Below are 72089 nucleotides of genomic sequence, written 5' to 3' on the forward strand. Positions count from 1 at the left end.
ACAATTGTGTGCATTTCAGTGTTATCTGTCTGCACCATTTCCGCTACCGGGCTCTGGGGTAGAATGAAGAAAGCCCGGATTGAAGATCCTGCCTTGGCTGTCTGTGGAAGCTGAGCAAGATGTCTGAGAATGCATAAGATTAGAAGTCAGGAGGAACCTTTCGGTGCCTTTGACTTCAGTTGCGACGTTCAGTCCTAGTCCCATTGGCACAATACTCAAAATCCACAAGCTTCACTGGGCAACATGATCGTAAGAAGGCGAAATAACTGGTGAGTTTTTGCCCTTGGACCTACCCTCTGCATAGGCCTTTGTCATATGCAGCCCAAAGAGAGTTTAAGAAATAGCCTTCCCAGAGCACTGTTAGCTATCTGGGTCAAAGAGAAATCAGGATGACAGCCATATGTTTTTGGAGCAGGCTAATTTCCCAAAGATTAATCCATATGCACATTTCTTTCCTACTTCTTACCTGCAAAGAATAGACTAAGAATCACATCTGGTTGACAAAGCCTGCCGTTTTTATAAGCACTCTATAATCCATGGATGCTAGTATGATTTTTTTTTCATACTGTATAACTCAATTTGTGGTTGGCTGCAATGCTGTCACTTGTAAAGATTTGATCTTGACACCACCTTTAAACTTAACTAGGAAAGTCCAAATATGATATGTGATATTTTGGGTAAGCTGTGCAGCAAACAAGGAAGAATACAGACTTAAAACAGGATGTGATTTCCCTCTTACATCTAGTCATAGCACAAACATGCCCTACAACAGTGGTCGCCAGTCAGTGGGCCGGGGACCACTGGTGGTCCACAAGAAAACTTTGGTGGTCCGCAGAGAAATGTCACCCACAAAGTACCCCACAAAGCAATTAATCCAGGCTGTGTGGGAACACAAGGCTGCACCACCCACATGGCACGAGGTAGTGAGGGGAGGGGGGAAAGGGCAGAGGGGAGGAACTTGCCCCACTTGCCCCACGCTCCTCGCCTGGTCACCGGGCTGCTTCTTTCCATTTCTTTCTTCTTCTGCTATTGGCTGCACGCAAGGAAAGCAGCAAAAGTCTTTCTTTCTGTCCCCCAAACTCTGCTGGAAATGAGTCTTTGGGACCCTGCAGGGCATCCTGCTCCAAGAGGCTGCGCCGGTGTGACAAGTCTCACAAAGACTCATTTCTAGCGGAGTTTGGGGGAGAGAAAGAAATACTTCTGCTGCTTCTGCTGCTTTCCTTGCATGAAGCCAAAAGTCTCCCCCCAGAGAATGGAGCTGGAGACGGTATCCTGCAATCCCAAATAAAGAATCATTGATTGGTAGGAAAACGGGGTGGGGAATTTTCCTGCAGACTTTTTTTGATATTTTCCCAGGGTCTCTGGTCCGCAGGATTTAAAATTATGAGTTTGGTGGTCCCAAAAGGTTGGCGACCCCTGCCCTACGACATCTTTTTTCTGCTATGCCTCCATGATAGAGCCTTCATTGCATCTCTGCCTATGTGTGCTATGTCCTTAAATTACCTTTGGTTGTTATTAAAGTGATGCTTTCTAGCTCAGGCTGCCAGCATCTAGAGACAGCTTTGTCATTACACTGGAGGTGAAGGCAGGTGATCAGTATAGGGTAGGGTCGTCGCAGAGCTGGACATTTCAGATGGATAAAGGCATGGCCTGCAATCAGTATTCTATTGGTTTTTCCCCCAAAAAAAGATTTGGCCACAGCAAAATTGTGGCAACCAGAATTGCAGATCATCACTTTGGCATTCACACCATCAAAGCTGACACCAGACAGAGCATAGAAAAACTCAAAGAAATAGTGCAAGTTTGGAAAATGTGGAGAGATGTGGCCCATAGAATCACCAAGAATCACACATGACTGAATGGATAACCTCATTATCATTATCATCATCATTATCATCAGCAGCAGCATCAACATCACCATGACGTTGGCGCTCAGCTAGTAGTTCTATAAACACATTACTCCCATCGCCTTAACTGAGTTAGCAAATAATATAAGATCTCTTTTTCTCTTTCTCTTATTGTTCTGATGCTGCAGTAATTAAAGTGATATGGAACAGGTTATTCTTTTCTTTCTACTTCCTCTGTAGGCTACAGAAGCTCTATAGTAAGGAAGAACTGATAGTTCAGCTTGATAGAAACAAAGCAGCAATATTCTTACTTGTAACTCAAAGTTAAGGAAAGGGAAGCTTTGTGGTATTATCGGCAGGGGATAGGAAAGCAATAAGAGCATGTGTCATCTAGCCTATGAAGAAATGGAAAAGAAACTATGGTGTGAAGTAAGGGCTGAATGTAGCATGAGTGCTCAGGGTTGAGTATTGCTTATTGACTTAATAGGCCATTGTTGGATCTCCTGCAGGTTTACATAGCAGCACAGGACCAAATGGCTGCTCAGAGGAATGGCTAGTTGCTGGATGGATCAGGGAATGCCAGGCACTGCAGTCAATTGGAGCAGGGTGCACTAGTGCAAGGGTCACTAACCTTTTGGACCTCAGGGACCACTAAACCCATAATTTTAAATCCTGCGGACCAGAGACCCTGGGAAAATGAAATCAAGTTTGACACCCCGATCTAAAATATTGGGAAATGCCAATCTGCTTATAGCAATAGCACTTAAGACTTATATACCGCTTCACAGTGCTTTACAGCCCTCTCTAAGTAGTTTACAGAGTCAGCATATTGCCCTCAATAATCTGGGTCCTCATTTTATTGACCTTGGAAGGATGGAAGGCTGAGTCAACCTTGAGCTGGTCAGGATTGAACTCCTGGCAGTAGGCAGAGTTAGCCTGCAATACTGCATTCTAACCACTGTGCCACCATGGCTCTTATTGTCCATTACTTTCATTTGCCATAAGACTTGCAAATACTTGAGCATCATTTCAATCCTAAATGATTGTACCCCTAAACTAGTGAAAGTGAAAAGTAGATGTATTGGACTACTGTACAGATATTTTTGTTTAGTTTCCAGGAAGCAAGCTTCCTTATTAATAATTAATATCTACAGATATAAATATTTAAACTGACCACACACACACACACACACACACACACGAAAGTGTTCCATATTAACATACTTGGAATACCCTCTTCTGATTGGCCCAGAGATGCTGTACAGGGGTTGGTTCAAATAAACTATTTGGATTGGTTCTCTAAGAATCGCCCGCGATTGACCCGGCCGATTGCGGGAGATTCAAAGAGCCGTCATTGGCTGCAAGCTGAGAGCGATCCCTATAAGAAGGGTTGCTGTGGCTCCGAGGTCAAGCACAGAACTTAACAAAGAAATAAAGAGCTGAAAGTCACACTGGTCTCGAGTCTCTTTCCCGCGATCTAACACTGGCGACGAGGATGGGATCCCAAGACAAAGGAGGCCAGTCGAGCACGTGGCGACCAGGACTGACCAACAGACGAGATGGCCAGCAGCAACTCGCCACCCGCACCATTCGACCAAACAGCAGAGGACTGGGAATTGTATATCGATCGGTTCCTCATGTTCCTCAAAAGCAACAACCTACAGGACGCAACCGACCAGAGGAAGAGAGCCGTGTTCCTGACACACTGCGGGCTCGCAGTGTTCAAAATGGCCAAAGCATTGGCCAAGCCTCGGGATGTGAAAGAGATGGCATGGCCAGACCTGGACCGGCTACTACGGACCCATTATGCATTGGCTGTCTCCAACCTCATCCGGAGGCACGAGTTTTATAAATGTAACCAGAAAGAAGGGGAAAGCATCGGAGACTTCGTAGCGGCTCTGAGGAACATCGGAGGTGAGTGTGGGTTTTCTAACATGGACAAGGCCATGAGAGACTGCGTGGTTCTCGGACTAAGAGACCTCACACTCCAGAGCCGGTTGCTGACCTGACCAGACATCACGGTCACAGAAGCCATCGCTGAGGCCACCGCAGCCGAAGCCACAAAAAAGTCAGCAGCCGCCATGCGGCAAATGAACGTGGTAGCCCGGCAAACACCGACAGAAGCAAGCCCACCCCAGGAAAAGAGACCAGAGGGAAGCCAAAAAGCCACCACCATGACCGCGCACCATGAGGACATCGATTCCCTTTCCGAGACCGATGAGGAGGAGGAAGAAATTCACAGACTCCAGTCGGAACGAGACAGATGGGAGAGGAGAGGTTGTAAGTCAGGGTTCCAGTGCACCGGGTGCAGAGGAGACCACCCCCGTTCAGAGTGCCGGTTTCTTGACACTATTTGCTGGCACTGGGAAAAATGGGGACACATCGCTAAGGTCTGCCATAATAAAAAGAACTACAGCCAGAGGCGACATAACAGCACCCCCCCCCAGGACCAGAGACAGCCATGCAGAGAGCCATTGGAGCCACGAAGGCAGAAGCAAGCGGCTCAGCGAAACCCGCCGGAAGGAGGAAACCCATTAAACGGTTACCATTGGGCACTCGAGCACAACCGATGCCCGAAAGATATACGTGCAGGTCGGCATCGAAGGCCAGCAGTGTAACATGGAGGTGAATTCCAGATCATACCTGTCTATGGTATCCTGGGACACCATAAAGCGCCTAGTACCCAGCATACAGAGACGTGAGCTAGAAAACCAAAGATTGACCTTAAAGGACTACCAGGGGAACAGAATCCCCGTAGTCGGAGTCGGACATTTTCACATAACCTTCAAAGGACACGCAGAAATACTCCCACTGACTATCATAGACAGAGACCACCCAAGCCTGCTGGGGATAGAGTGGTTCACGCCATTGGGGATCGAAGTGACAGGCATCAACCGCGTCACTGAGACAGACTGGGAGGAGAACCTAATGCGGGACTTCCAGGACGTATTCAACGGGAAGCTAGGAAAGTACCGTGGTTCCCCTATTTCATTTAATTTGAACCCAAACATAGCCCTGATCCGGTTAAAGCCAAGGCGAGTCCCTTTCGCACTCAAACCGAAGATCGATGAGCAATTGGACAAGCTCATCGCACAAGGGGTCCTGGAACAAATAGACCACGCACGGTGGGAAACCCCAATAGTAACCCCAATTAAGCCAGACGGGTCTGTGAGAATCTGCGGAGACTATAAGGCCACCCTCAACCACGCATTACAGCAGAATGCATACCCCGTTCCGGTGGTACAGCACCTCCTACACTCGCTGGGGGGAGGAAAAGTCTTCGCAAAGCTCGATCTGGCGCAGGCATACCAGCAACTGCTAGTCGACCCCGAAACAGCCGAGGCATAGACCATTGTGACCCACAGGGGGGCATGCCATTGCAAAAGACTCCAATTTGGAGTCAGTGTGGCCCCAGGGGTGTTCCAGAGCTTGATGGAACGGTTGTTACAAGGAATAAAAGGTGCCCTATTTCGATGACGTGCTGGTATCTGCCAAGGACAAAAACCAATTGGAAAGCCACCTCAGAAAAGTCCTGCAAAAATTTAAAGAGGCAAGACTCAAAGTTAAAAAAGAAAAGTGCTAGCTATGCACCGAGAAAGTGGAATTCCTGGGGTATTTAATTGACAAAAATGGAATCCGCCCCACTGAAAAGAAAATTAAAGCCATCAAAGAAGTCCCCAGACCACAGAACAAAACAGAATTACAGGCATTCCTAGGACTCATTAACTTTTATAATGTTTTCTTGCCACAGAAGGCAACAACGGCGGAGCCTCTAATAGACTGTTAGACAAGACAGCCACCTGGTCCTGGGGCAAGCGGGAAGAAACCGCATTCCAAAGAATAAAAGACCTGCTGACATCGGAATCGGTCCTTATACAATACAGCGAAACCCTACCGTTGACCGTGACCTCCGACGCATCACCATTCGGCGTCGGAGCTATCCTAAGCCACACACTCCCGGACGGGAGAGAAGCGCCAATCGCATTCTACTCAAAGACATTGTCCAGGGCAGAGAGGAACTACAGCCAGCTGGACAGGGAGGCACTAGCAGCGATCACTGAAGTAAAGCAGTTCCATGAATACCTGTACGGTAGGACCTTTTCCCTCATTAGCGATCACAAGCCACTCCTGGGAATACTGGCAGGGAACAAGGCCACCCCAAACATATTGTCACCACGGATGACAAGGTGGTCCGATTTCCTTGCCTCCTACAACTACCAATTAATCCACTGGCCAGGGAAAAGCATATCACACGCTGAAGCCCTGAACCGTTCCCCCCTACCTGACGTGGAAGACGATCCAGCACCCACCACGTCCATACTACAGATAGAGACATTACCCAACCTACCCATGACCGCGTCAGACATTGCCAAAGAAACTGCAAAAGACAGGCAACTGGCGCGGGTTTTAAACTGGGTGGAAAAAGGGTGGCTGGAAACCGATGACGGCGAGCCATTCAAAACTTTCCGGAACCGACAAACCGAGCTATCTACACAAAAGGGATGTATACTATGGGGGGACAGAGTTGTAATTCCTGAAAAAATACAAACAAGGGTGTTGGCCATGCTACATGAAGGACACCCGGGGATTGTCAAAATGAAATCCCTGGCCAGGAGTTACGTCTGGTGGCCAGGGATGGACAAAGACATTGAGGCATGGGTGGCAACATGTGGCAAATGCCAGAAATCCAGACCTAACCCTCCTTCCGCTCCTACCCTCGAGTGGGAGACACCCAGGGGCCCCTGGTCAAGGGTCCATATAGATTTTGCGGGACCTACAAAGGGACATACATTTTTAATAACTGTCAATGCTTGCTCCAATTGGCTGGAGGTCAGCGTCATGCAATCCACAACAACAGAGGCCGTCATAAAAAAATTAACAAAACTATACGCAACCCATGGACTGCCGGACTTGTTAGTTTCAGACAACGGGCCACAATTCACGGCGTTGTCATTTGAAAAATTCCTTGCCAAACTAGGCATACGGCATGCCTTAACAGCGCCCACTCACCCGGCGGCGAACGGACGGGTGGAACGCATGGTTCGGTATACCAAAGACGCACTAGAAAAAATGGACACGGGGGACATTCAGGACAAAATAAATAAAATGCTGACGATACAACACATAACACCCAGCACATCAACAAACAAAAGCCCAGCAGAAGTCCTGATGGGCAGGAAACTACGATCACATTTAGACAGATTGCACCCAACATACAACCCTGAAAAACCGCCAGACTCTTCCAGTAAATACCGCATATTTACACCAGGGGACTTAGTATATGCAAAAAACTTTACGGGGGACCCACTCTGGATACCAGCCAAAATAACCCAAGTAACGGGGCCCCGGTCGTACCAGCTGAAAACGGAAGATGGAAGAAGCTGGAAAAGGCACATAGACCAACTGAGGTCGAGAACAACCGAGAGAAACACCGACAACATGGGGAACACAGATAAACCACACACACAAATACCACACCAAATAAACGATAATAAAAAAACCAGGGGGGGGGAGATTCTCCAAACATTAACCAAAAGGGAGGGGAAAACCCTCCGATGACACAACAACAAACTGAACACCCCCCAACCAACACCAATAGGCCCAAAAATAAACCAACACTACTTACCGGCAGACGACTTCGGCAGAAGGGAACCGGCAGCAGAATACCATCACGAGGCCTCTCCTGGAAGAAACAGCCAAGCCAGCTCGACCAGCCCAGAAAGACCAGGCGGGAGCGGCGGAGCCGAGACCGACCCGGGTAGACCGGGTGGGCGTGGCAGGACTGACTCACCCTTCCAGGAGGTTCCACCGAGAAGGACGGGAGAAACAGCGATCCCGTCTGAACCAGCCGAAGGCAACAACACAACTGAGCTGCGCAGGTCAAGTAGGCATACTAAGAGCCCCGCCTACTTACGGGACTACATTACGTAGGTTGGACTGAACCAAGAGGGGAGGGGTGTTCCATATTAACATACTTGGAATACCCTCTTCTGATTGGCCCAGAGACGCTGTACAGGGATTGGTTCAAATAACCTATTTGGATTGGTTCTCTAAGAATCGCCCGCGATTGGCCCGGCCAATCGTGGGAGATTCAAAGAACTGTCATTGGCTGCAAGCCGCGAGTGATCCCTATAAGAAGGGTTGTCACGGCTCCTAGGTCAAGCACAGAACTTAACAAAGAAATAAAGAGCTAAAAATCACACTGGTCTCGAGTCTCTTTCCCGCCATCTACAGAAAGTATCACATAATTTTATGTTTTAGCTTTCAAAGATGCCATTGTTGCATTCTAAATTCACTGTTATGATTTGAATGAACTGGCTGAATTAAATACAGCTCACATCACCACATCTCTTTGTTCTCTTAGCCCTAAATTTTAAGAGCAAAGGAGATATGATGCATGAGCCAGTTTAGGGAGAATGGGAGGAATGCTGTGGAGCAGAACCAAGAAGACATGGAGATTTACCTTCATTCTCCGTGTGAATTTAACCAACTGAAAAAGCTATGTTGCTCTGGATGTAATTTCTCTTTCAGAAAGAGAAAAGAAAAAGAAAAAGAAAAAGAAAAGCTTCTGTATGCAGTTTCAGATTCACCATATTAAATTTAGCCCTTAGTATGGCAGCACATTTGGATGTTTGGGGAGTGTCATTTCAGACTGTAAACAAGGCTCATATAAATCTTCTTCCATCAAGAAATCCTATACATGGTGTGTTTGTTTCTGAATGTTATGATCTTGTTTGCTTGTTTGTGTGTACCACAGAGGAGCATTCTATATAGACCTCTTAGTTTCCATCTGAAGAGATATAGTGCAAAGACAGGCTTATCATGAGCACAAGGCCCATCTCTGACTTCTGCCATTTTTCATCTCTTTCTGCCAAAATATGACTCCGCAGCTGAGGTATTATCCAGCTGGTTCAATCCACTGCATTGGAACTGAAGCAGGGGTGGGTTGCTGGGGGTTCGCAGGGGTTCGGGAGAGTCCCTAGATAAGATTCTACGCAGTTTGGAGAACCCCCAAACCCCATTCCTGGCTGGCCCCACCTCGCCCCTCCCAGGAGTCCCCACGTGGCCTGTTTTGGATGCAGGTAAGTGCAGGGCATGTGTGGAGGCTTGGGGAGGGCCTCCCAGAAGTTCAGGAAGGCCAGAAATGGGCCTGTTTCCAGCTTCCAGAGAGCCTCTGGAGCCTGGGAGGCAGTTTTCACCCTCCCGGAGGCTCCAGGAAAGCCTCCAGAGCCCGGGAGGGCAAACCTGCCCCCCCCCCGCTGTGGTGCAGGAGGCCAACTAGGCCACACCCACCATGGCCACACCCACCCAGCAACAATGCAGAGAACCCTTTGCTAAAGTTTTTGAAGCCCACCCCTGAACTGAAGTGATGCCCAGTCTCTCTTGAGATATCAGCCCTCTGCCAGGCTTTCTTTGGTAAGGCACCCTGGATAAATTTTGGTGCCAGCTTATCGTAGGTGATGGTGATACCTCTGTCACACTTGCTCCACTAAGGAGTGGCCAGGCTTCTAGAGCCAAAAGGACAGAGGGCTTTTGCTGGCTGTTCAGTTGAGACAGGCTTTCACTGACTGCAAAAAAGAAAAATAGCAGCCTGAGGTGACACTGGTTCTTGGGACGACAGCCTTGTATAACTAGCGGCCTTGCATCAAATCAGCCTAACTCACCTTCCCCACAACCCCCAGGAATTCAATGGGTGAAATTGAGTGCTCTGAATTGCATAGATAACAATGGTATGTGTGGCTTTTTTTTTTTTTTAGCTTTTTTCCTCCATCAAAATCCCATCACTTCTGCCTTGCTTTAATTTTAACCTCTGTCTTGGTTCCTAGGTTGCTTAGGTTGCCTAGAGTAGCATGAGTATGTTTGAGTATAATGGGACAGGCTCACTTGACCAAATCAATGATGAATGTACGAGTCCACATGGCGGATTGTGACATGAAATGATAGAGAGGTAAATGGCAAAGAGCAAAAACGGAAGGGAAGCAAGCAAGGAAGGAAGATTAATGGATTGTGAAATAGAAGAAGAAGGGTATAAAAATATTACTGAAGATGCTCTGATATTATGAAACTGGGTTGATGAATACATGTACCGGTTCAGTGAAAAACGGAAGGACTAGAAACGTATGTCAGAACAAAATAATTAGTGTCATTTAGGTAACATATGAAAGTAGTAATCCATAGACTGGAGATAGTTTCAGTCTATGCCCCAATGAGTGGTGATGATGAACCAGAAATCTGCAGGTGACATGGGTAGATGGATGAGATGAGTGCAAAAGCATAATTGGGACATCCAGAGTCCCCAAAATGAACAAGAATTTTAATCATTAAAAAAGTACATTCTGAATACATAATTAAAGCATGATTCTATAAATATGCCAAGGAATGTAATTAATATTAATCTAATTGACTGGTTTGATTTCAATTATGAAAAATAGAGGCAATTAGTGAAGAAAGATGAAGGTGACAGAAAAAGAATGAAAGTAGAACAACTGCAGGAAGAGAAAGCACAAGTTCTATATAAAAAGGAGCAAATTATCTGCCATTCGAATGAATGGAAAGAAAATCTGGAAATTGCTTGAACAAAATGAATGGATAGTGTGTGCGTGTGTATGTGTGAGGGGGGGGATATCCCTGAAGTTTTTGGAGTTTTTAAAAATAGAAAATACATGAAACTGCTAAATGGAATGATAAAGTCAAATATGCTATGAAAATTGTATATCAGAGAATGCTGCAAAAATGAGGCTGATAGCAAAATAATGTTCAATGCTTGTGAGAAAAAAAATGATAATCAAAAGAATATAGTCAGAAAGAGCATGAAGGCATGAGATCAAAGCCTCTAAGAGCTGTAGAAAATGCAGGGTGATTTTGGAATGGATAAAATACCCAGCAAAATGAACTAAAGACAAAAGCAATGAAATTATTTGGGATAAAACTGAAATAAAATTTAAGAGATTTAAGAGATTTGCACGAGAATGATGATATGTCAAAGAAGGGTATTGAAATAAATGCTATAAATGGTTGTGTCTGAGGAACAATTGATGAACAGATATAAATTCTGGGGGATTGCTGAAAATTAGTAAAACTGCAGATGTAGGAATCCTAACTGTAAATGTTAAAATATATGGTTTGTTTACTGGACTGGTTGTAAAATGTATTTAATGTGTGTGAAGGTTGCATTTGTGTCTCAGGATTGGAAGAATGCTGTTACTATCCCCATAACAAACAGGATGAAGGAGTTATTTATTTTTTGCTGTCTACCAGGAAACTGAGTAATGTATGAATGTGCGGAAGAAAACTTGTATTCTTTCTGTTTCTGAATTTAGGCAGTAAGATCCAAAACCCCTTCTCTTCTGTTTACTTAGATAGAAGGCTCAAAATTTCTACAATGTACATAATGTCTGAAGATCAGAAAGATAAGCCTAACTGATGCCAGTCTATCATCAAATCTTATCAGGGAACCCTTAAAAGAAGGGGGTTACCAGTGAGGAGTATGGAAACATCTGCGAAAAAAAGGAATATGTCCTCTCCCATTAGAAAATGACAAAATACAGCTTTCTTCTTCTCATGATTGCCATCAGCAGTCAGAGGTGGTATTCAGCAGGTTCTGACCAGTTCTGGAGAACCGGTAGTAGAAATTTTGAGTAGTTCAGAGAACCAGCCAATACCACCTCTGATTGGAGATTTCACAGTATCCTTCCCCTGCCATGCCCACCAAGCCATGCCCACAGAACCAGTAGTAAAATAAATTGAATCCCACCACTGTCAGCAGTACAAACTTTGGGGAATCAATTTTGCTAATAAGTATTTATTAATTTATTAAGTAAATTTACAATGGCTGTCCATCTTATTACAGTGACACTGAAAGGCAAATTTTTAACCAAAACAATAATATAAAACCATTCAAACATGCAGTTCAGAACATACAGTTCATAAAAAAAATGGTAGCCAAGGGTAAAAGCAATATAATATCAACCCAGCCATGCTTCACTAACTTCACAAATCCCTTGCCTGGGCAAATAATCAGATTTTCAACACTTTGTAGAAGGCTAGCAGGGACCAATCAATATCATTGTGCTTTATTCTGTCTATATTACATTCACATACTGCTGACTTTTTATAGAAAGATGATTTAGACACAAAGGAACAAATAACTCAATACTATGTAAGTCTGCATATAAGTTTGCCTTTTATAAGTCACATTTTATACAAACATATACTAAATAAAACTATTATTATTGCTCTTACAACAAGGTGCCTGATGAAACTCTTACCTGAGTTGATTTGTTTCCTAATGTATCTGTGTTGTATTTTTTTGGGTGGGGGGGGAGGGCATGGCAGTGTCAGCCAGGTAGAACACTTTGTATAATTCCTGGAAGTATTTTTGTGATGTGCCTGCATGATGTGATAATGAGGATAACGGTAAAACACAATGCTTCAAGAACCTTGATCCAACTTGCTGGATGGGTATTACAAGATGTTAGTTGGGATGGCTTGTGTGTTTGTATCTAGCACAGTAGCCCTCAACTTTTTGAGCACCAGGGACCGGTTCTGTGGAGGGTGATTGTTCTGTGGACCAGACAGTGTGGTTTCATGCGCTCCCCAGATCCTGGTTCCTGGTGGGCCACGGATTGGCACTGACCTGCAGCCTGGGGTTGGGGACCCCTGATTTAGCCTTTGAAACCACACCAGAAAGAAAGACCAAGCAGAATTTGGATTATACCTGGGGACGCTTACAAAAACATTATCAGTCTACTCTATATATACAATCTCATCATTTAAACAGGTAGAAAATATTGACTCGCTGATAAACTGTAATCATATTGTCAGAGTCTAGTTTTATATATTATGTAATTGAATCAATAATTCAATTGTTTAATTAAGGAATGTTAAGTTTTATGATAATTGTAAATTTTCTCTTTGTTTACTGATATTTTATTTTCCATCTACAATGTCCTTTTTTACTTTCTTCTCTCTTTTATGTACTCATTTATTTTGTTCCTTAAATGTTTTAATAAACAAACAAAATAAATAAATAAATAATATTCACAACAAAAAATCCAGATTGTTAGTAAATTCACATGTTACCAAGCAACCAAGCATGCAAAAATCTGGTTTGATTCAGAACTTAGATATCTAAAACAACATTGTTTGTGGCTTCAAGGCTTGCATTATTACTCTAAAGGAAAAAAATGATTTTTGAGTCAAGTTTAACCCTGAATAGCTACATCTCAGTGTTTGCTTTGGGCACAGTGCAAGTCAGAAGGGAATCAACACTGCCAATTGGTCAGCAGAATGGAGGGATGAGACTGCTATTCAGTCTTGACTTGAAAAAATATTAACTAGGATAATTATTTGAGGTTTAAGCCAATCTGAAGTTCTATGGTACTACCTGTAGGACTTTTGAGTCAGTGACTTGAACGATTTCTCTTCAAGGACCAAAATGCCATTCAAATCTTGACCTTCTGCTCTTGCTTGTTCAATCTGGACTTCAGGAGAAAGCTTCAATTATAGTTCTAACTAAGATGAAGGTACTGTATGCAACTTCATTGGACTAATGGCAGATTTAGAATTGAAGAGCATGTCATGGGCATTATTTATTTATTTGTATTTGTTATATCCCACATTTATTATTTTAATAAATAAATTAAGGCAGTGAACGTACACAATACTTCCTCCTCCTCCTCCTCCTAATTTCCTCACAACAACCCTGTGAGGTGAATTGGGCTGTGAGAGAGAGAGTGCCTGGTCGTAAGTCACTCAGTTGGCTTTCATGCCTAAGGCAGGACTCAAACCCAGTTTCCTGGCTTCTAGCCTGGTGCCTTCACCACTAGACCAGACTGGCTTTATGACAGAATGTTGGTATAGAAGTTAATAGAATCTGGCAGGCAGTACATCAGAGTGTTGATCTACTGTCAAAGAGAGCTAGTCCTTGAGTGCAAAGACATCCTTTTATCATCCAATAAAATATTTGACCTAACTATAACAAATGTTTCATCAAGCTTGGATTGTCATTAGTTTTGAGGGTTTTTCTTTCTTTTTAACCATTTTAACTTTTGCATTATTTTAAGTGTTCAGAGCCTGCTCGGAACCGAGTTAATGGAAATTGCAAAAATAAATAATGAATAACCAAGCAAACTGTGGGTAGGGTAGCCAACCAAAAAGGCTTGTAAAAAGGCTAAACCTTGGGAAATTCACTTACTGCAAAGAGTCATCAGCAAAACTCTTTCCAGCCTCCTCATTTTTTTTTTTTAAAGGAAGAGAAATAGGTGCACATAAGCTGGCAGGAGATCTGGACTGATGATGAGATTCAGGTGAGAGGAAGCATGAGGAAATGTGAGATAACACCAAGCTGAAGTTGGGGAGGAATTCACACATTTCTCTTTAGTTTACCTTTTATAAAGAACTGGCTATGCATTGATCACATAGCTGCACCCAATGAGAAACCTTCATTGTGATTTAATAGATGCAATTTGACTTTCCTGGCTTTGGTGCTGTGATGTTATTCTTCTTTGCTGAGCTCCAGCCTAGAATCTGCATGGATCTCCCATCTTACCCTAAATCCACCAAGGACTTACGTTAAACACTGCAAGGAGATGCTTTATTCTAATGACTGGGGTAAACAATTGCCTGGAATGCTTATGGGAGAAGAGAACTTCTGCCTGAATCCGCTTCAGTCCGCAAATGTTTGCCAGCCGGGCATTTATTGAATACTCCGAGCAAAGCCTTCCTTTAGCAGAATCAAAAGAGATTTGGCATCAGGTGGAGAAGAAAAGAGCAAGATGAAAGAAGATGCTTCCAAAAGCTCTGATCAGGTGGACACTTCTCAAATCCCACCCAGGAAACATGTGAGCTGGCTGGCTCTGCAGTGCCGGACCTCAAGCCCGCTCAGTTAGATTGCTTTAGGGGGTTTTGTGGGATGTGATATGGAGACGGGATGATCAGAGCTTTCAGCTGAGCTATTACTCAGGGGGAATACTGGGAGGGGGGAAACTGGGAGGTGTGTCTGTCTCTCTCTGTGGCTTTTGCCCCTGCTTAAGAGATTGCTCTGTTCTCTTCCTAGAGCCTGTCTGATCACACGCTTGGCAAAGATCTCCGGAGCAGGACAGGTCAAAGGCAGTGAGTATCTTTTCCTCTTCGTTGGTTTATTTGTCTGTCTGAGATGCTGATCTCTATTGAATTGTTTGCTCTCCCTTATATATCAGCCTTTGATAGGTTCTTCTATCTTTATGTTTTTTTTTCCCCCCTGCAGGAATGTTTGCTACATCATTTTATTCTTCATGCTTCTTTCCGTACAGAGTAATTCCTACTGAATTTTAATATGGAGGGTGACTTAAATGTTAACAACTTGGTCTTGTTCAATGGGAAAATACCGGCAATTCTCCCTCTCCTTTTCATTCCCCTGTCCTCAAAATCTGTACCTGGAATCCACTGGAAAGGTTTCTCCCTGCATCTATTCTGTTTACTACAATGAGAAATCAGAAAAAAAAGATTAAAATCCCTCTAGAATCCGGGCGGAGCTGGAGAGAGAAAAAGAAAAAAAAAGTGGGGGAGGAAATAATACAAAATCTAGAGATTGTTTACCTATCCTGGCGAATAGGGCACGGTTTAGCAGAGAAAAAGATGAATGGAAATTAATATGGATGGTATGAAGCATCAGAAGCGTTCTCCCCCCCCCCTCCATCCCCCAATTGGTGAAATGAGACCAAATGACACCTCAGCAAAAGTTTGAGATGTTTGCAAGCTGATACTGCAGAGAGAAGAGCAAGATTGTCTCTCTCCCCAGCCGCCCCCACCCCAAACCCAAAACCAGCGTGGCAGGGAAGGTCAAATTCTTGCTCAGGCATTGGAGCACAAAAGGAGGCAGAAGAGTCAGGCCAGTTTTTCTCACTGACAGTGGAACCCAGGAAGCAGCGTCGGATGCTCCAAATGGCTTAAGGTGGGGGGGGGAAGCTGGGTTTGCGTTAACGAAGGCTTTCCAAGGGTCTTCCAAAATTGCAATGATTCATTTCAGCTAAAGCCAAGCCAGGGAGTTGGGATGGGGATTTAAAGAAATCCATTTGCTGGCCAGTAATGCTCTCTGCCCCATTAGGTGAGATGGAATGAGCTTCTGTGTGTGCACGTGTGTATTTTAATTTAATCAGATTTTTAATGGATGTTGGAATTAACCGCTGGGAATCCACGTTAGATTTTTTTTTTTTGGATTGCCTTGAAAACCCATCTCATTATTTCTCTGTTGTCCATCTTTTTTTTTTTTTTTAAAAAAAACACCTTTGTTTTCCTCTTGGAGCAGCAAGGGAGGCAGATACTCTACCCGACTCTGTAGTTTCTTCCCCAAACCCCAAAAACGTTAACCTTAGACTGTCTACTATTGACCTCACCCCTTTCCTAAGAGGTCTGTAGGGGGCGTGCATAAGCGCACCAACGTGCCTACCGTCCCTGTCCTATTGTTTTTCTTATTCTTTTATTTTTCTTATATGTACCCCTTTCATGTATTCACAACTATGTATACACTTATACTTATTATCTGGTATACAATTGGCAAATCAAATAAATAAATAAAATAAATAAAATAATAAATAGATTGTGGGATCGTTCTAGCAGAGAGTTGCTAAAAATACAGAGTAACTGCATCCATTCTAAATTGGATACAACTAACAAGACAATATATTGTTCCATTCACAACAACTCATTAGTGTGCTTCTTGGGCCATTTTGAAGCACTTCACACGTGCTCTACCAATAATCCTCAACAAGCTAACTCTCAAAGATAGACCAATGATAGATACCCTGTGTTGCTTTTACATGAAGCACAGCTTGTCTAAAGTTGCTGGTGGATTTGAACCCAAGGTGAGATTTAAGCTAGGGATTTCTTTTATCTTAAATTGTCTCTGTATCTGCCTTCTTTATTATTGGCCCTCGGCTACAGATAAGGGACTGCAGTTGAGAGATACTATTTATTCACCTTTAAAAAATGTCTGCAATGCTCTTCCATTTCCCTCCCCCCCAGAATCTCAGTCTGCCATTCCTGTCTGCAACATTAGCTCAATTCTTAATTTGTGTTTTTTTTAAACCCCAAAAACAAACCAAGACTTTTTTTTTCTACATACAAAGAAAAGCAAGAGTTCTGCGCTTGGGACTGTATTTAAATTTTGGATAGATAGGATTTGATGTCAAGCATTATTCAACATCATAAAATACAAAAGGATCTGCATGTACATCTGGTTGATGATTCCATCCCACTTGACTTACCTATAACCTCTTAAGAAAGACCAGGTTGTTGCCAGGAGGCCTCTGGTGTCAGAGGGGACATCTGAAGTGGTAAATGTTGCCTGAGAGGCAGAGATCTGACACGGGCAGTGTAGGAACACAGAACTGGGTGTGCTTTGCAGTTGGCTCTTATATTTTTAAAATTGTTCTCAGACATAGTGGAGGATGCTAATGTTGAAATAAGATTCAGTTGCCAAATGGGTTGCATTTTGTACATAGAACAGGAAGGAGGAACGATCTCCCTTGCTTCAGGCCACTAAAGGTCTTTAGGATGGACCTACTGGATGAGAACTAAAGAGAGAGATGGTGGAAGTAGACTTTCGGGACCAAACCAAGTCAGTATGTAGCCCCAGCCTCTTCCAGACTGGATATGTGAAATTCTTTAGCTATCCTTTCCAGTGCAGAGAATGTGACAAATTAATATTCATGCATCAGATCACCCAGGTTGAGCAAGGATGTGTTATCCTTCTCAATAGCATCGAGGAACCTGAAAAAGACTCGATTGCACTAGAAAAAGTCTTGGAGAAAATAAGCAGGTGTGGGTAGGATTAAGCTTTTTCCACCTGTCTGTTTAGCTATGCAAATGCCCCACTGAAGTGCCTCCTTCTCTGCCAGGGAGGTTATTTCTACTTCGGGATCAGCTGGAAACAAACGTTCTTACAAGCAGTGAGGATATTTGCAAGAGAGAGAATAATGGCAGTCTGAGGCCTCTATCTTTCCTTCTTTTGTCAGCACAGGTTTGGGAATCTGAATTTGCAAAGATAACACACAATTGCACCCTCTGCCAGTAGCTACTACTGTGACTCTCATCAGTTTACCTCCAGGTTATTCTTTCAGCAATTGCATTTCCTTTAGTCTTAGTGCCTTTTGACAAATGTCTTCGTCAACGTTCACACGCAATATATTGCCTTGTTGTCTCTATACAGGCTCGGTTTTACTCCTTGCTTGAAAAACCTGCACGTGAATATTTGAAATCATTTTAGCTTTTAATAACTTTAACACCACATCCAGCCATTCTTCTCCTCCCATTCTTTCTTTGACAGGTCAGTTCAGTGCCAACTTTTCTTTAGCATTTTTTAGAAGAACTCCAGCCTTGGTGTAAAGAAACGGTAGCTTGCTCTTCTTAAATCAGTCTGACCCTTAATTGAGACTTCTTCTTCCGTTCACTAGCTTCGCTCTCTTGTACCCTATCTTCCCATAGCTTGAACTTTATTGACAGAAAAATAGCAAAAATAGCACCTTCTGTGGGAGCAATTCTGTAGACAACTACAACGAAATTCCGTGCTTACCTCCAATGGAAAGCTGTATTTACCGAGGTAAGACTTATTAGCTTCCTTTGTAATTTTGTTACTGATTTTAAACCTATAATTGTTGGCATTTTGTATCTTGAATTTCAGCAACCACTCAAAGACTTTGGGTCTCAGCAAGATTAAAAAATGCCCCATTTTAAAAAAAATATCCCAACGTGCTTACAAAAAAATTGTTGTTACTTATTCATCAACTTTATATAGCTACCCATCTCACAACAAATTATTCTGGGAAGCATACAACAAATAAAACAACAAATATATAAAAGAGTCATTATAAAAAGATTAAAAACCATTATTAAAAATTATAATATAAACAATTAAAAATAGACAAACTGCAAGGCACAGGGAGAGAACCTCAAAGATAATGGGATAAGACATTCATGACAGCACTTAATTCATCACGGGAAGAGATATACAATTGGGTATCTTTGGCTGATACCTCACCCCAAGGCAATGGATGAACACACCCAGTGGTTTCATGTGGATGTTAAATAGAAGGAGAGAAAACATTGAACTCTATGGCACCTCATAGAGGAGGGGCCAAAGGTGGGGCTTCTCCCCAGTCATCACTGTCTAGAATCAACCCCCACAGAAAGGAGGTGAACCAGCAGAGTATGAGCTGCCCAATCTTAATCCTCTGAGACAATACAGAAGGATTCCATGGTTGATGGTATTGAAAGCCCTAGAGAGATCAAGTGGGGCAAGGATGAATGCAGAACCCACAACCTGCCCAAGCCACAGATCATCCAAAAGTGCAACTAATGCTATTTCCATCCCTTACTTGGCTCTGAATCCTTACTGAAAAGGTTCCAAATAATCCACTTCTTCCAAGGTCCTCTGAACCTGCTTAGCAACCACCTTCTTAATCACCTTCCCCCAAAGGGGAGGTTAGTTATTGGATGGATATTATCCAGTATGATGGGTTCCAGTGACAGTTTCTTGTAAAAGGGAAAACCAAGGCATTTAAGAGGTAGAGGAACAATCTTCTCATTAACCATCATTAGACCCACTCACATTATACCCCCGAATCACTTTAGCAGGACAGGAGGGGTATAGATCTAAAGAGGAGGTGAATGAACTCACAGTCCTAAGGGCCCTGTCTATTTTCTCATATCCAACAAGTTCAAACTGTTCCCAGGTACTAGTAATTGGGTAAGACTCCTTCCTAAGCATGTCCTCTGGACCTGCAACAAGGTTGACATCCAACTATAAACAAATCCAACTAACTTGTCCAATAAATACTGAGTAAATTCCTCTGTATGCCCCTGCAAGAGAATCACCACCACCCCTTTACCTTTCTCACCCAAAAGAGGGCGGCAGGGCAGTAATATATGGACACAGTAAGGATTGAAATGTACTGAGGCTTTGTACTCTTATCACTGCAAGATAGGCCTTAATAATAGATTTAACCTATGTTTGGCCGAGTTCATCTTTTGTTAGGTGCTAATGGTGGTCTAGATATTTCTCGTTTTGTCTCCCTCTACTCCTTTGTGAGTCATGGGAAGTGACAGACTCCTCAAGGGTGGGGAGGTTGCATGGAGGTGATCCAATCCAATGCCTTAGTTGCACTCTTACTCCAAGTAGCAACCAAGGCTTGGATAGACCATACAGCAGACCAAAGCTCTAACTCTTTCTAAAACTCATCTGGGTCCATCGGACACTGGAGGCAGACCATCTAATGGATCCAGCCTCTCTGCAGTGGATAATGACACTAGAAAATTCCATAGAAATCAGGGCGCGATCTTACCATGACCAGGAAGACATCAAGAGCTTCCCCAGTTTCAGATTATATACTCACTGCTTGAAGAAGAACACCAAATCTGGAGGGTTTTTTGTTGTTGTTGTTTACAATAATTTTAAAGACTTCATTCAAATTTTAATAACCGAATTGTGTCCCGCCATATTACTGAATTCCACTTGTGGAATGTTTTATCACTGGCTGAGGATCATTGTTTTCAATCATCAAAAGCCACAGTAGTCTTTCTGCCCTGGGGTTTTGAATTCTGACTGGAATATATATTGCTGGCCATCCTTAGAAGGGAATTGTATGAACACAATATAGTAAAACTGCTGCTGACACAACTGCAACAGTTAAGAAAAACACCTATTTGGATTATTTTTATCTTTCTCGAGCATAGTTACCCAATTGTCACTCATTCACACAAGTTCCACATTCGTGGAATTTGACATGACGCTCCAAAGGTCAACTTTCAAAGATTGTGTTTTTCTACACACACACCCCCTCCTTCCCCTACATTCAACTCTGCACTATCCATAGAGAGAAAAGAAAAAGGGTAAAACCTTCATAGGCTGGGAAAACAGCAGAACAGTAGTACATTTTAGACTGCAGGTGGGAAAAGTGTTTCTGTAAATATAATGGAATGTTAGTACATCAAGACAAATTTGACTTTGGTGATGTGGTATTTCATTACGTAACAGAACTTCTCAAGTAGGGCCAGCTCAACTATCATTCACTTTTGGAAATGAAGTCGTAAATTCATGGGAATATTCTCTCTGTCCCCCAGCTGTTCTTTTCCCTTTCCCCTTCACACATTTTGATCTCCTGTTTCTCTGCCTTGGATATTATAACCATCCAAGATGAGGCTCCCTACATTTTTGCTCAGCTCTCTACATATTATCATTGCCTCCTTCGTTTCCTTGCTGTGTCCCCAAAGGAATTTAACCAGCATTGCAGTACTGCATGTCAATTGCTTTAAATAAGTGGTTCTGAGCTTCCCCCAGTATTTTACCTACAAACTTTATATTGAAGTCATCCAATTCAGGGCAACCCAAGGATTTGAATAAATCTCTATTAGGTACTTTTCCATAAGAGTCACTTGCAGCATTTGTTTTTCTGACTAGCCGGCTTTAGTGTAACCTTGTCCTTTAGTGACCTCTTTAGACTAGGATATTATGCAGTTCTTTGTATAAAGGGGTCCTTGGGTCATCACTATGCCAAAGTAGGACTAAGGAAACTCGGGTGGAAAACCTGATTCACTCACCCAGATTAGCCTACCTCATAGAGTTCTTTAAGCAGAAATAGGGGGTTCATGAGTTTATTGAAGAAAAGGCAGGATATGTATATAATTAATTAATTGACACATCTGTTTTTTTTTTGTTAAATGAACAGATCATACCGTGATGACAACTGAATTAGAACTTACCCATCTTTTTGGCTGGTAAATGCAGTATAATGTGCTTGGGAGGGTTCTTCTGATTCTGTTATTTGTTACTTGGTGTGCAATTATGCCAATGCTTGTATTAGTTTGAAGGATACTTTTTGCCAGCAAGAAAAGAACAGACTTGTCATCTATCTGCAGACAATGCAGAGAGCTGAATTCTTAAAAGCTAATACCTGGGTAGACTAAAGCTGCACTTTTCATGGATGAAAATGGATTTTAACTGATGCTGCTTTGAGTTAAACATTCACTTATTCCTGCTTTATGAAGCCATTTTGGTGATATGAAATTGATGTCATAGTTTTTTCCTTACAATTTTTAAAACACCTTATAAATTTTTCAGTATTGCAAAAAGATGGTTCACCTGACAATGTGCAAATGTATTTAAATGTAAATTAATTGTTGAACGAATATTATTGGATGGAAGGCCAACTAAGTCACTTTCAAAATGTATCACAACCCTAACAATAAGCTTTCATGATGGAGAAATAATTATCATTTTGAAATTCTTTAGTTAAACAAAGGAATGTGAGTATTCTGTACATTTATTTGACTGATTTAGTTCATCTGATTTGATGAAATACAGGTGCAAGTGCTGGAGATAATGCTAAAGCTATTTCTGTTGTTTTGAAGGAGTTAAATGCTATGGAGCAGGCTGTATGGGTCCAGCCAGATAGTTTATTCAGCAACACTTAGATTTGCTCTAAAATTACATTAAAATATTCAATAAATAGAAACTAGCCAAGAATGCTTATAACAGAAGGGAGATGTGGGCACAGTGAAATTATCTCAGAGACAGTGCCAAAGCTTTCTGCAGAAGCTTCCCATATGGCATGGAGAAATGTCATTTTATATTTAACTGTGCAGTGATACAAAGCTCTTGTAGGCTGTTTTAGAATGAAATTAACAGAAAAAGATCCTTTGAGGCTAGGAGAGTGTCAAGAGAAGGAGATAAAGGTCTGTAGAGATCTGGCATCTTTCAGAGCTGATACAGTTTGAGGCTACAGTTTCCAAGGTCTTTTGAGAGGATCGTTGAAAAATGCATGAGAATTCCTCAACAACAACAAAAGCCCCAGTTTCCTGGAAAAGTAGCCTATATGAACTTCCCCTTCTTTGTCCAGCACAAAGTGAAGAGGTTCTGAGAAGCTATGCTCAACCACATACAACTGGAACATTATACACATGTTCCACATACAACTGGAACAACTGGAACTGAACCAAGTTTACTTGTACACTGTTTTTGTTTTCGTAGTTTCCCTATCCTTGATATAGGATCTGCGCTCCAGAAGGTTTTTATGTACATTTTTTTTACTGTCTATAAGGGGAGGAAATATTGAGGTGTCTGTGTGTGTGTGTGTGTGTGTGTGAGAGAGAGAGAGAGAGAGAGAGAGAGAGAGAGAGAGAGAGAGAGAGAGAGAAATTCCCTTTGGGTTTCCCTGCATTGTGATCCCTTTCAAGCAACCCTTACCCAGTTATTCTGGAGCATAAAAGAAAGTGACAGATGCACAGATTTTAACCAGTTTTTTTAACCAGTATATATTTTGACATTCAGTTTCATGGAGATAAATGGAGATGATCCCTTATTCACTCTTCACATTTGCATTTGATGACCAAATTTGATTTTACGAAGACAAAGAGCTGAGGATTTTATGAGAGAAGTGGAACCAAGCCATTTGGCCTCTTCTCACTTTCTTCCTCTGCTTGAACTGTGGCTGGGTCACATTTGTTAAAATAGGACATTTATTACCCTGTCTTTCAGCCTCAATAAAGATGCAATCAATAGTCACATCACAACCATTCAACTTTAAGCACTGTGGGCATGGTTCCCCTGAAAGAGGAAAGTGAAAAGAAACCTCAAACTTTCCAACCTTATCTTGCTCTCTGGGGTTGCTTAGAATTATTTCTAAGGTTGATTCATTTCTGAAAACTGAGTGGGGGTGGGTGGGTTGAAAATGAAAATTAATTTGGATTGTAGAGCTTTTGGCGCTCCATCTGCTTCAAGGGGGATCTCCCAGATGTAAAAAAAAGGCATATTAAAGGTTTTTTAAATAATTAAAAAAAACAATGATAAAATTTTAATTGGTTATGAGTTAAAATAGAGATAGAAAGTAGGTCTCTGTGTTCTCTCTTGAGCTATCACTTATTCTTTCTAGCGTTTCTCTACAAGCTTTGGGGATAGTGGAGGGACATACATTCAATCTCAAATTATTATGGCCTCATTTTTAAGTCATAAGACATAAGACGTAAGAATTGATTTGTCATTACACTCGCTAGCAGGTGCAACGAAATGAGGTGCTCTTCCACAAAGTAAAACTGGACAAACACCACTAAAAGAAAAAAAATTGAACTAAACACAACCAACCATACAATAATCTCTATGCAATTTAAAAATGTAAATACCCCATTACTCTCAGCCATTTAAATTCCACAAAAATGTTATGACCCTGCATTCATACTCAAAACTGCACTTGGATAAAAACTGTTCTTAAATCTGGTCGTCCTTGTTCTTAATACCCTAAATCTCCTTCTCGATGGTAATAGTTCAAAGAGCTGATGTCCCAGATGAGAGGAGTCATTCAATATATTAAGTATCTTCCTCTTACATCTATTCCTATACAGTTCTTCCAAAGAGGGGAGTGAGCAGCCAATGATGTTTTGAGCCGTCTTGATCACCCTCTGAATTGCCTTTTTCTCTGCCACTGTGCAGCTCGAGAACCATACACAGAGACAGTAGGATAATATACTCTCAATTGAACTCCGATAGAAGGTAGTCAGTAGACTCTCAGCCAATTGTTGTTTCCTAAGAATCCTTAGTAAATACAACCGTTGTTGTGCCTTCTTAATTAAAGCAGCGGTGTTTGCGCTCCAAGTCAGGTCATTTGTAATGATGGTCCCGAGAAACTTACATTCCACCACCTGTTCCACACGAACTCCCTCTATATACAGTGGCTGATGGTTTTTTAAAGTCACGATTACATAAATCTCTTGGCTTCCATAAACTAGCTGCTTTGGATCCATTGCTCATAATCCATGGATTACTAACATTTCAGTCCTCAAACACCAGTTTGAAATATAAGATTTGTTTTAGACTTTATAGAAGCCTGATAAAACATTTTCTCTCCCATGTTGGTTTTTAAAAATGAAAGTTGAACCCACCCGCTATAGGAGGGTTTTCCTGGTCAATAGAATTTATGTAACACAAGGCTAATAAAAGCCACACAGCTTTTTGAAAAGTTAGAATAGGCAGCAACTGGTTTTCCCTGTATCCAGTTTTCTTTAATGCTTTGCATTCTTTACAATGTATAATACAAGCCACACTTCCCTTCCCTCTCCTTCAATGCTTTCTTTAAGAAAATGTCTATTGGAAGGAATAGTATTGGGGTTCTGTTTCCTGTAGGCTACAGTACAGAGAGGTGTATGCACATACGTTCAATGCAGACATACACATGTAGAAGTATGATTTGCAAGTAGGCTTGACTTCCCCTATTAAGTTATTTCCTAGAAAAATGTGATAGTAGCTTGGAGGGTTTTTTTTTTTTTAGGCCAAGAAATTTGAGAGATAACCAGAGGCAGACCATCTGTAACAGATGATACGTAGCTTCATTTATTTGATTGTCAAATTCTATTCTCCAATATTCTTATTTTAAAAAAGCATTACTGTCATTCAGCTGAAATTTATCTTGCTGTAGTTCAGGTCTATTTCATCTGCTCTGAGTAGCAACGAAGAACAAGCCTTTGCTCTTTTCTACTGGTCAATTCAAGTATTAGAAAAGTCAGAAGAGTCTCTACAATAAGAGGGAACTTTCTGCTATATAGAAATTGCTATATTTGCCTTCATTATAGTTAGTTCCTCAGTAGTCTATCTGAGGTGAGTTACTATTACTTGCCCCAGCTCCTGCCAACCTAGCATGCAACTGTGAGTAGATAAATTTCCACTTTGATGGGAAGGTAACAGCATTCCATGTGCCCAGCATATAGCTATGCTGGCCACATGACCATGGAAATGTCTTCCAACAATGCTGGCTCCCTTGGTTAAGAAGAGCTGGACGCAGGGGAAATCTTTATCTTTAATGAGTGATATATCAAGTTTTATAAATAGAAGGAGACAAGTCAAAGCTATAAAACATAGCCAGCTTACCAACCCTAATTAGCTTTGTTTGGTGCCTGGGTTGGCTTTCTATATAGTCCACATATTCTCAGATGGGAAAGAAGACACCAAATATATCTCCCTACTTATAAGGCTATCTTCCTGAAATTGTTTTTAAGATCTGTTTTAGCCCATCCCTGCAGCATTAAATCTCAGTGAAATTGATTGGCAGTAAAACAAATTAGAAAAGACAAAAGAAAATCCTTTTACTCAGTCACTAATGTATGGAATTTGTTGCCAGGAGACGAGAAGTGGTGCCTTTGGAAAGTGTTAGGTTAACAAAGCTGGTAGTTAAGTGGAATTTCTGGTTAGTTGGTTGGTTTATTCATGAAAGCTATATATGTGCATGCATCACTCTCTCTCTTGCTCTTACCAAACCACAGAGATTTAAAGCAATTATAAAAATACACAATAAAAAGATCAAATAGATGAGCAGAATTTTTTTAAAAAGAAATAGAAATAGTATAAAAAAAATCAAAAACCTGCAGCAAGCATTAGGGTTGAAGTCTAAGAGCTTAAAGTAAAAATCATTGTAAACATGCTTTTGTGAAGCACATGTAAAACATTATCAGCTTTGCAGCTTAAGGTGTCATACAACTGATGTCCCTCAAGATCAGAGGTCTCCAAACTTTGCAACTTTAAGATGTGCGGACTTCAAAACTCCCAGAATTCTCCAGCCAGCATAGCGTGACTTCCTTGCTCTTCTTGTGGGCTTTTAGGAAGCATCTGGCCAGCCAGCATTGAACAGAGAATACAGAGATAAATCATGGACCCAATGACTGCAGAAGCACAGATCCTTCTTGTGTTCTTTTGCACTCATGTTAATTGTTATCCCTTTTCCTTCTCTCCCATTTGCTCCCCTATCGTGTATGAACGACTGCAGAAACAGAGGGATGAGGACTCGCCTGGGCTGTCTGTCTCAGAAGTCAGACTCATGCAGCGACTTCACAGCCATCCTTCCGGACAAACCAACTCGGGCTTTGAAGTAAGTTGGGGCCTTTATTTTCACTGAGGGATCACTTTCTGCCCCCCCCACCTTTTGTCAAAGACCTACTGATTGACCATTTTCAGGAGACACAGGAGAAATCTTTAAAAATATGAATCCTTAATGATTTTCATGAGTGAGGGTAAAAATAATATTTACAGATTTCTTGTTACTATAGCAATCCTGGCTTCCTGTATACCATTTTTAACAAGACAATTGGCAAGGTGAAGGAATTTACCAAGATAGGGAGAAATGCAATAACTGGCAAGAAGGGTAATGATGAGATGTGTGTAAGAATGCTCTCATGTGAGTGCTACAATTAAGTACTTGCATAAATAGGATTATCTAAGTTGTTATTTTCATACTGATGACATAATGCATGTATCATCATTGTCCCCTCCCCCCCAATATCTACAAGGGGAATGGTATGGAGATTCTGATAAACAATTTAATAGCAATTATAGCTTTATTACTTCAAATGGGTTAATTTGCAGAATGCATCCAAAATCCAGGACCCATGATCCCCATGGAATTGAAATTTGGCAGATTTTATAAAACATATGACATAAAAATGATCACAAAACAGTTTATAGCATAATACAAAATGTCATAAAACAGTGGTTCTCAAACTTTTTTTTCACCATGGGCCCTTATAAAACTAAACGAAATAATACAGTCTCAATGGATCCTTACTATTAGAGACTGAATAAGGCCATTTTCCCACTGATGTCCTACAAAGACATTAAAACTTTCTCATGAAGAGATAGCCTAGCAAACCATGTTTAGTTCAAGAATTTATTCAGAACTGAGATCAAAATTAATTCACCACGAAATCCACTCTTTTATAATTTATAAACAGTTGGACATCTCTTGTGGTTCAACAATTGGGAGTCTGGGACTTTGTGACTCTATTGTGTGTTTATTTTCTGCCCATTCCTGATACAGCAGAATAAGCTATTAATTGATCTGTAATATTATCCAAATTATTTCAGGTACATAATATGGACACATCAGATTTATAGAATTTTAATACATTATTTTTGGACATTTTTTGTAGCTCTTGACTTTCCCTTTTCCCCCATAGAAGATTGTCCACAGAAGAAACTACCAGATGGGCCGATTCTTTTGATGTTCTCCTGAGTCATAAATGTAAGTGGAAAAGTCTGTCCTTTACACTGAACTATTTGCCTTCAGCTTAAAAATGTGCCTATAGTTTATTAATAAAGAATTACTGAGTAATTATACATGCAGCAGGAGAGGGATTCAGTTCTCTTAAACTCTGTGGTGGATTGGATACCATGGGGATTTTCTTTACATGGGTGAGTTTTAAATTGATTCTGACAAGTCCAGGAGGAAATCAATGTAACTTTTTTTTTTTTCAATTTCAGTTGCTATTATTCTCAAGTGACAAAACGTATTTCAGTTTTTTTTTTTTTAAGCAGAGGTGGCCAACTTCATTTCAACTGTTTCTAGATCGCCGCTCCTATCAGCCATAGTTATTGCCCCCCCCCCACCCCCAGTTGACAGCCATTACAGCTATAATACTGTGATGGAAATTCCAAATCAGGAATGAAAAGATAAAAGATAGGGAAATCATATTTATATATTATGTGCTACGTGCATTTCCTTAGCCCTAGTTTTTACATGAACGAGATAGGGAAAGGAAGTACATTGCAGCTTATAGAATTCTTTCCAAAGTCTTGATTATAGCAAGCGCTAGTGGTCACGTGTTTGGGAAGGAGGAGGAGGAGGAAGAATGCAGATTAAAATTGAGAAGTTGGGGATATTCTGACTCCCCTACCTAATTGGGGGATTTTTTTAAAAACAGATTTCTTCTCTTTGCAACTCTCAACCTTCCATTTTCAATCTTCTACCAAATGTATTTCCACCAACATCACATTTTGTCCGCTTCTCTTAATTTTGGGGAGAGTTATCCTACCGATGGACGGCCAGGTGGACAATTGAACAGGCAGTAACTTAAGTCCCTTTATAGAATGTATTTCCAACTTTTTTTTCCTGTGCGAAGAGAAAGAGAGATTCACATGAAATGATTAGATGAGTTTCCATGGTTGAAGGTGCATTGGAACCTGGGTGTCCCCAGTATAAACCAGCACTTTTTGTCACTATACCAGGATGGTCTTTCTTTTTTCGCCACACCCTGATCAGATGAGCTGACTATGGCTGAGTTATTGTGGTTTAGTTGTTTTGGAAGAGGAACCATTCTGAAACCAGAACTGACAGAGCTCCAGCCTCACCTTCTCTGTGGCAGCACACTCTTTATTCCAGTATTTCTGAATTGGCAAAATGAAGGCCTAATATATTGATTTCCAGCTGTATTTAAAAGATGCAAGACTGAATTCTGGCTCCAACCTACCTATACTGTCTATACTGACCCCAAACCAACCCATCTATACTGCAAATCTCTCTTTGAGATGTCACCCTCTTATTTGGTCAGACATAATAAATAAAACCTCCTAGGAGTTTTTAATCAACCCTTCTTTCTCCTGAATGTAGTTGTCAAGGTTTGAGAAACTTTACAGTATAATAAGCATGTCATGCAACAATTTTTGCTGAAAATAAAACATTGGAGACCTAAAAGAGACAGATGCTATTTTTCAACAGTAACCCCACGTTCTAAATATTGGTCCCCTCACATCATGAGTCTTGTTCCCTCTTTATATTCCCATCTAAACAGCAAGCTTTAGGATTTTTCAGAGGTATCTAATAAGTTAATTAAAATGAGTGGAAATTGGGCATTCAGAACTCTAAGGTAGGCTGCAGATTTCCGCCCACAGCATTGTTTGGTATGAAAAGCTACTTATTTCAGATGGCGCACAATATAATTTATGTTCAGCAAGAAAAACCTACAATCTGCCATTTCCATATAATTTTATTTGAATCTGTGAAGCCATATAATCAACTTGCTTTGTGTCATTTATAACCAATCTATTATCCCAGTGGTAGTCGTGAAAATATTATTTTGGTAAGCTGACATATTTCTGTTGATATCAACGTATGTGCTGATATTAAACACATGGTTGTAATTTTTTATGAACCTGCCACACATTTTAGCCAACCGTAGTTAGATTGTTAAAGAAATATTTGAAATATGTAATGTTTGGTATAGTAGTTAAGGCACCAAGGAATGTGAGTTCTAGTTTCACCTTAGGCACAAAGTCAGCTGGAAATCATTTCTCTCAGACCTAGGAAGCAGGTAATGGCAAACTCCTTCCAAAAACTTTGTCAAGAAGACTGCAGAGACTTGTCTAAGCAGTCATCATACATCTATATATTAAAACTATTTTCAACAAGCTTAAAGTAATCATAAAATAAAGGAAGCAGTCAATGAGTAACATGAAGGATATATATACTAATTAGCTGCTTCCTTTATATTTTGCTTTAAACTTGTTGAAAATAGTGTTAATGATAGATTATGGTTATGCTTTTTAGATCTTATAAATGGCTTTGACTAATTTTGTGAGAAGGGGAAATCATGGTATGTCAATGATCTGAATAATAAATGATAGATATACTTTGTCATTGCACATATGAAAAGCATAGAAGAGGGTTTTTGTGTAGGAAAAGTGGTCAGGTTGTGTTCATATCAATTTGACTAGACCATGTATTCTTGCACAGTAAATTGAAAGCCAGAAAACATTTGGAAACAACTCAGACAGACACCTCCTTAATTCACAGAAATATAAGGAGGAAGAAGTGTAGCACAATAAGTTTTGCAAGATTCCGTTAATATATCCACTATCTGTAGAGTTGATTTCATTGTCTGGTCCACTTGATTGGGTTGACATGAATCTTGCAAGTCTCATTGTGCTGCACCTCCCTTTCCTTCTCCTGTGGAATTGGGAGATGTCTGTCTGAGCTTCTTCCAAATGTTATCTGGACATTGTGGACTTAAAAAAAATGTTTTAGCACCTTTTGCCTACTCAACAGCTTTTGCACATCTCTGTCAAGGTCATCCTCCTTACTGTCTACAAGAACATGCTGAATTAGTCCCATCTACTTGTAACTAAGGCATGTGTTATTATAGCCAGAACTGAGTTTATTGAAGATAGAGGCAGCTGGATTACCAGTCTAACTTGTGCTGGGTGCAGCTGCACACTTGTAAAGTGAGTTCAGGTGTATTCTCAGATGCATACCTGCTTCTAACAGGTTAAACAATATCAAAGACTACAGGTCTGGGAGGGCCAGGAGCACCAACAATTTATTTGATCAAATCCCAATTTATTCACTTTTAATGAGGCCATTATCACCCCAGAGACAATTCAGAAGATCTATGAAGCTGGAAAATAGAAGAGGAGGGTTGGCTGGAAGGAATGCTCAACCCAGAAGCTATTTTATTTTATTTTTGTTGAAAAGAGGAGCATCACTGCAGAAGTGAAGGAAGCCTCATCATATTTAAAGGATTTTATGTGATCAGATAGGGAGAGCTCACTTCATAAAAACCCCTATTTGAGCTGATAATAACTGAAGTAGAGAATCAATCTTCTGATTCAGTTTCTTGTCAGTTTCCTATTATCAAGTCCCTCCTTTATTTCAACTAAGGATTGTCACAATAACTGTTGGGAAACAATCAGCCTTAGAAAATTACAAAAAACACTATCCATAAAAATTTAAAGAAGAGAGTTACTACACATCAGTAATAATAAAGCAGTATTTTTTTAAATTTGTATTCTGCCTTTATTATTTTTACAAATAAGGCAGTAAATATATCCCCCCACATTTTCCACCTCCTGTTTTCCCCACAATAACCACCCCTGGGAAGTGAGTTGGGCAGTGGAGGGATTCAAATATTTTTACCACCGGTTCAGTGGGCGTGGCTTGGTGGGTGCGCTTTGTGTGCATGCACACACTTTGCATGTAGCGCATGCAGCAAATGCACACTTTGCGCAGAGGCGTTCTAACTCACCTCCTGCAAACCAGCCCTCTCCCAGTTGCTCCAGCAGCTGCTGCGCAACACTCTGCTGTGCCGCGCAAAGCAGCTGCGCTTCAAATTCAGAGGATAAAGGTGAGCATGGGAGCCCGGGAGGGCCCAACAGCAGAGGCGTGGAGAGAACCTGTTTGGTCTCTGCTGCTCATCGCTGCTACCCACTCGGCAGAACCGGGCCGAACCGGTAGAATCAGGGGTGGGATTCAATTTTTTTACCACCGGTTCTGTGGGCGTGGCTTAATTGGTGGGCATGGCTTGGTGGTCATGTGACTGGCTGGGCATGGCCAACTCAACATCACTCACATCAAGGCACGCATCTCCTCGCCTAGCCTCTTGTGACCGTGGGGATGCTGCAACAGTCGTAAGTATGAAAAATGGTCATAAGTCACTTTTTTCAGTGCCATTGTAACTTTGAATGGTTACTCCACACAAGCAAAGTACCAGCAAAAGAGGGGAAAAAAGAGAAGTTCCAGAGACAGGAAGTCTAGTCCTGCCAAGAATGTAATAAGGGTTAACGGAGAGGCAATTTCTGTAAGCAACACCAGAATGTTTCCTTCCTGCCTTCCTTACAGGATTAGCCCAGTAATTTCTTCTAACAACCGGTTCTCTGAACTGCTTAGAATGTTAACAACCGGTTCTAGCGAATAGGTGCGAACTGGTAGAATCCCACCCCTGAGTAGAATACCACCACTTGATTTGGGCTGAGACAGAGTGACTGGCCCAAGGCCACCCAGTTGGTTTTATAGCTAAGGTAGGACTGGAACTCACGGTCTCCCATTTTCTAGCCTGATGCCTTAATAAATAGAACAAATGGGCCTTTTCTTTCAGTCCCCTTATCATCTTGGTTTTCTTCCTCTGATCATGTTTATCAATGTCCTTCCTAAAATGCAATTCCCAGAATTGAACACAATATTCTAGATGTGGTCACCGAATATAAAGCATCAATACTTTCTCCTAACCCTGAAATGGTACTTCTGTTGATGAGGTTCAAAATTGTATTTAAGGTTTTTTACAGCTGCATCATAACGTTGGCTCATGTTCAGCATGTGATATACCAAGACGCTCAAATCTTTTCCACATGTATTTTGAATTCATCTTACTGGATTTTGCCCAGGTTTATAGCTTGTCAAAATCAGTCTGAAACTTACTTTCATCTCTGTTAACTATCACTTTCATGATCTTCGCATCAATTGTGAGTTTGATAACCAGATCCTCATTCATGTCCAGTCATATATAAATATTTTGTCAAAGAACACAGAGCTGTCATATACCACTCCACACATCCTTCCACTTACTGATGGACAATATATTATTTGGGTATGATGGTGCAACCAGTCCTATATCCATCAAATAATACCACAATCAAGCCCAAGTTTTGTCATCTTATGGGCAATTTCATCCAATAACTTGCTGACGCCAAGGTAATCTATGTCCACCTCACCGCATTCCCATGGTCAATTAAATTTGTCTCTTTATCAAAAGGGATGAGTTTTAGGATGACTTACTTTCAGCCTTCTGCCAAGCAGGGCATTCTTTTCTAAATACTCATAAACTAATTGCTTAATAATTTGTTGCAGATCATTGCCAGGTGGAAGATGGCTAGGCTGTAGTTGTGTGGACACTCATTTTCCCTTTTGATAGGAATAACATTGATTTCTTCATTCATTCATTTAGAAGCCACACAAGTTTAGATCATTCTAGGCGGCTTACATAAAAATGTAAGAACGAAAGAGGCAAGTCATAAATGTCCCAAAGTCATACTGTAAATAACACTAAAATAAACAGGGCTGCAACTACTACTCTGGTTCCAAGGTCTGAGAATAGCTATGTTTTCAGTTTACCTTTCTTCGATCCTATTACACTGCCTGCTGCCATGCACCTGTTTCTCCATGTTTCCTAAAAGCTCACATATGTCATCTACAACAGGGGTGGGATTCAACCAGTATAACAACAGGTTCAGTGATCACATGCTTTGCACACACACATGTGCTTCGCACATGCTCTGTCACACGTGTTCCACATTTTAAAAAGCTCTAATACTTACCTTCTACTGCAGTCCCTGTGAATAAAACAGCTGGGGTGCAGCAAACTGCTCTGCCGCAAATCAGCTGTGCTCTAAAAAAAGGAAATAAAGCACAGAAAAGAGCAGGGTGAGTGGGTGGGCCCACATGCTTGTCGCAGTGAACTGGTTTGCTGCAGCTGATCTTCGGAGGAAGGGGTTTGTCCAAACCGGTCCGAACCAATAGAATCCCACCCCTGATCTGCAATCTCCTGTAAGACTTTTCTAGATAATTTTGCCTGATCCTAAGGACTTAAACACAGTTATAACAACCATCTTTTTACTTACCTTGGATATCTGTCTCCTCTTTTGTCAATCATTTTGCTTAAGTCTACTTGAACATATCATATGGGGAGAAGACTGAAGTAAAGTAAGAGATAAGGAGTTCTTCTCAGTTTTATTTTTTTTCTATTGTACCATCTTCTCTTGGTTCACTCTTTTCTTGAAACCAAGATGAGGCAGCTTTCTTCCACCGGTAGTAACTGATGCTGCAGCTTCCAAACTGATCTACCCTGATCTCCATAATTGCTGATGGTGTGTCTCTCAACATCACATTTGATCATGTTCTGTTACATTTTTGGAGAGTCATCCTGCTCTTGGAGAAACAAATGGACAGGCAAGTCCTAAGCTTTTTACACCTTTCTAATTATAAATACCGTATATACTCGAGTATAAGTCGACCCGAATATAAGCCGAGGCACCTAATTTTACACAAAAAAACTGGGAAAACTTATTGACTCGAGTATAAGCCGAGGGTGGGAAATGCAGCAGCTACTGGTAAATTTCAAAAATAAAAATAATTAATTTGGGAAACGATCTCACTATCATGAAAGGTTTAATTGATTCACTAACCCAAAAGAAGAAGATGATGATGACAGCGGGAGGCAGGAGTCACTCTCTTCCCCTCCCTCAGAGGCCCCCTGAGTCAGGAGTCACTACCGCCAGCGCGGCCCCAGTCCGCCGCTCGGGAAGGGAAAGGCAAAGCGCTTTTGCCTTTCCCTTCCCGGCTGGGGCTGTTGGGAGTCGCTGCCGCCGGAGCGGCCCCAGTCCCGCCGCTGGGAAGGGAAAGGCAAAACGCTTTTTGCCTTTCCCTTCCCGGCTGGGCTGTTGGGAGTCGCTGCCGCGGAGGCCGCGACTCCACACCATTTTTTTTCAGAGGGGAATCTGACTTGAGTATAAGCCGAGGGGGATTTTTTCAGCACAAAAAATGGGCTGAAAAACTAGGCTTATACTCGAGTATATACAGTAATATGTATATGTATAAACACACACACATCCCATTAGGTTGAACTGAATAAAAAGAGTCCTGTTAAATTTAAAACTTTAGAACTTGGAGGGAAAAACTCCAATGAGAGACAATTTCTTGAGATTTTACCGAGCTCTGGAATACTTTTGCATCTGTTTGGTAAATGTTTGCATTCCAAAATCAATTGAAAAATGAGTGCCTACATATTAAATAGAAAATCCCTCTTGAACACAAGAGGTCAGACAAAACTGAAAGATACACCAGCATTTCCTATGCTAGTGTTTCTATTATTAAAAATTGCAACATTAGACTTCCTCTAAATAGAAACAACCCACTGGAACTCCATTTCAAACATTACTTCTTTACCATTTGATGTTTTGATAAACTGCCAATGACAGTTCAGGAAAGTGCCATTTGGGTTGTTTCTCTTCCAGCTTATTTTAATAATGCCTCAGCTTTTCCTCAATTAACTGGAAATAGAATAAAGAAAGCTTCCAGTCATGGACTATTTTGTGTGTGCCCATAGTTTTCAGTCAGCCCATACAGTTTTCTTGGCAAGATTTTTAAGAGTAGTTTCCTTCATCTTCCGAAGGCTGAGAGAGAATAACTGGTCCAAGTCACGTAAAGGACTTTATGCCTAAGATGGAACTGGAACATATGTTCTCCTGTTTTCTGGCCTGGCATTACATCAAACTGGTTCCTACATGTACAATGATTTTATATCATTCAGCCCTGGATAACATCCTACTACAACATTTACTCATATGTAGATCACACTCAGTAAAAGTTCTCAAGTTATGTTAATTAAAAAACACCTCTACTACCAAGTTCAGCCTGCTTAGTGTTTCCTGTTGAGCATAAGTGGGGGTTATTGATATATTTGCTCTAATTAATGGACAGTATTTCTGGGTATTGTTAAAATGACAATTTGTTTTCCTACAGGAAGTAGGATTATCATTTTCCTCTTCTTTTTATAAAGGAATACTATTCTGCTGTAAACAATTGCCTGAAGAAACAGTAATGATGAATGGACATCAGTAACAAAGCCTGTTTTCCATGTCAGAACAGAAATAGATGTTGGAGCTATTAATAGCTTTTTTTTAATGATAAAATGAAGTTTGATTCCTGGTGATTACATTGACACATAATTAGCTATTCTGTGCTAATTGTCTACCTGTGCTCAATAGGAAATGGGTTACATTCATAAATAGAACAATTTTAATTAAAGGTCACAGATCTTTAAAAGCTTCAAAAGTTTTGTGCCATTTAAGCAGATTACTGCCTGTGCTACAGTTACGTTTCATTATTTAAAAAAAAAAATATCTGAAAAAAATATGGGAGAACAGCACAAAATATTTATCATCTGGGTACTCTAGTTTGTAAAATATGAAAGAATAGCAGTTCCAAGAGGAAATTGCTGGTCTGGACTCTTCTTTGCACAGCCTGAGTAAAGATTATTAGGTTTGAAATAATAATAAAGCTCTATCTGCAGCAGTTGACTAATAAAGACCATTTCATATACATTAGTTATCTCATATTTCTGACATTGAGATGAATTTGTCACAGTGAATCTATTCTCCTTTGCTGTGAGCTGTTATCTCCCCTGTGGCCATATCAGTGATGTGAAGTCTCTTTATTTTAGATGCTAAGTCTCAAAAGTGGGAGGAAAATAGAAAGGGAATTGCTCCTAGATAGGAAGGGAGGAGAGCTGAAATGGCAGAGAGAGAGAACAAATTTGTTTCCCTTGACCGGTTGATGAGAATATACAGTATTTGGCCAAACAAATGAAGATTTCTTTCGACAAGTTGCTGGGATAGGCATAAAATAACAGAATAGCTCATGCTACATTTCTTCAAGGCTAGCTGTGTTTTTTCTGGGTCATAGTTGGATGAGTCTATCCTCAAATCCACAGCCTGATGACAACTTACTGACATAGAGAAAAATCCCTATTGGAATTGCCTGGCTTTGCTGCAGGGAGATTTTCCCGTTTCTCATCCTTCCTGTTCAACTTGACAATGTTGGACATTCCTACTAGCCTTCCAGTTCTTCTGAACCAAAAATTTTAAAACTTTTTTTTATGTGGTTGCCAGGTTTTAAAAAAAGAAACACTCTAAAAAAGATAGGGTCAAATACCAACCGCAGGGCTTTGGTTGTTATTTTAGTTTTAAATAACTGGCTAGTTAACAATGCCAAATCACATTTAAAGGTTTATTTCTGAGTGTAGATAAAGGACAAAAGTACCCATTTTTTAAAAAAATCAGTTGTCTTGCCCCCTTTACAGATAGGGGGAGAGACTTCATTTTTAAATCAAAACCAGGCCTATAGGAATGAGTAGCTAAGTTGCCTTTGCTTTTTCAGCCTCAAATAAATTTCTTTTAGCTCAGCTCCAATAGCTGAGAAGAAAAGGTCTTGAAATGACAAGACTAGGATATTAAGGCCAATGTGAGGATATAAAGCCCCCCTCAGCATTCTGGGGGGAAAGAAATAAGCTTCTTGTATATGAGAGTGCGGGCAACCAAGGTCACCGATCCATTGCTCTGTTTCAGTCATATACAGTTCCAGAGTTCTAAATCCTTGGGGAATAGAAAAGGTTCATGATTTCAAAAAATTATCCTCTCAGAATATAAAGGACTGGATGGAAGTATGTGCTCTAATTGTATCACCGCTGCCTTTTCCTTCCTGGAATGCTTGTATTTTTTCATGAAAGTCACTTTGCAACTTCCTCTTATTTCACTGACTGCTGTTTAGACCGGCAAGGAAGCTCACTACCCCGGAGACAGAATCAGGCGTACTACTTTAAATATGTGTTTATGTGAGGGACGTTGTCGACTTTAATCTGCTAATGGAGTGACAGCTGCACAGTCCGCACCAAGTGTTTCTCAACCGTGGCAATTTGAAGATATGTGGACTTCAGCTCTAGAATTCACCAGCCAACCATGAAGACCCGTGGACTTCAACTTCTTTGGAATTACAGTAGTTGAAGTCCACACACCTCCAAGCTGCCTTGGTTGAGAAACTCCGGTCTACGGAACAGAATAACAGAGTTGGAAGGGATCTTGGAGGTCTTCTAGGCAACCCCCCTGCTCAAACAGGAAACCTTTTATCACTTCAGACAAATGGACATCCAGTATTGGAACATCCACAACTTCTGGAGGCAAGTTGTTCCACTGATGAATATTGTTCTCACTAACAGGAAATTTCTCCTTAGTTCTAGGTTGGTTCTCTCCTTGATTAGTTTCAATCATCATCATCATCTCCACTGAGAGCCTTGAGGGCAAGTAATGTTCCCACCCCAGCTAAAATGTTCCCCAGCTAAAGTGCTGTTCTTTTGTAGATGCCCTCTGCTTTCATCTTTCATGAAAGAATTCTGCAGTTCAGTATTTCCAGCTTTCTGAAATGGTATTTTCAGCTTTTTGCTAAAGAAGTCACTTTAGCAGAAAGAGGTTTTTTTTTTTTGCCTCTTGAAAACAATTTCCTCTTCCTTCACTTATACCATCCATACAGATTCCATCAATTCCTTTATTCTTGCCATTCCTTATATACAAGGGAGATGGATGGGAATGAAGGAGATCGTTTGGGAAAGACAGGCAACTAAAAAGAATGTTTCATTTTTGAATGAATTGATAAAAAATTGCAATAGTAATTGTTAAGGCACAAAATAGATGTTACAGTACTTCATCAAGCAGAATATCATGCCAACACATTCATCAAACCATTTCTCAGTTTAAAAAAAAGGGGGGGAGAGTATTTGGCTCATTTCAAGAAGGTGAATATTACAGAAAATTCAGAAGGATTGAGCACAATTCTAAGGAACCATATTTATTGCAACACTCATTGGGTGCCTCTTTTACAGCGAAATAAATGGAAAGCAAAGCTTTTTACAGAAGTTGAAAGCGACAAGGCAGGAAGTCCGAGGGATTTGATTTGCTGGTCAGTTTGAGGCAGTCAGGGAGGAACTTGTCTGTGTACCTGTGTACCTGCTATCCTTTTGCTAGGCAAAAGAATAGCAGAGTTGCAGGAGTTCATGCTAACAGAGAGAGAGAAAATGTTGAAATCAGCAGGAAAGTTTCCCTGATAGAGGATGGCTTTTCTACCTTGCAATTCCCTTGCTTAGTACTATGAGCAAGGTTTCTATCCTTTGATTTAGATAGGATTGCAGGGCCTTTGAAGGTAGGGTGGGTTAATTTGTGCCCGATAGAATTATACAAAAATAAGAAGCTGGATTTGGTCCTGAGGTTGCCCAAAAGATAGGGAGGAAAAAGGATGCAACCTCCATTTTGTTAGATTTATTTTCTCCAGCACAGTGGGCAAATGTCAAGAGTGTTTGTCTTACAATAAGTACATGGTGACCATTTCTGTCCTTTGCAAATCTCAACAATTGAATGAGGGGGGGGGGGGAGGAAGGGAGAGAGAGAGAGAGAGAGAGAGAGAGAGAGAGATTTTGTGTGGGAACCTGGCTACATCCTGTTTCTGTTAATTTTAGTATACTTGAAATTTGATCATCAGTCCAAAGGTTAATCCAAAGTTTTAAGTCACTATTGCCCCCTGAGGTTTACAAAAATCATGGGACTGGTTATTCTGGCCCAGCATCAAAGAAAAGGTATAGCAACCATCCAAACCCATTCGTTCAATTCTCCACTGTTCCTTGTTTGTATCTAATGATTGTTATATGTTAAATGGTATAAGGTTTCTTGCTTGAGGAAGGGTTTGGACTAGAAGACCTCTAAGAACAGTGATCCCCAACCTTTTTGACGCCGCGGCCTGGTACCGGCATCAGCTGGGCACCGCGGCCTGGTACCGGCATCAACTGGGCGCCGCCATCTTTGACGAAAAGTGCTTCCGGTGACCTCACCGAAGCACTTTTTCGTCCAAAAAGATGATGGGCCACGCTCGGTGAGCTTTTCGGGTAGAAATGGCTTTCTACCGGAAAAGCTCACGAAGCTGCGCCGCCATCTTTTGATGAAAAGTGCTTCCGGTGAGCTTTCTACCCGGAAAAGCTCACCGGAAGCACTTTTTACCAAAAAGATGGCGGCGCCAGCAACCAGCAGCCCGGTAAGACTTGTTCCGCGGACCGGTACCGGTCCGTGGACCGGCGGTTGGGGACCCCTGTCTAAGAAGACATTCAACTCTGCTATTCAGTTGCAATTATAATAAATTGTGGGAAGAAATATCCATCTGGTTCAGTTCCAAGCTGGGAGAAAGACACTGGAAACATGGAGGCTGATTGGAGAGAGGGTTTAATGATGAACAGAACCACCAAACACATGGGTCTGGTGCAGCTGACCAAAATGGTTGGGAGTGAGGGGTTATTATACCTTCTCTTGGGCTTTGCACTTGAGCTTCCTGTTCTTGTACAAGAACATGTATTCTATTGGCTGTTGTCAGACTCCCATGGGGCATGTAGGAGTCATGTAGGGGTCATAGCTGGCTCTATACGCAAACTACAAATCCCAGGTGTTTGTCTGAGCTAAGTTTGGTTGAAGTTTAGACTGCTCTGAGGGTGATGCAATAATTCCAATTGTGGCTTAATGGCTTTGGTCCTGTTTTGGCTCTTGGGTGAGGGTATTTGCTTATGAATAGAGCTATCTAGTTCTCAATAAGCTCTTTATCTCTTAAGTGATGACATCTGCTGTGGGCTGCTCTCTCCCTCTAAAAAAAACATGTTCTCAGTTTCTCATTTAGGGAAATATAATATTCTGCCTTTTAACATTTCCCAAAATATTTCATTCTTCTAGGAGGGGGGTGGGGGTGGCGGCTTCCCACAAATTGTTATGATATGGAACAGATGACATGATTTTCATCACTCCATGAAGTAACCAGGCTTTACATGCATTCATAGTCCACTGATGGCTTCTTGCACGTTAATGAGAACCCTTCCTACGGAATCCTTCAATTAGATGAAGGCATGTATGCAGTCTGAGCAGGAACAAGACCCAGCAGATTAGGAATAGAAAAAAGAAAAGAAAAGAGAGAGAGAAGACGAGCTTTCAAAAGCTGAGAGAAAAAAAAGAGAATAATGAAACAAGTTCCCAGGAGTCAAGCTCCTTTTTCTCAAGTTGTTTTCTTTATATAGTCCCAGAATAAACTGAGGATGGGAAGTCAGCCAGGGATCCGTGTTGGCTCTCCTTCCAGCTGCTTATTCTGCCCTCTGATGTCTCCAAGCCGCCTTCTGAAGCAGAGTTTTTTTTCCCCCCAGTCTATCAAACATGGGAAAGTATTCCTCTTTTTTTCAGCCTTTGCTCAACTCCTCACGTCCTCTGGCAAGCTGGCAAGCTGAAAAACCCCAAATTATGTAAGGATGCTACTGGACAGCAGAGCGTCAGTAAAAAAAAAAAAGGAGGAGGAAACAAAACATGAAACATTATGAGAAAATATTGTAATTGTGATCATTAATTATTATAGCATCAACTATCATGAATAATTATAATTACAATACCTTCTCATAATGCTGGGCAACAAAATTCTTTGTTTCTTTTAAATCTGTTTGATGAAATGCATATGTATATACTGTATATAAACACATATACAAATATACACACGTAATTAGAAATAGAATAGAATAGAATAGAATTCTTTATTGGTCAAGTGTGATTGGACACACAAGGAATTTGCCTCGGTGCAAATGCTTCTCAGCGTACATAAAAGAAAAGATACATTAATCAAGAGTCAAGTATCATGAGGTACAACACTTAATGAGTCATAGGGTACAATAAGCAATCAAATCATACTAGGAAACAGTCATAAACCGTAAGGATACAAGCGACAAAGTTACAGTCATACCGTCACAAGTGGGAGGGGATGGGTGATAAGGAGTGATGAGAAGATTAATAGTAATAGTAGTGCAGACTTTGTAAATAGTTGGACAGTGTTGAGGAAATTATTTGTTTAGCAGAGTGATGGCTTTTGGGAAAAAAACTGTTCTTGTGTCTAGTTGTTCTGGTGTGCAGTGCTTGCACTATAGCGTCGTTTTGAGGGAAGGAGTTGAAACAGTTTATGTCCGGGATGTGAGGGGTCTGTAAATATTTTCGCAGCCCTCTTTTTGACTTATGCAGTATGCAGGTCCTCAATTGAAGGCAAGTTCGGTAGTAATTGTTTTTTCTGCAGTCCTAATTATCCTCTGAAGTCTGTTTCTGTCCTGTTGGGTTGCAGAACCAAACCAGACAGTGATAGAGGTGCAGATGACAGACTCAATAATTCCTCTGTAGAACTGTATCTCCACAGTTCGGAATCTGTCAGTATGCAATTCTCTCTCATGTGATAAATTAATTTAGTCTTATCTTCATTTTGTCACTAAACCCCTGCTCTTTATTGTTTTGAAATTCTAATAGTATTTTTGAAATATGGTTAGCATTATTTTACGTCCATGGAAAATACTGAAGGTGTTTTTTAAAAAAATACAATTTATTTTATTTATTTATATTCCACTATTATTATTTTTATAAATCACTAAAGGTGGCAAACATATCTAACACTCCTTCATCCTCCTATTTTCTCCACAAAAACAACCCTATGAGGTGAGTTGGACTGAAAGATGGTGACTGGCCCAGAATCATCCAGTCATCTTTCATGCCTAAGGCAGAACTAGAACTCGCCATCTCCTGGTTTCTAGCCTGGTGCCCTCACCACTAGGCCTTCTTTTTGTACAGATCAAATTAAATATTGTTTCCCTGAGGTTACAAGTACAGGTAATCCTCAACTTATGACCACAATTGAGCCCAAAATTTATGTTGCTAAGAAAAATATTTGTTATGTGAGTTTTGCCCCATTTTATGACCTTTCTTGCCACCGTTGTTAAGTGAATCACTGCAGCTGTTCAGTTAGTGACATGATTGTTAAGTGAGTCTTTTTCCCCCATTGACTTTGTTGTCAGAAGGTCAATGCCTTCTGGGACAATGCAACCGTCATAAATAGGAACCAGTTGCTAAGCATCTGAATTTTGATCATATGACCATGGAGCTGCTGCAATGGTTGTAAGTGTGAAAAATGGTAAAAAGTCGCTTTTTTCAGTGCCGTTGTAACTTTGAACGGTTACTAAACAAAACTGTTGCAAGTCGAGGATTATCTGTAGTTACCTAACATGTTTCTAACACTCCAGATTCTGGCAATCACAGGAGAACAACATTTTGACTTTAATAAGGAACCAGGAATGTAGCAGTCTGACTTTCACCCGGCATCATTAGTTTTTCTAATTGTCTTGGGATGTTTTAAAAAAAGAATGAATAGTTTGGGCAGGAGATAAATGGGATTTTGAAATGCTCTGTCAAAGTTAGAGGCTGGCAAATGCCTTTAAATTACTTTAGGAAATTGGGAAATTCTCCAATTGTTTCCCAAGGGAATTATCTGCCATGACACATTGTTGTTTAAGGGGGGGGGGGAAGCTCCCAGTGGGAGTAGTACTGTCACATTTGCCCTTGAGATGTAATTGAACTCTGGGAATCTTGTGATGCTTTACGTTTTTTTGAGAGGAAATGTTTAAAGGCCATTCATATACAATCCTTTGCTACTTTTTCCTCTACTTTTTCTAAAGTTTTCTTCTCCTTTGAGAATGATTTTTGCGCCAACTCAGAAAGCTCAAATTGCCCAAGGAGCTGCTGATACAGTTCTACAGAGGAATTACTGAGTCTGTCATCTGCACCTCTATCACTGTCTGGTTTGGTTCTGCAACCCAACAGGACAGACACAGACTTCAGAGGATAATTAGGACTACAGAAAAAACAATTACTACCAACTTGCCTTCCATCGAGGACCTGTATACTGCACAAGTCAAAAAGAGGGCTGTGAAAATATTTACAGACCCCTCACATCCTGGACATAAACTGTTTCAACTCCTTTCCTCAAAACGATGCTATAGACCACTGCACACCAGAACAACTAGACACAAGAAGTTTTTCCTTGAATGCCATCACTCTGCTAGACAAATAATTCCCTCAACACTGTCCAACTATTTACAAAGTCTGCACTACTATTACTATTAATCTTCTCATCACTCCTTATCACCCATCTCCTCCTACTTGTGACTGTATGACTGTAACTTTGTCACTTGTATCCTTACGATTTATATTGACTGTTTCCTAGTATGATTTGATTGCTTATTGTACCCTATGACTATTATAAAGTGTTGTACCTTATGATTCTTGACGAATGTATCTTTTCTTTTATGTACACTGAGAGTATTTGCACCAAGACAAATTCCTTGTGTGTCCAATCACACTTGGCCAATAAAGAATTCTATTCTATTCTGTTAAAGGGGCCACTTCAGGCACTTACGAAACCAATACCTTCAGAACATACTGGTTTTGTAAGTGCCTGAAATGGCCCCTTTTATTGGCGGTAACTCATCCCACATGCCTCAAGAAGACTTAGGATTGATTCTTTCTGGCTGTATTTACTTATAGCAGAGCCAAAGTGATGGCTATGGTATTGGGATTTAGACCAGGAAGATCAAGGTACAAGTTTCCATTTGATCATGGAGCTCACTCAATGACTGTGAACCAGTTATTTTCACTCAGCCTAACCCATCTCACAAAACTGTTATTAAGGGATAAAACTACAGAATACTCCAGATAGGCTACTTGCACTTAAAGAGAAAAGGTGGGATCTAAATTCAATGAATATATAAAATAACAAATAAAATGAATGTTATGGCTAACTGAACATACTAGATTCACCTAATATACTGAATCATTGGCTAAGCGCATTGGCTGGCCTAGCACAATGCACTGAGCAACAAATAAGCCAATCTCAGCTTCTGAAGTAATAAATTATGTAATTTCAGATAAAGAATGATACGATTTACTGCCTCTTCTGTGTAATAACAGCAACAATCAGACTCTCTGCTTTCTGGGTGGATATCAGAGGTGGTATTCAGCAGGTTCTGACCAGTTCTGGAGAACCGATAGTGGAAATTTTGAATAGTTTGGAGAACCAGCAAATACCACCTCTGACTGGAGATTTTACAGTATCCTTCCCCTGCCACACCCACCAAGTCACGCACACAGAACCAGTAGTAAAAAAATTTGAATCCCATCACTGGTGGATATGTTTTGATGTTTGCAGAAACCCCCCTTATAACCCACAGTTTTACAGTCCAAATATAGGTTTAGTGTCTCTGGGAGGATTCAGTTGAATTACAACTAATTGATTTTAATAGAAAATCAGTGACTGTAATATTTTGAGAGACCGAATTTTGTAGCACCTGCTGAACGGGAAATGCAAACACTGTTATTAAAGGCCTATTTATTGCTCAAAATATCAGTTACCAAGCACTAAAGAGGTAAAGACACTAACCTCACTACCTGTATGTAGCCAGCAGCAAGTCTGTCTGTCTGTCTATCTCCCTCTCTCCCTCCCTCCCCCTCTCTCCCCCTCCCTCCCTCCGCCTCTCTCCCTTGTCAGTTTAAGGATTGGAATAAAGGTGCTTCTTTTTACACACAATGGGAATTAGAAATACTTTATAAATAATCCTTCAGATTCCAATCATTCTTCAGAAAGACATAACAGGATGTGGAAGTGGTAGCGTGGGTTGTATTCTACCATTTCTGATTTAATTCTCTAGCTACAGCCTGAATGGAAGATTTGATTAAACAGATGCATGTTGCTATTCACTTTCTCTACAGACACAGAGGAAGTGACTCATTAGTGGGATTCCCTTGACTGGTAGCGTTGGCCTCATCAAGCCTCTTCAATAGAAACCTTCAGGGTGAAACCCCTGCCAAGCCTATGTTGAAGTTCCGGTTTTAAAACAATGGTGGGAAGGGTTCTGGCCTATGCCTAGAATAGTGGAAATTGTTGGAAAGGAAATGCATGTTCCGGTATAGCAGTGAAACCTACAGTGAGCTACGGTAAAAAAAGTGGGAGTCAGCAAGATCTACTTCCCCTTCCCAATGCCTTCACCCAAGAGAACACAGATAGATCTCCCTCTCTCTCCAGAATGCTCAAACACTATACTTGGCTTTTCCATAAATATTTTTTAATGTTTGCAAAATAATGTGCTTAAGGATTATCATGATCTCTCATCAGAATGGGCAAGGAACCATTTTGGACAATGGGCTTGTTGCAGGCTAAACTGTTCCAGACTACCCCATAGAAGCAGAATACTATTTCAGCTGACTCAGTGCTTATCATAATGTTTAATATCTTTTATAATTTACATTTATCATAATACTGAAATGGCCATAATTCTTGTCTTGTAAATGGAAGGCTGCCAGTTTGAAATCTGTCAGAAACTTTTAAAACATTGTTTTTTTTCTCTCCCCTACTTCTCTTTGTATGTTTGAAAAAGTTTCCTAGCAATTTCATTTTCCCAGTCACTTGAAATGCAAGGGTTTCAACTACAGTTCACAAGTAATTCAGAGATAATTTGGGCTATTAGGAAATTGAGGGTGCTGCTCTCATACCTCAATTGATGTGAAAAATGATGAAATAGTACACCAGTGGACTTAGTTTTTTTTTAAAAAAAAACCTCATATGTACATAAGGAAAAGTAAAAATTCAGGGAGTAAGCACTAAGTGTGGATATGTCCATGCTCCCAATTATTAGCAATGTGGACTGAATCATGTTGAATTGCTAATTTCTATTGTTTTACTCTGCAATCATTGATTCATGCAAGGCTGCCACAATAGAAAATAGCAGCCCCTTTTATTTCTGAACCATGTTAAAATATTTTTACCAGATGGAGTGGCTGCATTTCGTGCCTTTCTGAAGACAGAATTCAGTGAAGAAAACCTGGAGTTCTGGCTGGCATGCGAGGAATTCAAGAAGATACGATCAACTACCAAACTAGCTACCAAGGCCCATCGGATTTTTGAAGAATTTGTTGATGTGCAAGCACCACGAGAGGTTAGCAGATGCAAAGCATGGGTAGTGGGGTAAGATATGACGGAACCATGGGTGCTCCTCTTGGGTTCATCAAACTTAGTACTTCAGCATTACCTTTAGGACTGGGGATCCTTAGTGATCCGTGGTGTTATCGTGGTAACTGAAGAAACCATGATCACTCTGATGATGTCTCAATCATATTTGAATAAACTGCATCACACATAAAATGTCTTTGAAATCATATTATTATTTGAATATTTGAAAAACAAAACAAATCCAAGGATATATGCTTGCCTTCTTTGCATATCACTTTATCCACACAGCCCTGTGAAGTGTGTTAGATTTTGTGATAATCACAGATAATCACTGGCTCACAGTCAACCGTGACAACCACAGTCAACTGTGACAAACCTTCCCTTTCATAACGATGGTGAAAGGGAAGGATAGGAAATAATTGTGATTATTAATTATTAATCATAATAATATTATAATAATTATTTTCATACACAGGCTGTTGTTTACAAAAATCGTAATACAAGTGGTCAATATTCTGTAATGTCATCAATACAGATACAAAACAATAATATCAGCAAGCCTGATATTAGATTGATTTTTCAGATGAAAACAAAGTATTTGTTTCTGACTATGTAACATAACTGCTACATTCAAATGAAAGGAATAGGAAAATAATTATTTTATGTACATTATTTTCATGTTTTTCTCTCCTTAGGTAAACATAGACTTCCAGACAAGAGAAGCAACAAGAAAGAATCTAGAAGAACCATCACCATCATGTTTTGACCAAGCCCAAGGGAAAATTCACAGCCTTATGGAAAAAGACTCTTACCCCAGGTTCCTGAGGTCCAAAATTTATACGGACCTGTTGTCTCAAACCCAGAGGAGGCTCAGCTAGGGCAGGGATCAGGAGGAGTGTCCTCCTTAGACACCACAAGCTTCTTGCACTAGCTACATCCATTTCTATGTGTGATGTTAAATTCATTTTCTTACAACAGCAATAGAAGGAGAGGAGACATGGAAGAAGCATGGAGAAATTGAGTTGTGTACATGGATAAAACATTTCACAGTATGAATCCAGTGCTGTCTTTGGATCCTTATCGTTCTGTGTATGCATGTCCATATTTTAACTGAAGACCATGCATATGTATAGCAGTAAAACCCTTAGTCCATCCCTGATAGAAGCTTCTAGCATATTCCAATATATCTGGACAAATCAATGAACTGAAGTAAAAGTAGGGTTAAGAACAATGATCAAATTGGACCATTTTCTGAAATGTTGCTCGAAGGAAAGCATGTAAGAGAATTTATAGTTGTATTTAACATCTCCAACCTGTTTGTTTTGAGGTTGCAGCTTCTGCTATTTCCAGCAACCCAAACACATATGGTGGGGACTGAACTGGGGAATTGATTTCGAATTAAGATAAAATGATATTGCCAATTGTTCTGTCCAAATCATTCAGGTTCACATAATTTCCGTTTGTAGGCTAGAGATAGAAAAACCCACAGCCCTCCAGATGTCCGAGCTTCCTTTACGATTGTAACTGCTGGAAGCAGCATCTGGTGGGTCATATGGGATCATATCCCCATCCCACTTTATCCTCTGTATAAAACAGAAATGCTGAACTAATGACAACTGGATGCGAAATTCAATGTCTTCCCATCAATATTTTGAAGATTATGTTTTTTAGAAAATAATTTGTACAAATGGACACTAGAGAAAAGAGTATGTAATTTAAAGTAACTCCTTCACATTGCCTGATAGTAAGACTGATCTTGGCAAGGATTTCTGAATACATTTTTCATATTGTAGACTAAGGAGGCAGAGGTCTTTCTTCCTGCTCAAAACTTCCTGCTCTTCCTTCCCAAATCTGTTTCCTGCACAGATTGGACCAAGCAACCTTGATTAACATGGCTAGTTCTGTTACTGGACAACTTGTCCAAGGTGCTAGATTTTTTTTTAAATGGCAGATGGGTATTAGAAGTAACTGGTTACCTTTTGCCCAGGAAGACTTGTTTTGTTAATAGGAATTTCTGGGAGTTCCCTTGGGATTGGATCTAGAACAGTGGCCTCCAATCTTGGGGCACCAGGGACCGGTTCTGTGGAGAGAGGATTTCGCGTGGACCAGAAGGGCCGTAGTTTCGTGTGCTGCCTGCATCCCATGGATGGGGCTTTGCTTGTTTGTGTGACCCTGTTTCTGACATGCCATGGACCGGTGCCATCCACAGACTAGGGGTTGGGGACCCCTGATCTAGAACATTTAGTTAACAAGTAAGAACACATGGCTGCAGTTTCCCTCAGTTGATTATTTCAAGAACCCCAGTTGGGTGGTAACATTTTTAGAACAAAAATTGTGAGTTTTATTTTATTTTGCCCCAAGGGAGAGCACCTCTGGGTGTAAAGCCCAGTTTTATTCCTTTAAGAGCTTCAACCGGAAAAAAAGGCAAAGTTCAGGAACATCCCAGACTCTGATGAAAACGATCATTTTTCTCACATTGAATGGCACTGTTCCCCCTCTCCTGTTATTTATTATTACCAAACTGATGTTGGTGCTCTGACCCTGTTTCTAGGGAACCTGCTTTGCGGGGGAGGGGGGGGAAATAATCCCTCTTTTGATGAAAAGCCCTATCTTGAATATCTGTTTGCGTGAATGGATAGACATCATGCAGCCCACATTTCTCTTCCCTTACAGCAGCATGCCCAATTATGTATGTACAGCAGATGTTGTATTTTATAACTTGAGATTTGCAGCTTAAAATAGACTTCACCTAGACATCTGCTATGTCATGATGTTGTCAGGCTCTGCAAAGAATAAATATTTCACGACAGACTTTGTACTGGGTGTGATTGCAGGGAGGCAGTTGGGCTTATTTCTACCAGCTAACAGGACCCATGTGGGACCTCAGGTAAAGTGGAGATAGGAGGGGGCAGACTGGGACGAAGCAGGAGCAATAAAAATAGATGAATTACTGCATATGCATTGGATTTCCAGCTGCTACCATCAAAACCAATCTGCCAATGTCGCCAGAGAAAATATAGCACATTCCTGAAAGTTTATTTTTCTGGCCAGAGGCGATTTCAAAGCATTGTTATCTGGAGCTCTTCCTGATAATCACACTCAGATGGAGGCCCCAAAAATGCTAAGTCATTCTGTATTGGGCTTAGCATTTAATAAGGACTCAGTCAATGCAATCTGATAAGATAACCCTAGTTTATGACTTAGCACAGAATGAATCCAATATGATTATCTGCAGTACAGAATCTCTGCAATGTAACCCAGCAAAATGAAGATAAGGAATTGCAAATATGAATGGAGGAGGAGCAGGAGGCAGGCTGCTGGGAGTTGTTCTATTTACATTTATTTCTGGTGTGAGAGTGTATTCAAATATGCCATATTATGCAGCCCCCCATCTGTAATAAGAACAATACACATGTTTAAAAGGAGAAGAAGAAAAGGAAGTAGAAAACTGAGCCATATGATGGTCCCTTTGTGGATTTGTGATTATAATTCAGAAGGAATCAAATGTGCTGGATAAAGAAGGAAAGAAGGAAAATGGATTTCCTAGTAGAGACATTCTAAAATTACAGAGTAAGAATAATTTCGGAGGTTTCTTAGGGAATCAAGGATGGGTTTTCTACAGGGTTTTTGTGTGTATGGATATCAAAGATTTGGATTTTGGTCATGTAACACCTACAAACAATCAAAGCTTATTAAGCAAAGGAGAAGGGTATCTATGGCCCTTCATCGGTTTTTATGCTGGACTATGACCAACTCAGCTGGACTGAGTTATATTTCAACTACCCTCACCTCCTCACTTAGCAAATGCTTAAAGCATTCTGAAGCAAGATTTTAAACAGAGACTCATTTAGCATACAGTACAAGATGGAAAAATACTGCACAAGCTTGTGCAAGGTCATAGACTAGTAAACATTATTTTGAACCAGTCACACTGGTGGTTGCAAGGCTGTTTCATAAATATTATTCTTTCTTTCATATGGAGTACTTTGGGCTGCAGTCTTCTAGCCCTTGAACAAAAGTAAGGGGAATTCATTTTAATGGTCTTACTTCAAAATCCCAAGGTTTGCCTAACTTTTCATTATGCTGATAATATTTTTCTGAAGAAACAGTAGAACCTTAGATGAATTTTCTATCTGCCTTTTGTCTCTCTTTTAGTCTCTTATCCCATGGTTTAGACTACAGGAAAGTGAATCATATTTTTTTTTTAAATATAATGGAAGGAAACATCTGAAAGAAGTATAATTATTTTGGTAACTGCTTTTGTGCAAGGAAATTCTCTTTCTTGGAAATAAAAATAGCTGAATTATTTAGAACTTTGTTTTAATGGAAAAATAGGCACTCGTAAACATCATGTGAACAGTGCAGCCTCATTGATGAATGGTTTCTTTCCCTGTTAATAAATTCAAGGAAATGGATGCGGGCCATTAATTATCACATAATATTACCTAAAAGAGAGATATATATGCTTACTTTAACTCTAATGGACAATTCTAGGAAAAAACATGCTTCTAAGCTCTAGTAGCCTAAATATATTAAACAAAAACAATCTGTTATTTATTAGTTAAAGGTATCACATGGAAGCAAGGGCAATGGAGAGTACCTATGATGTCCCCCCAGTTTCTAGAAATATCTGTTTTGAAAGGTTCTTAATTTGTATGTTGTCTCAGGCTTTTCAAGAAACCTTAAAATAAGCATAAATACTGCATGGTATGGATAAAGTGAACAGGTAGGTGCTATTTTCCTCTTCCAAAGACTAGAGCAAGAGGTTACCCAATGAAATTGAATCCTGGAAGAACCAGAATAAATACAAGGATTTTTGTTTTACATAGCATATCATCTTTAGATATTAGAATACAGTTACAAGATGTGGTGCTGATTACCAGCTTGGCTGGCTTCAAAACAGAGTTGGACCAATTAATGGAAGTCATGAGGATCAATGGCTGTTCGTCTTGATGATGGTGTGACTACCTCTGAAGGCCATTTGATGGGAGAGTAGTTGACTACCTTTATAGTTGGTAGGCTGGACTAGATGGGCCAAAGTGTGAACCAGCAAGGCATTGCTTTTATTGGTTCCATGTGGATTCTTGTAATGTGGCTGACTGGCTAGCTGTAATTGGTTTATTCAAGGATGAGTCTGTCTGAGGTAAAATTTAACTCCTTGAAAATTAAATGATTGGGTCACTTGATTCCTTTTTGGTGTTTCCATAATACACAAATGTATCAATCTATATATTAGAGTGGGCAGTCAAAACAACAACGAAGCCCAACTTGAACTAAAACAATGACAAACAATTTCACCAGTTACTGAGAAAATTACATGGACGTATCAATGCAATTACTAAGAGTCAAGCTTGACTTGAAGATGTCTTTTTCAAGTTAAATGAGCTATGGGATATGGCCAGTATGTTTACTTTATTTCTAGTTAAGACTTGTGATATTATTTCAATATACATGATTTTGCTGCCACATCAGCAAGAACATATTGCCGTGCATGCCTGTGGTCCTGAGAAAGAATAAGCTGCAGGATATCATCCATATTGATTTTTGGGTTATTATTTTATGTACAAAACCTTTAAAGAGAGGACATGGAAAACACTATTTGTACGCTCATAACTAAGCTTGTGTATTTATTTAGAAAAACATGTAGGAATCTATATGTCATAATGTTCTGATTATATATCTGATCACAATAAACAGTAATAACAACATCCTTGCATATGGAAAAACTACAGATCAGGAAGTGTGATAATTTGTATTCTCCACACACCAGGTTTCTTTCAAGCAGGGCTATTGTATATTAGATCCGATCTTTCATCTACAATTTGAACAGTAGAATTGCAAGAAAACCAAGTCAGTTGTTGATTGTAATTGCTTTGTTCAGAAGGAAGAAATTGACAGAACTGAGAGTCTACCAATGGTAACTAAGATAGGATGTGATCACTCACAATGGTGAGGTGGAAATTTTACTGGCTGAAGGCCCCAAGCCTGGAATTACCATGTCTATCTCTGTCTTCTCATCTGTCAATTCAAATATTTGGGTGGACTTTTTTGATTTGGATATAGGAATATCAATCTTCTGGAAAAGCCATATTTGGTCTTTCATAAGAGTGATACAATTAACAACACTTACAAGAACAGAAATAGACTGTGTAATCCAGATGTCTGGTCTCTCTCATAGCCAAAACCAAATGGACCACAGAGGACTTAAGCAGCCAAAAGTCATCACCAGCATGGTCATCAGTAGCATGTAGGGGTAATATATAGATAATGTCATGGTAGCACGTCCCTAAAAGTAAGGTTAGTAAGGTCTTTTCACGCTATTGCAAACAAGACATGAGCATGAACCTAAAAGATCTGAAGCTTGCTATGTTTGGCTCTCTAAGTATGGCTGGTGATTATCTGCTAAATACTCTATCATTTAATTTCAATGAACCAATTGCTTATAATAGATTTCCTTAATGGCTGAGGGAAATGTTTGGCAGAATTGGCTCCTGAAATATAGAGAATGCAAACAACAGCAGTGGTCCCAAGAGGGGAAAGTACATTACAAAGTGCATTACAAAGGTGATGTAATTTGTGACCTTAGCAAATCAGAGATTTCTCAGGGCTACTAATAAGATGTCCATAAGCTGCCCAGCTGAGTTCTAGAGGGATTTCTAGGGAGTGTTTTATAATATTCGTCTGAGTCCTAACACTAATTGCCTGCTAAACAACTGATCAAACCAATTGTTTCAGTGCTTTCTGTTTTTCAGAGTCATAGAGCTGGAAAGATGTTTATAAACAAGCACATGAATGGTCTAGGCCACCTATTTGATCCAGAGACTAGGTCCCTAGTGAAATAACTGATCAAATCTTCAAGGAAAAATAACATTACATTGCTATATGATCTTTCCCATTCAGACCCCCCACAATCTCCAGACAGTATAAAATCTTCACAGCTTCACCTGGACAACCAGAAACAGAGATGTAAAGTTATCGTCAGCATATTGATGATAGCTTGCCCTATATGCTGGATGACCTTTTCCAGCAGTTACATGTAGATACTGAAAACAGGGGCCTAGGGCCTGACCGTTGGCTCCCACAAACACCAGTTAGCACTGGCCTGGAAGAAGGAGGAAAACCATCATAAAATGGTTCTCCCACTCCTAAACCACTAAACCATTCCAAAAGAATATCATGGTTAGTACTGAATGCTCTTGAGAGATCAAAGAGGGCCAAGATGGATGCACCATGCCCACCCATAATTTACAACAGGTTAAAAAATGTGACTACAGTTGTCTTGGTATTATGTCATGGTTTGAATACAACTGGACAAGGTTGAGGCATTCTATTTGCCCCAGGGTTCTCTGAAACTGAAGGCTGATCACCTCAATAACCTTGCCTAAAAAGAGAAAGACTGAAAACCTGGACAAAAATTGTCCATAGATTCCATGATGGTTTGTTCTGGAGATGGTGAACCACCCCCTCTCTCAAGGACACATTTACCATTGCATAATTCCTTCCATATGCTCTCCCTGGAAATTTTCACCAACCAGGAGGGGTATGGATCCAATACACCCAAGATAGTTAGTATAACATGAGACATGACTGTTGGGAAACCAAAAAGAGATTAATTAATTAATCCTTACCCCTCCTGTTAGATTTGGCAAATGTATGCAATCCTACCAATATGATGCAACATAGTTACATTTGATTCTAAAAGGAAAACTTCTCAAAAATAAGATATTGATGAAAAAGTAACTGAAAGAAAAAGTCAACAGAGATGAATCATGTAACTATTTAAAACCACAGTAACTAAAGCTTACTTTGAATGTACCATATGAAATAATAATCAAATCAAAGCCAAGAAGAAACAAGCATGACTTTCTAACAGAGTCCAAAAAGAGGTAAACATTAAGAGGTGTTCCATTCTGGAATGGAAAGCCTGTTGTACAGGCTGGGATTGGTAGAGAAGGTGACTTTGGACAGATGGACATATCTGTGGGAGTTAAACAAATGCATTCAAAGGGAGCTCAACTATTGAGTAATAATTGGGCTCCTTTGGGACACAGCTTTACAGCTATTACAGAAGAGTGATAAAATCACTTTCAAAAACAGCTTGAAGGACAATTGACAGGCATGGAAAAAGTTGCATTATAGAAACAGCAGTTAGAAAGATGGTTCACTCACTATCTTTTGTTTCACCATGCAGTTCCTACAACCAGCTGTTGTTTGGGGTCTTTGAACCAGGGGAACAATTCAGAGATGTAACTCTTTAGGAGAAAAGGCTGATTTGAAAACAGTGGTTCACTTTGTCCAAAGCAGAATGGACCTGGAAACAAATCTATCTGCACCAGCTGGACATGTCAAAAGGTGCCGGACTGATCCCACTCTCCATGATCAGCTGACTGAAGAAGCAACAAAATAAAATGGCGGTGTAGCGCATTGAATTATATCAACAACAAAGTATGTCTCAGTATAAGGGGAAACCACAACCTTATCACCAGTACAACTAAGGATGATTTAAGGCTGGCTCAGACATGGACTAGAGATTAATTGAAGGCAATAATTTGAGGGCACAGCAGAAAATAGAGGTTGCTGGGGAATGTTGTGTACTAGTGCAAGTAAAGAAACAGTCCTGGTATAACTCTGGATTCTGTTCAGCTAACAGGTAGATCATAAACATGTAAACATTATTGTTCTCTTTTGGCCCTCACAATTTATATTTTAAATAAAATTCCCATATGAAACATAGAGATATTTATTATTTCTGTTGCTGAGATAAAATGGTCCAAGATCCAACTTAGCAACTAAGTTAAGCTCATAATGTCAATGCACACAATTTTAACTACACAACTTCAAACTAAAACAGATAATTGTTAGATACTTTAGATAGGTCCAAAACCCCTGGGCAAAACTACCTTGTTATACATAAGGCTGGTGACAAATGCTTTTATTTTTATGCTGCTTTTCAGTTGTGTTCAGCCCCCAAACCAGTATGTAGAATACTGAAATGAAAAAATAAGTTACATTAAACCAAAATAAGAATAAGAATATTATAGCAAAAATTATTGAGCTTGAGCAATAAAGCTTATTTTTCTGCTGATTTTCAGCCAAGTTCAGCCCCCGGACCAGTAAGTGGAATAACGACATGGGGGAAAAAAGCTGCATCAGATCAAAATAAAAAAGAACATTCGTGCAAAAAATAGCCTGCATATGTAATAAAAAATCAGTCAGGATGTAAATTATTCCATACTAAAAACGTATCAGGGCTGCCTGCAGATAGTTTGTCTAAGCTGATTCAGAAAATGCAGGAGTTCTGTGTCTACAGCCAAAGTTTACCCGATGTACTTATTGATCTCATTTCAACCAGGAATAGAACACTGGAACATCCTTCTCAAATAATCACAATTGGTGGATAAAATTTAATAAACTAAGATAACCTTCAGATAGGAATAAGGCTTTAAAAGCTTGGATTGTAGCCCAAAATAAACCTTTAGGATTAGAGTGAGATAATAAAACTGACTACTATTAGAATAAAATGCCCTGTCTTGATAAAAATATTTTGAACTACCAGTAGGTCTTGAATAATCACTAACGATAGCTCTGTGGCATATCAAAATAACCAAATCTGAAGCATGCAGGACCATATCTAAGTTAGGTTTTTCTAGAAAAGGCTACTGCTAATGTGCAAATCTGATTTGCTAATATGCAAAAGCAGATGTCACATTTATGCTCAGTGTCTGGTTCCAAATCTCATTCTCACAGATGAGGAACCAGGTTATGTCACATTACTATTGTCAGGCTTATTGGAAGACCATTGTAGAATTTGTTAGCCATTGATTGGCACCCAACTGGAAACGGATATAATTAAACAACACTGCAAGAGGCCACACCAGATTCTCCATTTAGGCACTAGACTTGTATTTGGTTTATGGCTGCCCAGCACACATGACAGAATCTTGATTGCCTATTATGATGACTCTATTAAATCAATCTGCATGGAAGTAAGTGCACCTCTTCTATCTAGCCACTGTCCTTTAATTCTAGCGCCTCCTTCCATTTCTCCCACCTTCCCATGTTAATTGCCTTTTCTCTGCTCTTCTTGACTTGGGAACTGTTGATTATTCAAAGCCCAGAATCACTTAACTTAATTCTCATACCTATTATTTTCCCCCAGCTTGGCAGCCCTACTCTGTAGCACATTAAAAAGCTGATGAACAGATGTTTTATCATCATGTTATGTGCTGTATCACAGTAACATTATTTTGTTATTATACCATTAACACTAAAGCAACTTATCATAGTAGCATCCCTAGTAAGCTATTTGAAAGGGAAATGCACTTCTGTTGGAGAAGAGAGTCGTGCTATATGGCATTATACTGCCATAAAGCTAAAACATTATACTGCAATACTAATACTGTATAATGCTAAATTGTTATACTCATTTTATTTTATAATAGTATAATAGTTTACTTTTAATGATAGCTCTAGACATCCGCCACTTAGCAGTTTAACAGGCTGTATGATAATGTAGCTTTTTTTTAGAGGAGGAAGATAGGAAGGTCTATGTATGGCTATGTCTGCATGTACACCATGCTTATTCTATGTGAGTGCATGAACTTACAACATGCACCTCTTTACATGACACTATCTGTTGCCCTTGGCGCCAAAAAAGTTTTACCAACCTTGATTTTGTGGAATGTGTGCCAGAACAGACTGAAGTGAATTGATGGTCATAGGCCAGTTTTCAGGTTTGATTGGCTTCAAAAATGGGTTGGACCAATTCATGGAAATCGGTGGCTATTAACCTTGAAGGCAGTGGATTGCCTTCATCTCCTTGTGCAGTTGTTTGGCCACTGTCCATTTCCTTGTGCAATTGTTTGGCCACTGTTCATTTCCTTGTACAGTTGTTTGGCCGCAGCGAGAAAAGATTGCTACATCAGATGAACCAGGATTCTGATCCAGTATGGCACTGCTTATGTTCTCAGGTTAGCCAAAACACCTGTCTCACATGGACAGCTAACTCAATTTGTTAGTCCATCCATCAATTAGTCAAACAATGCACTTATGTCCATGCAGAGACTGAGTGAGTGAGCCTGTGGCTTTGTAAAGCCTATGAGAATGAACAAACTGAGCAGTTTATTAACAGTGGTGCTGTTAGTCTGCCTCATCTGTTTTTATAGAGCAAAGGTAAATGCTGTCCATGCAGATTGGGGGAAAAACAACTTTTAATGTGTTAGTTGTGCATAGACTACAATGTTCTAGATATTGCTTTATTTCATTGCTGAAACCACCATTTAAGAAAAAAACAGGATGACCCACTGGCGACAATATGAAAGTGGTTGTCTGAGCAGCATTACAAATAAGCCAACAGAAACTACAAGTCTGTTGCAAAGGTAGGACCTTGTAATTCATGTTTGTTGTGAAAGACAAGAAGTCCCTAATTTGTAGTCCAGATAGAAACGGAGGTTTCTAGCTTCTTGACTGCTGGAATGGCAGAACTGCAGAAATGGCATAGGGTTTGCTGCTTGAGGAGAAGGTTGGCCGCGAAGACCTCCAAGGTCCCTTCCAAAGTCTCTTAAAGGACACTTCCATTAAAGTGTTTTCAGGTTGGAGGAATAGAATAATTTTCCTCCCCACCCCCACCCCGCCCTCTAAATTTCCCTGCCAGTTATGAAGAAAGCAAGGGGAAAAGTGCCTCTTTTTCATTTAACGCTCTTGAGAAGGAGAAGCGTCTCAGACTTCTCCAGAACGTCTCCACCTCTCTCTTGCATGCATTTGTTGATTGCCAAAACTACCAAGCGAATTGTTCACTGCAAAACTAACAAGCAGCTATACTACAGTTAGAAATAGGATGGGAGTACAGCTGCTATCTGAAATGTCTTCCTGCTTGCTATTTTTGTGCTTATTTTATGAGTAATCTCCTTAATATATCAGTAAAATGGCTCATACAATGTATGCTTTATATGATTAAAAAACTCTTTGACATCATCAGTGGAATTGTCTTGTAAATATGAAAATGGAATATTGTTATTTGACTTTTATTGTAAAGATGGGGGGAGGGGGAATATATTTCTTTGGTTTAAGATTGGGTTCCCAGAATGAGTCAGCAAATTCTATTTCATGCCTGTTATATTTCTCTAGAGAAATGTGGGGTAGAAGACTGAAAGTAGAAGGAATTTAAGGAAGAGAAGCAAACTTAAAAGCAGAAAGAAGCAGGGCTAAGTTTAGCTGAGAATGGATGCTATATAGAGAGAGAGCACAGCCTGGTTGATTGAAGATTATATAAAATAGTGTTTTTTAGACTTGATGGGTTTACACATCACGCTAAACCACAATATAATTAGCTTGATTTTGCCTTGGTGCATTGCCTGGATCCAGCCATTGTAATTTGTAAATCGTGGTTTAAAGCTCCCATGCAAGGACTGAGAGACTTTTCAGGCATCCTGAGCTATTAGTTAGTCTTGTATGATAGAGCAGACACACACAATTTAAATGGAAAATATTGTGAAATCATCACATTACACGAGGCCTCAACAACCTTCTTAACTTCAATATTTTATACAATCCCATTGGAGAGCTCACATTGTTGTTTAATTGCGGGGGGGGGAGGGATTGATTGTAGACAATAAAAAAGATGACCCTCTGTTGTGTCCGATTGGCTGCTGGTCCCTCCCGCAGCCAAATCAGATAAGGAGGTGGCGTGGGAGTCAGGGTCAGCATTGAGGCAACCTGAGAACTCTGAGGGGGAAGAGGAAATGGAGCTGGCAGAGAGACAGAGGTGGAGCATTGGCCTTCTGTCAGCGCTTAGATGGAGAGTCATCAGCCCTCAGGTCTGGAGGTGGCTGATGAGGAAGAGGAGGAACAGCTGGGTCCGGTGCCTGATGCATGGTTGTGCAGAAGGAAGAGGAGAGCAATGGAAATCCATGGGTTGATCCTTGGGAAAGAAGAGCCACCATTGCTAGTGAAGCCCCAACCTAGCTCTGGGGATAAAAGGCAGAGGGCGGAGATGAATAGATGTGGCAGACCAGGGGTAGGATTCTACCGGTTCTGTCTGACTCTGTAGAACCAGTAGCTCTGAAGAGCAGCAGACATAGAACCGGTTCTATGTCTGCTGCTGTTTTGGCCCACCCGCCTGCCCGGGCTCTTACCTGACCTTTATTTCCTGCTTTTTCAACCTCAGCTGCGGTTGAAAAAGCAGGAAAAAGTTCTTTTTCAAACGCTGTGCACCTGCGCACAGCGCTGCTCAACTGTCTAGGCAGCAAACTGATGATGTTTCACATGCGCAGGTGCGCAGTGTGCATCAGGTGCACATGCACGCAAAGCATGCATGCGCATGGAAAATGTAAATCACCGAACTGGTAGTTATACTGGTCAGATCCCACCCGTGGCAGACAACTATTCATCTCCCTCTGAGGTGGTATTCAGCAGGTTCTGGCCAGTTCTGGAGAACCGTTAGTGGTACTTTTGAATAATTCAGAGAACACCTTTGACTGGAGATTTTAGTATCCTTCCCCTGCCACGCCCACCAAGCCACGCCCACAGAACTGGTAGTAAAAAAATTTGAATCCCACCACTGATCTCCCTGCTGGACAGACTTGTTAACCTATGGTGAGAGAGAAACTTTTTGCTGGGGCTCCTAATAAAGGAATCTTTGAGTTAACTTCAGCGGGTTTGTTGTGTTTGGGGAGCTGGGTCAGAACACCCTCCTTATTCTGGGACAATTACATAGGCAAAAGAGGCTGAAATGTTTAATAAGGCCAGAACAATGAGATAAAATTTGGTAAAAGTCACTTCCCTGATTCATTGGATTATGAGAAGAAAGAGATGGCTAATACAATCAGGCTTGCAAGGTGTTGTTATTATTGCCCATGTCAATAAAAGTATCTTTAGCTTTGATTTCTTGTTCAAATCTACCTAGTGCGACTGATATCAATAGATGTTTTTCAGGTGTCACATCTCTCTGGCACCTCTGAGAGATGCTGTGACAACCTTTAGCATAACATTTTATTTATGACAAATATTTTTATATGCCATCTACTTGTACCTCTCTACCCAGGCACTATATTCATTAAGCCAGGAATGAGCAAACTGTGCCATAGAATGATTTGTGAATCTTATACTGTTGCTCTATTTTTGTAACCCTGAGAGATCTTGAAACTTTATTTAATGTTCATAAACTTGGGGGGTTGTAAAATTAAATACACTTTATTAGCAAACATTTATCATTTCTAGTTTCCCCCTTCAATTGAAGCTTACTGGTCTGTCATGTCATATTACGGTAAAAATACCCTTTTACAGGTGAAGTTTCACATCCTTGGCCAGTGCCCTTCTAGAACTGGAATGTGACTTAAGTTCTTGAGAAGCATATGTGCAGATTTATTGGAAGGTGGTAGCGTGAAGTAGGACACGTAGCAGAGTTAGAAATATTATTTCCCGAACAAGCAGTTTCATTACTTTAGAATGCACTCTGAGCCCTTCCAGTTTTGAAGTTTCAGGAAGGTGAAACTTTCCCCTAAGTGGGAGAAAAACTGATTGGGGAGATATGCTTTTGTAATATATCCTTTGTGACTCATTATCTCCATCTGAATCCCCAAGCCACAAACATGTAAGTGTTTATGTTGGCTTTTTGGTTTGACTACAATGGATGAATAACAGATGGTAACAAATTCACAGGGAGAAGAGTCAGTCATTCCATCCATGTGTCCATCTCAAAGCTGAACTTGCCAGGTAGGAAGACTCACCTGTGACTAACCTTTAAATAAGAGATCTGTCTTTGCCTGGACTGTGAAAAGGTTTTCCCCATAAGTAGAAAGTTGGAAAGCCATGTGCTTGAAGGAGGTTGGGGCAGAACTTCCACTCTTTCACTTGAAAAGAAAGCACCATCTAACTTACAGAACAGTTGGTGAATGGCAATGGACTGTAATGATATAGCCTACATCTGAGCCACGAAGCCCAGAGTAACAGACGGTCCCCTGTTTGCTTAGCTTACTCTCTATAAAACCTCGTTAGGCAGGACAGTTGCTACATCTGCTGAAGCAGGTAACACATTCTATAAAGACTAGATGTTGCTCTGGAGAGAACAATCAGAGGAGCAAATGAGGTGGCAAGGGAGCTATCTAACTTTACTAGCTATCCAGTTTAGTCAAGCATAAGATGAAGTAAAAATAGCCCAGCTGAGCCACCAGAGCTTCACGTGAACACCACAAATCTCCTTATTTTCCATTTCATCTGCTTCCTTGGCGACATGAGTGTAGAGTACCACACTTGAAAAATACAGGCGTTCTGGAGACAATATGTAGCATTATGTTTTTATTCCATCTTCTTCATTAAAAATTATCTTCACAATTACCATTCAAAGAAATTATATGTTGAAATGTAGTGACTGGCCCAAATAAGAATAAAAGGATAGAAAATCTCTTAGAAGTTCCAGATACTATGAAAATGAAAATAATTTTATTAAGGGATAGATTTTTTTTCCAAGTGAGAAATATTGAGAATGTAAATAGGCAACTAATACTTAGTACCGACTGTGGGAAATATAGGGTGATTTTTCATTTTACCATGGAAAAGATAGGAAGAGAGTAAGGTGGACTTAAATTCAAGAGACTGTAAGGTAGAACATCTGCATTAATCACCCGAGACCCTGTTTTGATGCTTCCTATCCTTTATTTAATAAATACTTTAATCAGTGATCATTCACTCAATTATATTTAATAAAATGGAAATGAACAGCTCTATCCTAAAGGAACAGATAGCTAAGCAGAAATTTCAGGAATTATCAGAGCAGGAAAGCACAATGCTTGAAAAAAGCAACCAGGAATGTATTTATGAAAAAGTAATTTTTACAAAATTCACTAGCACTGATAATGTTACTAAGTCTGGATAATGAAACATCAGCAAGAAAACATCTAAGCTCAGAAAGCACCAAGGACCTTCATCAAAAAAATTATGGGATGGGGCTAAAAGTAAGATCACAGAATCTCTGTGCCTGACAATTTTTTTTGTTTCTAGAGCAGGGGTCCCCAACACCTGGGCCATGGCCCACTATTGGGCCATGGCCCATTGGGAACCAGGCTACAGAAGTGGCAGGCTAGCACACAACCACAGCTCTACTTGCATGAGAGGCAAGCCCTTATAAGCACACAGCTTCAATTGCACAAGCGGCTGGCGAACATGCCCACCACACTCACAAATGGAACTGCGTGTGCATGCTGCTCGTTTCCCACTCATGCGGAACCATCCCCTCTCCCCTCTGCCAGTCCACAAAGCCGGAAAGGTTGGGGACCACTGCTCTAGAGTTGCATGTGATACTTAATGGAGGTCAAAGGATCATGTAATGATATGGGGGGATGGCCTTGGGAGCCAAGAGAAAGAGCTGCCGACTAGCCAAAAAGCTGTCAGAGAAGCAGCAGCTAAGTCTGCAAAAAGAATGGGGGGCGTGGCAAATGTCAAAGTAGGGACCCTTCCTAGTTTCTGGGACTGTAAATGTGAGTGAGGGGAGGTGGAGAGAGATGTACTTTCAGACTTGTAAAGTTCTGTTAATGTAACTTTACAATAAATTAGAGCTAATACTTTTAGGGGTGCTTCAGATAACTGTTCTTCCCCTTGTTTTCTTAATGCCATTGAGATTGTTGACGTCACATGGTTAAAATCTCTTCCTTCCCTCATATGCTTTATTTGACCTATTGCTGGTGTGCAACTGGTGGGTAGGTCTGGTCACCGTCGAGATTTCGTAGTGAAGAAGTCATAGCAGATACTTTGTCTTCTGTTCTGAGAAGGCTCTGGGGTGGGTGGATCTTGGGAAGGTTCCAGTTTCATGAAAACCTCTGTTCTCTCACCACAGAGCCCACTCAGAGCCTAGCATCAAATGATTTGGTTTCTGTATTGCTGTGATCGTCAGGGGTGGGATTCAAATTTTTTAACAACCGGTTCTGTGGGTGTGGCTTAGGTGTTGGGTGTGGCTTGGTGGTCATGTGACTGGGTGGACATGGCTTGGTGGTCATGTTATTGGCTGGGCGTGGCCAACTCAATATCACTCACATCGAGGCACACATCCCCCTTGCCTGGCCTCTCATGACTGTGGAACAGTCGTAAGTGTGCAACAGTTGTAAGTGTGTGAAAAATGGTCATAAGTCACTTTTTTCAGTACCACTGTAACTTTGAATGGTCACTCCACATAAGCAAAGTACCAGCAAAGGAGGGGGTAAAAACTCCAGAGACGTTCCTGAGACAGGAAGTCTAGTCCTGCCAAGAATGTAATAAGAGTTAGTGGAGAGGCAGTTTCTGTAAGCAACATCAGAATCTTTCCTTCCTGCCTTTCTTACAGGATTAGGCCAGTAATTTCTTCTAACAACCAGTTCTCCAAACTGCTCAGAATGTTAACAACCGGTTCTAGCGGATAGGTGCGAACTGGTAGAATCGTGGGACTTATAGAAACAGGGAATTTCACATAACCAGCAGCCATGTCAGCACTTGAAGTGTCTAGAAAGAGTAGTCAGCAAAATTGGAAGTTGCAGGAGCAGAGGTGGTATTCAGCAGGTTCTGATCAGTTCTGGAGAACCAGTAGCGGAAGTTTTGAGTAGTTCAGAGAACCGGCAAATACCACCTCTGACTGGAGATTTTACAGTATCCTTCCCTGCCCACTAAGCCACACCGACTGAACCAGTAGTAAAAAAAAATTTGAATCCCACCACTGCGCAGGAGGACTATGAACATCCATGGAATGCTACATAGGGCCTGCCATCTATCCATCTTAACTCTGATAGTAAGTTGCACCTGGAAAACATCTTTAAGAAAAACAATTTTCTTTCTTGACTGACCTACCATCCGTTAACAAACTAGTTGATGGGAAGCCTTTATCAATATCCCACCAAGATACACAGAATTCTTTCTTCCTTTGTGAATCTGCATACTCTCAATTATTCAACTGCTCTTTTCAAAGAAGATAGCAGCTTCATTTAAAATTCCTCTTACCCAGTTTCTTTCCTTGGGCTGGAATCATTAAACCAAAGCTGTCTCTGTCAGTTCTGAAATTTCTCCTCCCTGCTTTTCCTCTTAATCTATCCCTATATTTCTTGATTTTATCTGCCTTCCTGTCTTTAAATACTTTATATATGATTACAGGATTCTTCTTGACATTGACAAAACCATCCTCTTGGCTTTTCAATTTTAGCCATTGTTTTCACTGTTACTTATTTACTATTTCAATTTTTGTGACCACAAAATCTTTGGTAACTATACCAAACAATAAATAGTCAGCAAGTAAACAATAAACAATTTACTGACATCAAGTAAAATAAAAATGATCGGGCCAGTGGAAGGGACTACATCAATCACCAATGCTACATTCTTAATGATCAGTTCATATAATGTCCTAACTCACTTTAAGTCTCTCTTGAAGGACAGCAGGATTGGGAGTGTTCAGATCCTGGAGGAACCAGACAGAAGATGTAGAGACAGAAGCCACACCTCCTGGTCCCTTCAAGATGAATTGCACGCCAATCCCAGCTGATATTAGCAGGCAGCATGACAAAAGGGCAGTTGTAGAAATGGACTTATACCACTGAGATTTATGGGCAAACATTAGCAGTAGTGTCTATGTCTTCGGGTTCCTTGAAAATGGAAAAAGCAGCAGCTTTTGATTCAGCTTTTGAATTTGCTCCACAGAGTCACACAACACCTTAGATTCAAAAGCAAAAAGAGTATTTCAGGGTAGGCATGTATGCAGACAATGCAACTATCTGCTACTTCTAATTTTTTCCTGAGATCATGCAGAACAGATGATGCCATCATAGACTCCTTAAAATTTACAGAAATTTTAACTTCCATACCAGAGGTGGTATACAGCAGGTTCTGACCAGTTCTGGAGAACCGGTAGCAGAAATTTTGAGTAGTTCAGAGAACAAGCAAATACCACCTCTGACTGGAGATTTTACAGTATCCTTCCCCTGCCACGCCCAACAAGCCATGCCCACAGAACAGGTAGTAAAAAAATTGAATCCTGCCACTCTTCCATACCTGTCTACTCCTTTTAACAGTGTAGCTCTATATTCCCTCCTGGTGGTCTTTGGTGGACTTTAAGCAGTTGGGAGAAGAGTGCTGTGTGCTTTTTCAATCTACCAACCATTTTGTTTTTTAAAAGATGAAATCAGTGGAGAACTTAATAAATGGGGGTAGGGAAGAACCAGAGTTTTATTGAACTGGCAAGAGGGAAAAATGAAAAAGAAACAACCCAAAGGTCAAATTCCAGTCATGTTTCAGAATATATGGAAACTTAATAAATAATAAAATGTTTTTATCACAGGCTACTTGAAATTCCAAGAAGAGCAAGTTAAAATCCCGGTCCTTAAACAGTTTTTCCCCATGATTTAGATTAAATTTGGAGGTTCCAACTTCATCTTAGTGGACATATGATCCTTGCATATAATCCTATTTCTGAAAAACATTGGATGGAAAGCATTACTCTTGTGCAATTATAATCAGGATTTAACATCAGGAGGATTTCTTTAGAAAAAAAAGAGCTTAAGACATTTTTATAGCTTCATTTGTAATTCTAATTTCTACTTTAGCAATCTCCTTCCACATACCACAGTGAATTGATAGAGCAGAAGGATTATTTCACCCGGAGACATGAGGCTGGAGCGTGCTCCTTTGTTTTCAATCAGTCAAATGGACCGTAACTGAAGCTGGCGGGAAACGCTGAAACAGTAGCTGCCAGCTTCAGAAGCAAATCTGCTCTACTTCCAGATTCGATCCCAGAAAATTTAATTTCTGAGATCCCTAGGGTGACCCATGTAATATATTCCGAAAACAGAAAACAGAGGCACAACCACTTATTGACTGAACATCCATTGTTCCATTTTCACTGTTTCATCATGGGATTCTATAAGTTTTCTAAGTTTTGAGGATCCAGATCTGTAATAAATATGTGTGGATGCTGGACCTAAACGATTCTGCCTGGTGATAGCAGAACTACATCTTCAGTTACCAACTAACTGATAAAGTCCAACATTCTCTACCACATGTAAGGTCTCCTGCTTGAGCAGGAAATTGGACCAGAAGAACTCTGAGGTTCCTTCCAATTCTGTTATTCTGCTTTGCCCTGGTAGCTAGTATTGACAAACAGGCCAGCAAGCCTTAGAAAATAAATAAAATATCACCTTCGTCTTAAGCAATCACATCAAACAGCTAAAGTTATATCACGCTTGCATTTTCAGACAGATCAGCTGCAACTTTAAGAAGAAAATGCTCTCCTGAATCTGACTCCCAACACCATTTATGTTTCCCAAACAAGATTAGTCAGAACTCACATTTGTCACAGTGTCTGTTTCCCTTGGATGCAAGCATCACTGCTGAGTGTCATCATGCCTGTACAATGATTGCCATTAAGGGGTCTGTCTTTACTTACCCCCGCATCCCGGACATAAACTGTTTCAACTCCTTCCCTCAAAACGACGCTATAGAGCACTGCACACCAGAACAACTAGACACAAGGAGTTTTTTTCTCAAATGCCATCACTCTGCTAAACAAATAATTCTCTCAACACTGACAAACTATTTACTAAGTCTGCACTACTATTACTATTGATCCTCCCATCCTTCCTTTCACCTATCTCCTCCCACTTATGACTGTATATCTGTAACCTTGTTGCTTGTATTCTTACAATATTTTTATTGACTGTTTCCCAGTATGATTTGATTGCTTATCGTACCCTATAACTATCATTAAGTGTTGTACCTTATGATTCTTGACTCTTGATGAATTAAGACAAATTCCTTGTGTGTCCAATCACACTTGGCCAATAAAGTATTCTATTCTATTCTATTCTATTCTATTCTATTCTATTCTATTCTGTTCTGTTCTATTCTATTCTATTCTATTCTATTCTATTCTATTCTATTCTATTCTATTCTATTCTATTCTATTCTAATAGAGTGAAGGATGCATTGAGGAAAGAGACCAGTGGATTATTTTAGGTTTGTGTTCCATTGATCATCACAAGGGGTGAGGGGTGAGAAAGCAGTGAGTTTTGATAAATGGCTAAACAATGGCTTTAGTCCGCTCTCAGAATTCATTCCTGGCTATGGCCATGGATGCACTGAAAAAGGAACCCAACTGACATGTAATTGGCAATAAGTGAAGACTCTATGCTTTACAGCTAGGACCTGGACATCTCCTTACCTATACCAGTATTAGGACCTGAAATACAACAACCTTCCCATTTCTATTGTTGATCAGTCTTTCCAAAAGAGCATTAAATCTGTTCTACAAAAAAGCCTGAATAACAGGCAATCTACAGTCAGACGAGTGTCTCTCTGTTGTTTTGGGTGGAGTGCAGTGGTGGGGTTCACATTTTTTTTACTACTGGTATTGTCGGCATGGCTTGGTGGACGTGGCAGGGGAAGGATACTGCAAAATCCCCATTCCGTCCTCACCCCACTAACCTGCTTTCCAGCTCCGTTCTCCTGTGCAGGGCAACAAAAGAAGACCCAGCCGATCAGCCGGGACTTGGGTGGCAGAGAAGAGATGGGGCCGGTTCTCTAGACTACTCAAACTTTCTGCTACCGGTTCAGGAGAACCGGACAGAACCGGCTGAATACCACCCCTGGTGCAGTGACTCCTGTTTGGGTGCAGTCCACACATCTGTTCAATTGCTATTTGGGTTGCTCTAATTCAGAAGCAGGCTTCTACGACAGAATGTGGCTTAGAAGTAAGGTTCAGGAGGAAAGACTGGTTTGAGAGTTGGACTCCTCAGCTGTCAAAAGCAGTATGGTCCAGGAAATCAGTGTCCAGGGACTGGAAAGATCTATCTATGTCAGGGGTCCCCAAACTTGGCAACTTTCTTGTGGACTTCAACTCCCCGAATTCTCCAGCTGGCTGTTGGGAGTTGAAGTCCACAAGTCTTAAAGTTGCCAAGTTTGGAGACCTCTGATCTATGTTAATCTCAAGGGACCAATAAGTTCTTGGCTGCTTCTACCTCTTCGTTGGGACGATGCCACCAACAGAGCAGTAGGTGGAGTCCATCAGAGTATAACAATGGCAAAAGCTGTGCAGGAATATAGTCTTTGACTTGACAACCATTACTTTAGTAATGGTTTACAGTGACACTGATAAAAGTGACTTATAGTTGGTCCTTACGCTTAGGACCATCACAGCACCCCATGGTCACATTAGCAAGAGTGAAGAGCTCACCAACCAATATGTATTTACAATGGTTGCAGCCTCCTGGGGTCATGTCATCACCATTTACGACCTTCCCAGCTGGCTTTTGACAAAGTCAATGGGGAAAGCCAGATTCACTTAACAATCAAGGGATTCACTTAACTCCAGTGATTCCATTAACAACCATGGCAAAAAAAAAAAAAAAAGATAATAAAACTGGGTGGAACTCACTTAACTATCTTGTTTAGCACTGGAAATTCTGTGGTCATTAGTTGAGGACTAACCTGTAAAAGGAAAAACACTACTGTCACAGATGTCTAGCTAATAAAAACTTAAGGCTGCCTTGGGCATCTGAAAATCAATGAAACAACATCACAAGATATGATAAGAAAATCAATGAAAACATCATAAGGCCATAATGGCGAACCTATGGTACGCGTGCCACAGGTGGCACGCAGATCAATTTGTGCCGGCACATGAGCTGCAGGCAAACTTACCTCACTGCGCATGTGCGTGCCTCACAGCTGATTTTCGGCCTCCCAAAGGCTTGAGGAAGGCTTCTGCAGGCCGAAAACCAGCCCCGTTGCATCACTTCCTGTTTTACTGAAAATACCGGAAGTGATGAAACGGGGCTAGTTTTTGGCCTGCAAAGCCTGCAGAAGCCTTCCTCAAGCCTCTGGGAGGCCGAAAAAGGCCTCAAGCCGAAAATCAGCTGTGAGGTGCAGTGCAGGTAAGGGGGTGGCAGGGGGTGGAGGTGGGATTACACACGCCTGCGTAGGGGGCATGGGGGGGGGCGCATTGCCTTCTGGGTGCTGGCACACGAGCGCGAGCGTGCAAGTACGCACACAATTTTTGGAGGAGCCCGAAAAGTTTAGCCACCACTGTCATAAGGTATGAACATATTGTGCCATGGTTAGGCGTAAGCGAAAGAGGTCTTACTGGGTCAGTTCCTTACTTACCAAGCCTTGTATTCTTTTTTTAACATTATTTCCCATTTTTTTCCCTGTGGGTTTCTATGGTTTTCTTGCCTTAAATTGACCATGTCGACAAAAATAAGCAGAATTTTCACAATGTTGTAATTTTAATATGAATTTTTATAGCATGGGTTAGGATGGAAAGTCTGGGGTTTCTAATTCCATCATCTCACCAAGAAGAATTTGGCTAGTGCATGAATTGGCTGTATCTGGAGCGTTGTTGTTTTTTGACAGTCATCCAAGTAGCAGGATTAAAAGGGCAATGCAAATTACTGTTGCAACATTAGGATATTCTACCCCCCTCCCCTGGAGAATGATGCTGTAAAAGTCCTCCCACTTCCAGCGCACAATGATCAGCAAAACAAGGAGGAAATGCTGTCTTATTAATTACGCTCTGATCCCTTTCACCTTTTTGTACATATTCTTATTTTCTTTTACATCCCAGATAAAACACACCCACCTATTCTGCCAGTTGACATTCAAACCTTGAGTCTTGCTTAGACAATTTACCTTATAAGCCACGCTGTTTAAAGAGAAATCGCCAGGATTTGTGTCATTTCAGGGATGACATCATGACTCAGTGCCCTCAAGCCAATTCCTTTGTCTTCTTGGCCTGTGACAGTCAGGGTAACATAGGGATGAGAGAGAATTTATAGGACCGTGAAGGGAGATGTGTGCCATGATCCCTTCTAAAAGAGAGCTGTATAAGAAGGGAACTATCCCTATTTTCATTTCAGTAAAAGAAAAAAAAAGTCCTAAATGCTTTATTCCCAGAAATGTGTTACATAAATCACAGCCCTGTACATGTCTTCTTGCACAATGTTTTTCTTTTTGTGGTTTTTGACACTTTCCATCACTTTAATTCTACCTCATCTACCTGATTAGCCATCTAACTTTTACCATTTCTTCTCTGCACCATCTGTGCTCGCTTTTTCCCCCCTTCTCAAGCCCACAGAGACTGTCTCTTTTCTCCTCCCTCTCTGGCTGATGGGTTTTTAAACTTGTATTTTTGGGTGTGTGTGTGTGTGTAAATGAATTAGGTTCTGCATCAAGAGGCTACAGCTTCCAAACCTCAAACTTATTTGTAGCAGTTTTACATTCAAGATTTGCAAGACTGTGGAATAGTTTAAACCAGTGATCCCCAACCTTTTTACGTCGCGCGCCCGGTACCGGCATCAGCTGGGCGCCACGGCCCGGTACCGGCATCAGCTGGGCCGCCATCTTTTTGATGAAAAAGTGCTTCCGGTGACCTCACCAGAAGCACTTTTCATCAAAAGATGCGGCACCTGCGCTTCGATGAGCTTTTCCGGGTAGAAATGGCTTTCTACCGGAAAAGCTCACGAAGCGCTAGCTACCATCTTTTTTGATGAAAACATGCTTCCGTGAGCTTTCACCGGAAAAGCTCACCGGAAGCACTTTTTCATCAAAAAGATGGCGGCGCCCAGCAAGCCAGCGGCCCTGTAGGACTTGTTCCGCGGACGGTACCGGTCCACGGACCGGTGGTTGGGGACCCCTGGTTTAAACCATGGGTGTCAAACTCGCGGCATCACATTGCCGTCACATGACACTGTGATTTTTTTTCCCCTTTGCGGAGCTGGGTTGGCCGTGGCCTACATGTGACGCATCCAGCCTGTGGGCCTTCAGTTTCACACCCCTGGTTTTAAACAAATTTGATATCATCCTATTTGTAGCAGTTAAGGCTCCAGAACCCTTAAGAAGGGAGGAAGACTCAGGTGTCTTAGTTAAAAATCCCATGACAGCCAATGATACTTCTGAGTAAGTTCTTCTCATACTAAAATATGGGAGAAAAAAATAATAGAGGCAAAAACAGATTTTGAAGTTTGGCATGCTTGGGACATGCCCAAGAAGCAAATTATCTTCCTTTGGTCTCTGAAGTACAATTGGTATTTATTTATTCAGCTACGGTATTTCTAGCCTGTCTATGCAGAATAACTAAAAGCATAGAAAGCAGAAATAAATTATAAAAAAGGCTGCAAAAACACACAGCAATATTAAATCAGCATCATACAATGTAAAAGGAACAGCAGAATAAAAACATTGAGGGTGAAAAAAAATAAGTGAAAACATATTTCCTATCAGCAAGTTGAACCCAGAGGAAAGGACAAACGGGTGG

General features: G+C 40.7%; 1 protein-coding gene and 1 long non-coding RNA gene across 4 annotated transcripts; both read left to right on the forward strand.

Moving 5' to 3' along the window:
* Positions 1-14283: 14283 nt before the first annotated feature.
* Positions 14284-48444, forward strand: RGS8 (regulator of G protein signaling 8). Of its 3 annotated transcripts, none has more exons than XM_087960864.1 (6): positions 14284-14689; positions 14905-14960; positions 26630-26731; positions 27816-27880; positions 46654-46820; positions 47530-48444. In XM_087960864.1, exons 1-6 carry the CDS (start codon positions 14624-14626, stop codon positions 47710-47712), a joined length of 639 nt encoding a protein of 212 aa, XP_087816990.1. In that variant the 5' UTR covers positions 14284-14623; the 3' UTR covers positions 47713-48444. The 3 variants fall into 3 exon arrangements, with proteins under 3 accessions (XP_087816990.1, XP_087816991.1, XP_026524928.2); XM_087960865.1 differs by having other exon boundaries at positions 14316-14656; XM_026669143.2 differs by having other exon boundaries at positions 14330-14656; positions 26602-26731.
* A 245-nt stretch (positions 48445-48689) lies between these two features.
* LOC148131308 (uncharacterized) lies at positions 48690-55567 on the forward strand. The gene is made up of 2 exons (XR_015748716.1): positions 48690-50852; positions 55026-55567. It is a non-coding gene; the product is annotated as an uncharacterized LOC148131308 (long non-coding RNA).
* The last annotated feature ends 16522 nt before the right edge of the window (positions 55568-72089 follow it).

The sequence above is a fragment of the Notechis scutatus genome, chromosome 3 (assembly GCF_049901735.1).
Source record: "Notechis scutatus isolate UNSWTSFEM ecotype Mainland chromosome 3, rNotScu1.2, whole genome shotgun sequence".
In the NCBI taxonomy this organism is placed as follows: Eukaryota; Metazoa; Chordata; class Lepidosauria; order Squamata; family Elapidae; genus Notechis; species Notechis scutatus.

Coding starts and splice junctions, on each gene's coding strand:
- RGS8 (XM_087960864.1), top strand. CDS start 14,624: ATGAAAGAAGATGCTTCCAAAAGCTCTGATCAGGTGGACACTTCTCAA. Junction 14,690..14,904: donor AAATCCCACCCAGGAAACAT/GTGAGCTGGCTG, acceptor TTCTCTTCCTAG/AGCCTGTCTGATCACACGCT. Junction 14,961..26,629: donor AGCAGGACAGGTCAAAGGCA/GTGAGTATCTTT, acceptor GAACGACTGCAG/AAACAGAGGGATGAGGACTC.